This window comes from Helianthus annuus, chromosome 17, assembly GCF_002127325.2.
Source record: "Helianthus annuus cultivar XRQ/B chromosome 17, HanXRQr2.0-SUNRISE, whole genome shotgun sequence".
Classification (NCBI taxonomy): domain Eukaryota; kingdom Viridiplantae; phylum Streptophyta; class Magnoliopsida; order Asterales; family Asteraceae; genus Helianthus; species Helianthus annuus.
In genome coordinates this window covers 49,770,787-49,842,415 of record NC_035449.2, presented here as the reverse complement: position 1 = coordinate 49,842,415, position 71,629 = coordinate 49,770,787, and the positions used below count along the sequence as shown (strand labels likewise).

Below are 71,629 nucleotides of genomic sequence, written 5' to 3'. Positions count from 1 at the left end.
ATTCTTTTTACAACAAAAAATCATTAGCTTAAATCACATTAATACTAATAATAATCACAATTCTATTCTTTTTACAAGCATGATCTCTAAATAGTGATAAGATTATCTGTTTTCATAAATGGTTCCTTCACTCAACAATGGTTAAATTAGGTTGTGAATGGCCTCACGTGAGTTGTACACGACGTGTAATTTGGTAAAATTGCACTCATTATTTAATTAAAATAATAAAATAAAACAAAAACCCACCCCATCCCTTAATCATCTTCTCCCTTGTTGTCACCCTACTCGAAGACCCTAGCCCCTTGTTGATGCAACAAACACGGGACCAAGGATGGTAGCTGAGTTGGTTAGGCAAAAGGGCTGAAGGGTTCAGTTTTGCCTAACGCAGGTCGCGGGGTCCCTCCACGTTTGCAAAACGTGGAAGGAGGTTCACTAGTATGTAATTATTATTTACTTTGAAGTTCCTTCTCCGAGGCAAGCTCGAATCCAGAAAAGAAAGCAAATAGAATGAGTGTGTGGTGAATGTGATGAAGAGTAACTTGGAAGTGATCAAGTACTCTTTGAATGACCAGAGATTAAGGAATCTCTGTGTTTCGGAATGTCCCAGGAGTGAAAATGAGTTGTCTTCTTATAGGGGAAGACGTCTCCTGAAATGGCATATACAAGACTAGCGAAACTTGTTTGCAATGGAGGGTTTCCCCTTTTGGGGTTGAAGGCTTTGGACCCCTGGTTAATAGAGTGTACTTGTGCAGACCTGCTCTGAGTTTGTGGGCGTGAGTTGGTGAGGTGAGTTCTCAGATGTGACTGATTACTGTTCCTCGCTTTTCTCACTTTACAGCTTTTCATCCGATGAACCTTTCAACCTTTTAAGCTCTTGCATATTAGTCATTTTATTTAACCTTGGGCTACCCCCGTCGTCAGCCCCCCAAGTCAGAGGTTTTTGGGGTAGTATGCTCAAAGACTTCTGACTTTTATGCATATGTTTTAAAGGTTTCAAGGGTTCGTTGCTTGGAGGCTTGAAAGGCTTGAGGCAGTTACTTTTTAAATTTTGAATTTTAAACGATTGACAGTTGATTTGATTGATGTGTGTCAGGCGGCGGTTTTGCAGGAGCCATTTATTTACCTTTATTACCCCTGTTTTAAAATCATATTTATTTTATACTCTGCAAAACTCCTTCATTTTACTCACAATCCTTCCAAGTTTCTTCCTTCAGGTTAGTTTTCTTCTCCATTTTCGTTTTTACTTTCTTCCAAAATAGGTGCTCTTAAAGATTTAGCAAAGTCATTCTCTCGAATGACACAAGAGGAAGTAGACTTGTTTTGTTTGGAGTATGGTATTGATAAAAAATTTAACCCAACTGCCCCTGCTTGCGATGTTCCTGTTGACAAACCAAACCCTGGTTCGATTGCCTTGTATTGTCGTCATTTTCAGTGGTCTAATCTTCGTTACCCTTTTTCGTTTTTTGTTTTGAACTTGCTTGAGTATTATCACGTTTCTTTTGGTCAAGTTCATCCGAAGGGGATGGCTAGGGTTTTGCACTTTGAAGTGTTGTGTCGTGCTCTTGGGTATGATCCCTCTTTGTTGCTCTTTCGGAGGTTTTTTCGTTTAGCCAAAAATGGTGACTGGTTCACCTTTGAGACATCAAAGGTTGATACTTGTCTTATTTCGTCCATGGTTACAACGCTTGGGTCCTGGAAGGATCGCTTTTTCTGGGTTTCTGAATCTATCGTTCCTTTCAAAATGGTGTGGAGGCATCCGGATGCTGTTCTTAATGATCCGGAGCCTTCTGAATCTGAGTTGAACGATGCTTTTCTTACAGCCATTCGGGGGTGCCCTTCGAGGGTTCGTCCCTTTCCCGAACATTTGTTAGTGCTTTTAGGGGTTAGTAATATTTGGGGAAAAGCCGATCGGGATCCGGTGTTAATGAGAAATGGCATTGGTATGCATTTTCCCCCTTATGCCTTTTCTTATTTTACTTTGCTTATGACTTATTTTCTTTTGTTTGTGTTTACCAGTTATGTCTGCTTTGGACTTTATCAAGAGTGACGACACGTCTGATGTTGTGTTTGAGGATGCCCCGTCTGTTCCGGGTGAGAATGTTGTGGTTAGGACTTCCGAGCAAAGGTTTGAGGGCACGAGTTATGCTAGTGTTGCCAACGTTAAGGGTTTTACCAAGTCTAATGCTCCCAAGTCTTCAACTCGCCGATCTTCTCGTCGTTTGTTGAAAGCTGGTCCTCAATCCACTTCTACTGAGCCAGTGGATTTGAGTGATGATATTGAAGTTTCGGAGGATCAAGTTGAAGCGGGTGTTGAGAAGGACAAGGAGTTGGTTGTTCATGGTAAGAAGGTTCGAGGCAAGAAGGTTGTCCCTGTTCAGGAATCTTCAAGCAGGGACGTTGAAGGGTTGAACCTTGAAGGTACTTATGTGCCTGCTTGGCTAGTGAAGAATGATGACACCTTCAAGGATGCTGCTGTTTGTGAGGATGCTCTTAGTCATCTTGCTCCTCCTTCTGTGCACAAAACCATTGCTGAGATGGATGATGACTTGATGTTGTCTCGCATGGTTTTAACCACCTGTAACCTTGCTGCTATGCTTCCTCAAGGGATTGCTCGCTTTCGCCAAAGGATGCAGGAATATGAGGACTTCTCCAAGAAGAAGGATAAGATGAAATCCTCCCTAGCATCAATGAAGAAGGAAATAGCTGGGTTTGCAGAGAAGGAAGCAGCGTGGCGGAAGGAGGTTAGTGATTTGAAAAAGATGCATGATATTGAGATGGGTGATCTGAGGAAGAGCTTTGAGGCTAACTTGCTGAAGCTAAAGGCTGACCGAGAGGCCTTGGCTGTTCAGCAACAAGCTTTTCGTGAAGAAAAAGAAGGGTTGAAAGCTTCGGTTGGCCAAGTTACTGCGGACAATCAGTGGTTGATTGAGCATGGTTTCCAGCAGGTTGTCACTTACCTTTTACATTCCAAGGAGTTTAACTCTGCCCTTGGTGATGTTTACACTAAGCTTTTGAACCTGGGGAAACATCAAGGCCTTACTGCTGGTTACAAGCTTCATGAGTCTGGACAACCCTTGGAGAAATCACCTATGTTTCGCCCCGAGGCTTCTGATATCTTCAAAGCTTCTGTTGAGCAGATGGAGAGGCTAACCTACCCCTACATTCATGAAGTTTCTTCCTGCTTTGGTAAGCCTTTATCTGTTTTACAGGATTTGAAGCCTGAGGGGTTGAATGAGAAAGTGTGTGCTGAGGTTTTGGGTTCCCTGTCAAGGAAGAGGTCTTACTCTGGGGATAGTGACGATACCCTCTCAAGTTTGCCTGATGCTTCAAAAGATGCTGGTTTAGAGACCTCTGCGGTTGGTGGTGATGAGGGTGCTAAGGCGAAGAAGACTAAGAAAGCCAAGAAGTCTAAGATTGAAGGTTCCAAGCCTTCTGCTACCTGATGTTTATTCGTAGCTTTCTTAGCAAACACTTTATGTCTGTAATGTTTTAAACAATATTAGGTTTTTAGGAACCCTTACGGTTCCTGTGGTTGGTTAGGCCTGTATGGCCGTTTGAACACTAGTTTTATTTGCAAGTTACTAGGACTTGCTTTGACTTCCTTCTGAAGGTCTTTTATGGCCTTCCTAATTATGGTATGATGGTTGCTATGTTGTTTGTGTTATGTTTGTTTACTTATTTTGCTTGGTTTGTTTTGTGGGTTTTCAACCATTCAAGCCTTTTTGTGCAGTTGTTAATGGGTTGAAGCCTTTAACCTTTCGAGCTTATTTTCTGTTGGCTTGAAACCTTGGTAGCTTCTGGTTTGGTTTGCATGTTTAATTGATAAGTTTGTTTATTTTTGTCAGTTATTTTTATTTTCTTGCCTTGTCTTTGTTTACTTTGTCTTTATGTTTTTTACACTTTAAAGGGTTCCGTGCTGCAGACACTTTACCTTAGTGTTTATTAACATCAAGACGTAGTATCTATCCTTTTCCTTATTTCTTTGTAGTTTGCTTGATTTCGTAAGTCTATTTGTTGATTATGTTTCTAAGACTTAAGGAACGATTGGTGTAGGCTGTTCAAACCTGTCTATGAGACATTATTGTTTTTTCTTAATAAATCTCATGGAGTTGTATTGATCTAGGAACTCACCCCTTATATAGGTCCATTCAACCCTTGAACCTATTGAGCGATATGGCCTGGGAGCTCATCCCCTTACATGGCCCTTGCCATGGAGTTTTTTGCTAGGTTCTCAACCTGATATTAGGATAGAAAGACAAGTTTGATAAAATGACTTCATTCATTCAAGCAGTATCTGCTTTTACAAAAGGTTTTTGTTTTGATACAAACCAAACTTTCTAAACATAGAACTTTCTCAGGGTTTTTCCGTTCCAATGCCTTGGAAGCCTTTTGCCTTCTGAATCTCCCAGCTTATAGGATCCGCCCTTGTGTGCTTCGAGGATGGTGTATGGACCTTCCCATTTTGGGCCTAGCTTCCCTTGATTTTCTTTTTTGCTAGCTTCGTTGTTTCTGAGGACTAGATCCCCTGGCCTGAATCGTTCGTTCTTGACCTTCTTGTTGTAATAGGCTTCCATCTTTTGCTTGTATTTGGCTTCTTGTATTGCCGCTTGATCTCGGGCCTCCTCTAGGAGTTGTAAGTTCAACATGGTCTCTTGCTGGTTCACTTCGGGATCCATGTTGACAATTCGTTGGGTTACAACTCCTATTTCAGCGGGGATTACGGCCTCGGATCCAAATACCAAGCTGTAAGGTGTTTTCTTGTGACTTGTTTTTTCTGTTGTTCTAATTGCCCATAAAACGCTAGGCAATTCTTCAAGCCAATTACTTTCATACCTCCCCAATCTTGTTTTGATGCCTTCCACTATGCTTCTGTTGGTCCTTTCAACCTGGCCGTTTGACTGCGGGTAAGCCACTGAGCTGAAGATTTGGTTGATCCTGTATTCCTTGCACCAAAGGCTGAAGGGTTTCTCGGCAAATTGTTTCCCATTATCGGTGACAATTACCCCTGGCAACCCATAGCGGCAGATGATATTTTCCCAAACAAAGTCTATGACTTGCTTTCCTGTGATCTTGGCAAGGGGTTTAACCTCTGGCCACTTGCTGAAGTAGTCAATTGCTACCAATAGGAATTTTACTCCCCCTTTGCTTGGAGGGAATGGCCCGACAATGTCCATTCCCCATTTATGGAATGGCCATGCCGAGGTTATGGGAACCAGGTCATGTTTGGGACTTTTTGGTATTGGGGAATGGATTTGACAGGCATCACATTTCTTCAGCTGCTCAACGGTGTCACGATGCATTGATGGCCAGAAGTATCCAAGGTTCATGAGCTTTGCAACCACCGACCTAGCTCCAAAATGAGCTCCACATATTCCTTCATGCACTTCCTTAACCAAATACTTGCTTTGTTCAGGGCCCACACATCTTAGCAAGGGTGCAAGGTAACCTTTTTTATAGAGGGTTTCTCCTTGCAACACATATTGTCTTGCTTTGATCTTTACCCTTTCGGCTTCTGTTTGATCATTAGGTAGTTCATTGTCTTGAAGGAATTTTTTGATAGGAGTCATCCAATTTGGATCTTCCTCGGTGACTACATCTTGCACTTCCAATTCATCAATCGACCGGGCCTTTAACACTTCAACCAACACCTTTTTCGTGAGGTGGGCAAACGTGAGGGATGCCAATTTGCTCAAGGCATCGGCCTTTTTGTTTTGGGACCTTGGAATCTGTTTGATGTTGCATGTTTGGAAGATGTTTATTAACTCCTTGGATTTTTCTTTGTACCTTCTCATGTTGGGCTCCTTGGCGACATAGCTGTCATTAACTTGGCTTGATACTAGTAGTGAATCAGTGAACACTTCAAGCTTTTTGACTTTCATTTCTTTGGCCAGTCGTAGGCCAGCGATCAATGCTTCATATTCAGCCTCGTTATTGGTGGTCTGAAAATTAAAACGGAGAGCATATGTGAATTCTAGCCCCTCAGGGTTGATTAGGACTAAACCAGCTCCTGACCCTTCAATGCTTGAAGCCCCATCAGTGAATAATTTCCAGGCTTCAGGGTTGGAGGGTTCAGCGGTTGTGGTGTTTACTTCTTCAATTGTTTGGTTTGGGACTTCAACTAGGAAGTCAGCCAGAACTTGAGCTTTAATGGCTTTTCGTGGGACGTAGGTGATGTTATGTTCACCTAGTTCCACTGCCCATTTTGCTAGCCTTCCTGAGTTCTCAGGTTTTTCAAGCACATTCTTGACAGGTTGGTCAGTGACCACTTGTATAGGATGTGCTTGGAAGTATCTTCTAAGCCTTCTGGCTGTTTGAACCAGGGCTAGAGCGAGTTTTTCGAGGGGAGGATATTTGGTTTCAGCTAGTTTTAGAGTTTTGCTGAAAAAATAAACGGGTACCTGAGCCTTGTCTCTTTCAATAGTGAGAACTGCACTGATGGCTTCGTCGGCAACTGAAAGGTACACCGATATGAGCTCCCCAGTTTCTGGTGCTGCAATATCTGGTAGGGAAGCTAAGTGCTGCTTCATTTGGTTGAAAGCTTCTTCAGCTTCATCGGTCCATCTGAAATCTTTTTTATCTAAGCAGTTCTTGAGCGTTTTGTAGAATGGTAGAGACCTTTCGGCTAGTTTTGAGGTAAAACGCTTCAAGGCTGCAAGCTTCCCATTTAAGCTTTCAACCTCCTTCTTGGTTCTCGGTGGTTTAGCTTCAAGGACTGCTTTTACTTTATTAGGGTTGGCCTTGATACTTTGCTTTCCGACGATGTGACCCAGGAATTTTACTTCATTGAATCCAAACGAGCATTTTTCCGGGTTGAGCTTCATGTTGATCTTTCTAAGGTTTTTGAAAGTTTCTTGGATATCATCAAGCATTTGGTATTCCGTTTTGCTCTTAATCACCAAGTCATCGACATATGCCTCCATGTTTCTACCGATTTGGTCTTCAAAGGCTTTATCGACGAGACGCTGATAGGTGGCACCTGCATTTTTGAGGCCAAAAGGCATCTTTTGGTAACAAAAAATGCCTTTGTCTGTGTGGAAAGCTGTTTTTTCTTCATCCTCTTTCTTCATGAGAATTTGGTGATAACCTTTGTATGCATCAAGAAAACATTTAAACGGATATCCCGTGAGGGAATCAACCTTGAGATCAATTTCCGGGAGCGGGTAGCAATCTTTGGGACAAGCCTTGTTAAGATCTTTGAAATCTATACACATTCTCCAAGAGTTGTCGGGTTTTCTGACCATAACAGGATTTGCAATCCATGATTGGTACTTGACCTCTCGGAGGATACCAGCTGATACAAGCTTTTCAACCTCCTGGCAAGCTGCCAGGCTTCTCTCGGGTGCCAGGCTTCTTTTCTTTTGAACCACCGGCTTGACATCCGGTGGTATTCTTAACTCGTGTTCAGCAATGCTTCGGGGGATCCCAGTCATATCTTCAGGAGACCAGGCGAACACATCACTGTGATGCTTCAGCAGCTTTTCAAGGTATGAAAGAGTCTCTTGGGAAAGGTTGGGGTTGACCCTTATTCGTTGCTCAGGGTATTTAGGGTTGATGACTAACCCTTGCTTGTCTTTCTCACCATTTGAGCATTCATCCTCGATCAGGTAAGCTTCCTGAGAGGGTTGAAGGGTTGCTATCCCTCTTTCAGTAGGAAATTTGACTGTGCCATGGCCGACAGACACTGCCATGTAAAATGCACATTGTCCAGGCCTCCCTATGATTACGTCATAGTTGGAAGGGATGTTGATAACCACAAAGGTCAGTGATCGGGTTCTTTCTTTTGATCCCTCCTTAAAACAAACATCAAGGGTTATCTGCCCCAAAGGCTTCAAGGTTATATCGGCGATACCTTTTATGGAGGTTCCAGAGGGTTGAAGCCTTGACCGTTCCTCATCGCTTAATTGGTTAAAAAATTTCTCAAACATGATTTCAGTGGTTGCTCCCGTGTCTATGTATACTTTACATGTTTGTAATGTGCCCACGGTGGCTTCAACCACAAGGGGACCAGGAAGTGGGTCCTTCCTTGTTGGGGGGAAGCAGACACACTGAAGCTCCCAAGCTTCCAACCGCTGCTTTTTGTAAGGAGCCTTTTCATCAGAATACACCATGTTTACTTCCTTCCCTTTGCCTTCAGCCATCTTGTCTCGAACCCCTTTTACCAAATAAGCGAGCTCTCCTGACTTAACGGCCTCTTCGATTCTCTTTTTCAGTTGGAAGCAATCATTGGTGTGATGTCCCTTTTCTTCATGGAACTCACAGAACTGCGTGGAGTTCTCATTTTTTCGACTCTTGGGGAGAGGCCTGGGAGGTCTAAAGTTTTGCTTGACTTCTTCCGTTGCCAGGATTTCTTGAGGGGTTTTGGTGAGGGGAGTGAAACTCATGCCTTTATCTCTGCCTGAAGGGTTTCGTCCTTCAACCCTTCGAGGGTCTGAACCCTTTGGGCGTCTGTCGTAAGAGTTAAAGTTTCCTCTCTTTCTGGCTGGGCTACTGCTTCGCCAGCCAGACCCCCTTTTCCTCTGTTCCTTGATATCCACAGCTTCCTCTCCCCGAATGTGAGCTTCGGCCCTTTCAAGGGCTTCCTCTAAGGTTTTGGGCAGAGATTTGTTGAAATCTCGTGTGAGGTATTTGGAGGTTATGGCGTTCATAAAACCGGCCACTCTCATTTTCTCGTCAGCCCCTACATAGGTTAGCCCTTCTTTCTTGTACCGTTCAATGAATGCCCGAAGGCTTTCATTGTCGCGTTGTTTTATCTGGAAGATTACTGTTGCGTCCTTAACGTATCGCCTTTGTTGGGAGAAGTTTGCCAGAAAACCTCTGCTGAGATCGTCAAAGCTTCGAATGCTTTGAGCAGGTAGGTCGTTGAACCAGATTCTGGCGGATCCAACAAGAGTCTGCATGAACATTAGGCAACATTCAGCATTTGACCATTTTTCTATTCGAGCGGCACCAGTGAAGATCTGGAGATGATCTTCGGGATCTTCGGTCCCATCATACGTTCTGATGTGGGCTGGCATCTTGATCTTTGACTGAAAATCATAATCAGCTATCTGCCTTGAGAAACATGAAAGGTTACTTGGCTTGTAAGGTTTAGCCAAGTCTTCTTCAGGTCTTGTACCTACATTGTTGCTATTGCCATGGTTCCCCTGGGTGGCTAGCACTTGATTGATGAAGTGTTGCCATGGGAAGTTGGCCATCATCTGGGACATCATGTTGGGTACGAGATTGAAACCCTGAAGGCTTCCTGGACCAACTGAGCAGTTTACCTCGAGAGGGGTGCTAGTAACAGCACTTCGTGCTAAAGGGAGCACGGACAGAGCTTGCTCCCATGTGGTGGTTAGAGAAGCGGGACAGCTGGTCACTGGGGACTGTAGGAGTTGATCAAGTGTTAACTCGTGTCCCAGAGGAGTGCCACTAGCAAATGGTTGGGAAGAGAGAATAGGATGAACAGTTGGATTTGTCATAGTGGATAGATAAGGATGAGGGTTTGAAGGGTTGCTTGGACCAGCCTCAACTCTTGTAACAAAGGGTGGTAGGGGTGGCCCAGGAGACAACGTTGGCTCAGGTTCGTCGTAATCTAAACGAATCCTTACCCCCTTTTCCCTTTCTCTACTCACGTGCTGGTTAAGAAGTGACCTTAACTCGAGAAAGTTATTAGCGACCCCCTCGGGGGTAAGTTCAACATGTGCCGGGGTGTCCGACACACCAACGTTGGGAGACGGAGCCCCAGATCTAGATGGGGTTGGTGTGTTGAAGGTAAGGAACTCGGGTGTACTCCCCGGAGTTGAAAACGGTGTTGTTATAGTTGTGTGAGCTTGGCCACTACCCGGGGTGGAGGTGTTAGGGATCTGGTTCACCTCTCCCGGGGATCCACTTTCTGACATGGTGGTTTTGAGTGAAGGGAGCTACACTACTAGGTCTTTTTTGAGAAGAAACAGCGGCGTAGCCCCACGGTGGGCGCCAACTTGTTGATGCAACAAACACGGGACCAAGGATGGTAGCTGAGTTGGTTAGGCAAAAGGGCTGAAGGGTTCAGTTTTGCCTAACGCAGGTCGCGGGGTCCCTCCACGTTTGCAAAACGTGGAAGGAGGTTCACTAGTATGTAATTATTATTTACTTTGAAGTTCCTTCTCCGAGGCAAGCTCGAATCCAGAAAAGAAAGCAAATAGAATGAGTGTGTGGTGAATGTGATGAAGAGTAACTTGGAAGTGATCAAGTACTCTTTGAATGACCAGAGATTAAGGAATCTCTGTGTTTCGGAATGTCCCAGGAGTGAAAATGAGTTGTCTTCTTATAGGGGAAGACGTCTCCTGAAATGGCATATACAAGACTAGCGAAACCTGTTTGCAATGGAGGGTTTCCCCTTTTGGGGTTGAAGGCTTTGGACCCCTGGTTAATAGAGTGTACTTGTGCAGACCTGCTCTGAGTTTGTGGGCGTGACTTGGTGAGGTGAGTTCTCAGATGTGACTGATTACTGTTCCTCGCTTTTCTCACTTTACAGCTTTTCATCCGATGAACCTTTCAACCTTTTAAGCTCTTGCATATTAGTCATTTTATTTAACCTTGGGCTACCCCCGTCGTCACCCCTAATGTTTGTAGTCGTGCCATAACCCACTAATCGTCAACCACCCATCAACGGGGATGTTGAAGTAGATGATTTACATTGACAATAATCCAATGATTAGCAACCGTCCATCTATTTCGATTGCTTTACAACAAGCTTGGATCAATGATACAAATTGTATTCATTGAGAAAGAAAATGACCTATTACATGATTAGATCAATCAATTCCTGCAAGTAGGGTTTCATTATCTTCTTACATATAGATGGAATAATCACCAAGAATCGACAATTGGAAAACCCAATTTGTCCTTATTGGTCCTCCTCTAGAAATTCATTACGATCAAACAAAGTATGTAGGGTGAGATCGTTGGATTGATAAGCTGCCATTTCTTAGAATAACTTTAATGATTTTCACCCATCTGTCCCCTTACTTGTTATTGTTCTAGAAATATGTAAACGTAGACTCAATAAGCTTTTCATAACAACATGTCAAATGAATACTCAGTTAGTTTTATGTGATTTAAAAAAAAAAACATGACGATAGCTAAGTTTTCAATACAAATTTAACTAGACCCATATCTAGGTTATAAGCCAACTTAAGTATACCTAAACATGTTACACATTATATGTGAAGTCTTAACATCACCACCCATTTATGATGGTTTAGACTAGTCAAACATAAAATCCTCAAATTCACCATTGTAGGATAAATTCACCAAAATCACTTAAAACACATCTTAGGGTTTTTAACCCAAAATCAAATTCCACCAATTTTTACCACTTTAATAATCTAAAATGAGTATTATATGATTATTCATCCATTATATTTATTGTTTAAGAATACCCATTTGATTACCCACAAACCTTATATCATTCATTCTTGGCCAGAAATGGCTGGTGATGATTTTTAATGCCAAAAGGCTTGTATTCTAGTGGTGCAAAGATGTGCGAAAAGGTGTCCCATGAAATAAGGTTTAAGTGTTATGGTGGACAAAATTTTAGATTTAAAGTAGGATTAGAGAATGTATTGATAAACATAATCCTTAACAAATCATAATTTGTAGGGATTTGAGTTGGAAAACACTTACCACCAATCAATCTTTTATGCTTGAAGATGATAAGTTGGTTACTAAGACTATGGGGTATGCATGGGGCTTGGGTTGGGGCGTGGCCGTTGGGGCTTGGGTTTCAAGCCGGGCGTGGGGCGGGGGTGACATGCTAGCTGGCTTGCTCCTATTCGCTGACCCCGCCATCAATGGTGAAGTATAGTGGGTGTCCGGGGGTGCACCCGCCCACCCCAATGTTTCGGTTAGAAGTGTATAAGTTCTGATTTTTCATCCGAAAATTTTAAAATTATATAGGATTGCCTCCCCGATTATTTTTCCTAAATTGTATATCCTAAATATTTATAAACTTTGTATATAAATGATGGGTAGTTTGGTAAATATACACTTTGTTTTATTTGGAACTATTATTAATTGACCCGACTTGAATCGAATAGCCAACCTGACCTGACCCGAAACATAACGATAGGAAAAAAAATTGGGCCCTATCACTTTACGCCCCCTTGAAACTTTTGGTCAAGCTCCGCCACTGCCCGCCATGTCATAGCGGCCATTTGATAAATTTTTTGTAATTTTTTTAATAATCTGCCACGCGGTGCACCCAACCCAAGCCCAGCCCACGCCCCGCCATACCCCACGGACACGTCACTAGGCGGTGGGGGGCTCCCATTCCACGTGTTAACAAATGCCCCAACCTAAGTCCCACCATACCCCATAGTCTAAATCATGGATCCTTATTTCATCATCCAATGTAATCTTCGCTTAGCCTCTTGTTCATCCGCTAAATGATCCACACACTAGTCTTTTTGGTGAAGTATGTGTAAAAGTGTGGTGTTGCTTATTTATATATATAGTCTCGTTTAATCAACTTTGATTGTAAACCATATGAGAAGCAAAATAAACCCCAGCGGGCTTTGGTTGTCATATTTATCTAATGCATAGATGACTTACTTATTTAAACCTATTAGACTACGCGGAGTGGAAGCGTGGAATGTAACACTCGGTTATTCTCGATGAAATTCTAAGAGACACGTGTCTTGAAACCATCCATATGGAAGCATTTCAAGAAAAAGGTGGGCACCCTTGGGGCCGCCACCTATCACCTCTCTCACATACATGCATATACATACACATATATTATATATATTAGGCCAAACCAGATATTTAACTGACTACCGGACATTTTATTTCACGTTTTAAGGCGTTCAAAATTATTTTTATCGTTCTATAAAAATAAACTCGCCATAATATCACTGAACAATATTTAAATTAAATTAGGTTTTCAAACACACAACTAAAATTTAAATTACTAAATGATCAAGGATAAAGTTAACACATAAATAAAAAATTAAACATTCAACACACAATTAAATTGATACATTCCTAAAGTTAAAAATATTATATAAATAATTAAACATTAAAACACACAATTACAAAAACTAATAACCAAAGAGGAGAATTAGACGACGAGCAGTCATGATCACTATCACACCCATCCAACCTCTCGTGTCGACATCGATAAACAGAGCTTTCGTATGATGGATAAACCATCTTCTCATTTGATCTTGGTATGTATTCCTCCCCGGGGTCAGTTTCGTAGCCTTCGGCCCAAGTTGAGACTTCTTGTGTCGGATTGGGATTTGTTAGTGTGGGAGTGTTTGCCGTTGGAGGATGAGGCCCCTCACCAATTCTTAATCCTGCTAATTGTAGTTGACTAAGGGTATAATCATATACCTAGTTCAACTTTTCCACAGCCGAATCGTTAGAATGTTGTGGACAGTAAACGTTAAAAACTAGAGACATTGGGTTTGAAGGAGGTGGGTTTGAAGGTTGAGGGTTTCTAAGACGAGATGCTGATCGTCGGCAGTTTGGAGAAGATGGGTTTAAAGGTGGAGGGTTTACACAACGACGTGTTGATCATTGACGGTTTAAAGGTTCTGTCGTTTCAGTCGGAACGGATAACGATCCCCCATGATGATCAAATGTGGTAAAATTTATAAAAATAATTTGATATAGTGAAATAAAAGTGATGAAGTGGTAGAGATTTTGAATTGGTAGAGAAAGTGAAATGAAATGATTTAAATAGGGAAGGTGAAATGGATAAAATTATTTTAATTTAATTAAAAAATGTTTTTTTTTTACTTTTAATTTAAACATTCAAACGCTAATCACCATCGGGTTCCACTACCCTCGCCTCTTACCCGCGTCCCACTACCTGCACGACCTGTGTCGGTGTTTCCCGTCGGGTAGAGGGTTCCCGTGACCATTCTAGCAAGTGTCCTGACCCCCTTATATGGGTTAAAGAAAAAAAATGTTTAAATTTTGTGTTATGTCTAAACTCTTAACAAAATATTCAGATTGGAAAACTTAACCAAGGAATTTCAGTTCAACTGATAAGTCTTTTTAGTTGAACTAGTACAAAATTTGTTATCCTAATTTCATATTTTTATTAATTTATATTAATGTGTATGTATTTATACAGTATAAATACTCTATAAATACGAGGTCTCCAGAACGACAATTCAATGGTTTAAGATATAGCATGTGAAACATTTTGTCCTCATTATTGACAATATTAATTAATAAATAAGTTTTGGTGATAACTGATAAGTAATATTATTATATGTGAATTATAAGTATATAAAAGGACTGGGGATATTTATCACATGAATGCAGTGGTCGGGGAAACGTATACCGTGATGTCAGACTTCACTCGTGAAGAGGTTCGATGCAAACTGCCCATTTTCTATAATCACGAGACTGTTTCTTAGATGTGATAGACCCTCAAATGAAATTATTGTTATTACAAGATGTTATGCGATAAAACAAGTGTTTAATGATTAACTCAAATTATATAAAAACACATTTCGTTTACACGACTACTAAGTATATCCATCACCAATATTTCATGGACTCATATAAACCATGCAAAGAGATTAGTATGAACCAATAGAATTTGCATCTATAGCGGTGAACTAAAGATCTCATAGCTTTTTACGTGAAACAAGACCAATGGTCGTTTCAAGTTGGTTTGTAACGTCAAGTAGACATGTGGTGTTATGTAACATTGTCACCTTATCAAAGAGTACATGGTATACATGAGTTAAAGGTTTGCGTGACTATTGTATCGCATAACTCCTAGCTACAATAGTGGGTTCGTTCTAACACGAAAATACGGTATATCACTTAGAAACCTTTACACATGTTATTTAACTAGTGGGATTTTCTACGTTTCGCGGTGGGTCTTCTATCATGTATTGATTCAGTTTATTATAGTACTTATATAATACTGACATTCGGTATAACAAACAAAAGAGATATATCTAAGTGGATAACACATGTGTTTTGGATTGATATAACCCTTTATATATACTCTCCTCTTGCACTTTTCCGCTACCTGTCACATAACTTCCACCAAAAGGCTTTATGGGTCTTTATAGCTACACATGCCAAATAAAAGCAAAAAAAGACTAAGAGAAGCCTTCATCTCCATATATGTAATTTAACTAAAAAACTCTTTTTTTTTTCTCTAGATTTTGTTTACTTTTAAAAAACCTTCCACATCCAATACTCTATCTTTATCTCCATCATACTCACAAACATTTAATTTATTTTTATTATTTTTTCTTTTTCCTATACACTAACAATAAAAATAGGGAGGGTTAGTTTGAGCTTCTAAATATAGAGATGTACTTTAGTTTGTATAAAAAGTTTCTCTAAGATTCTAATGTAGTGGTGTTTTTGTTGTATCATCTATTTTTTTCTTTTTACGTTATATAAAATATATGAATATAGAGGCTCTAATGCGAATGCTTAAAGAGCATTTAGAATGGATTCTCATCTCAAACTCTATAACTATATTAAATATCACTATTTTTTTCTCTTTCCATTTCAAATTAAAAAATATCTCTTTATATTTTTCTCATTATCGTTTCTCTCTCATCCACCCACGACCACTTTCAAAAATATCAAAAATTATAGATGGTGAACAATAATATTAAAAGGTTATAGAGAGTGAACACTCTTTTTTTCCAAATTTATTGATGAACAATAACATCTTCTTTTTCCCTCACTCACAACCACTTACAATCACTCTATATAATATAGAGAACCTACTCACATAAATATGGATGATCCAATGTGAATGTTCTAAGCAAGAATAACAATATTTTGCTGGTAAAAAAATAAAATAAAAATTACTATAATATACAAAATCTAAGAAAAATTGTGGCAAAATAACACTAATTAAAAAAAATATCATAATCTAAGGAAAACTGTGGTGAAATAACACTAATTAGAATAATTAAAAAAAATCTAAGGAAGATTATTGCATTAATCGATATCCACGTGACTTGAACCTAAGTGACATGAGAATGAGAGCAACACATACAACTTGGGGTGCATTGTTTTTCTCCTTTTGTTGGCATTAAAATGAAGTATGTATGTATGTATATATATATATATATATATATATATATATATATATATATATATATATATATATATATATATATATATATAGGGAGAAGATCATGCAAAAACCATCTTTTATTGCGAGAACTGCGAGAACCAATGTGAACACAACAAAAAATGCCTAAAAATAGCTAAAAATCACACACAAAAAATTTTTTTAGTATTTTTTATATAAAATCGCTACTTTTGAAGCCAAAAAAAATTAATTTAAAAAAAAAAAAAAATTTAAAAGTAGCGATTTGAGCAAAAAAATATTAAAAAAAAATTTAGATTTTTTTTGATTTTTTAGATTTTTTAAGGTTTTTTGGGGGTTTAGTTTTTAGCATTTTAGCTTGAGGGGGGGGGGATTTTAGGTTTTTGGGGGGTGGGAGAGGGGGGTTTAGGTTTTTGGGGGGTGGGGGAGGGGGGTTTAGTTTTTTTTTTTTTTTGGGGGGGGGGGGGGGTGGTTAGGTTTTTCTTTTGGGGGGGGGGGGAGGTTAGGTTTTTTTAGCTATTTTAGGTTGTGTTCATATTGGTTCTCGCGGTTCTCGCAATAAATGGAGTTCTCGCATGGGCCCCTCCCTATATGTGTATATATATATATATATATATATATATATATATATATAAAGAAAGTATAATGTACTTCACGGCTTAACATACATTAACGTACGCGACCAAATACATAACATGCGTGATTATTTTTTTCATCAACTTAACGTGCGTGATTATCCATCCTATGCGTGATTAACACTAGATAACTGATCCCATGCGTTATTATCTGTTCCCATGCGTGATTATCTGTTCCATGCGTGATTATAGCCCTGATCCGACGGTTACCATTGTCGCCTACGTGAAGTATGATAAGCCGTGAAGTATGTTAACCACACTCTCTCTCTCTCTCTCTATATATATATATATATATATATATATATATATATATATATATATATATATATATATATGATATTGTGGCAAAGTTGAAAAGAAAAAAAAAACAATCAAGCAGTTGTTGCGGTGTGGGCCAATCATAGATAATTACTATACACTCAAGTTCACAAATGTTATAGACATAAAATGACTTAGGAATGAAAGCAAGCAACATGACTTGGGCTGCATTGTTTTTCTCCTTTTGTTGGCATTGAAATGAAAGTATAAGGGCTTGTAGTCGAATAGTATCAATGTATTTGTTAATGTGTAGTCCATCTTGAACGATGAGGGTTCATGTCCCATTGTGAACAAAAATGAGTTTTTAGAAGTATGTAAGTTTAGCGCTTAAACAAAATTATTTCATTTGTATCTATTACAAGTACTAAAACACAATCTTTGAGTAGGGATGGTAATGAGGAGGGTTTAGGATGGATTTTGGTCATCCGAACCTAATACCTGATTTTGGCCATTCTATTTTTTTATAATTATGAATGATCCATTATTCAATTGCATATTGTATATATCTTACTATATAAAACTCATATGAATTCATAAATATATGAACATAAAAAGATATATGTTTATTTTCACATGAATTATGATATTTAGATTAACATATTAGTACTTGGCATATAAAAATAAAAAATAAAAAGAAAATAACTTTCGTAAGTTGAAAAAGTTGATCTCAAGTGAGTCGAGCTAGAGCTCGGCCTGGCTCACTTAAAACCCTAATCAGTAATATCGAAACTTTCCCAATTCGAGCACCTCCAAACTGACACCTTCCAATTCCATCTTGATTGCTTTGGCTTGAGTTTTTGTTTAAATCATTTCAGTTATTTCCGTCTTCGAGTTTGATGATCAATCATTGATGATCAAACATGCACAATGACTTGATTGTTCCAGCTCTTGCTATCTTCACTCGAATTTTTGGATTGTTCTTCACTAGCATCAGGAGAGGTAATCTGTTTTATGTATTTATGCAACTTTTTCATTTTTTTATACGTACTTTATAAATTTTTATAAAAGTGTATTTTTATTTAGAAAAGTTTATTTCTTAGGTTTGGAAAATATTTTTATTTAGTTTATTTAAAAAAGCTTTTAATTTTCTTCACCTAAACTAATTTTAATCCTTAAAAAAACTACTGAGAAAATATGACGAAGTTTTAATATGATATTTTAGAAGAAGGTTTGAAAAGTAATATGTGAGGTTGAGTGAAGAAATGTGTACATTTAGCCCACCTCATTCCTTTTTGTGAAAAAAAACGTGCTCAAAAACAAGTATATGTGAGGTTGAGTAAAGAAATGTGTGGTGTACGATAAACCTATCAACAATGACAGTTATTCGTTAGGAACGGCCTTGAGAATTCATGTACCTTGTTCGAGTTTGAAAAAACGTGCCCTTAGGCCTTAACGAAATTAGTAATGGGTTCACTAAAGGTCTAAACCTAATGTCAATGGCCTAATAACTAATCTAAACCATAAAATAGTTTTTTAAGTGGGCCTATGTTGGACTTTGTATAGGTATACCCGATTAATTTATTTATTTTTACATATACATATCGAAGTTTTTTAAAAAATAATTTGTCGTTCGAAATATTTGGCCCTGACCGGTGGTCCTCCCCGTCCACCTTCAGAGCCGGCCATGGCGGCACTTGCCAGTTGCCACGGCCCACGGCTATAACCTCCTCATATTAAAACGTGTAGACCAAATTTATTATATACCAAAATGCAAGTATGCTATGTTTTATTTATTTTTTAGAGTAAATTGTCATTTTAGTCCCTGAGATTTGATCTAAATTATCATTTTAGTCCAAATAGTTTTTTTCTCATCTGGGTCCCTGACTTTTCCATTTTCTTGCCATTTTGATCACATTGTCTAACTCAGTCTAAAAATCTAGTTATAACCAGTGGTATTTTTGGCATAACTGTTGTGTAGTGATAACTAGGGGTAGTTTACAACATAATTTATAAACCTCATAATAATTTAATACCAAAAATACCCCTAATTATAACCTGGTTTTTAAACTAAGTTAGGCAATGTGATCAAAATGGCAAGAAAAAGGAAAAGTCAGGGACCCAAAGGAGAAAAAAATTATTTGGACTAAATTGACAATTTAGACAAAAACTCAGGGACTAAAATGACAATTTACTCTATTTTTTACATACATACAGATTCTAAACAAGTAATGCTCCATATATGTAAACTAATGCAATTTCGGAGGTGATACGGCAGAAATTTTTGGTTGTTATTGATTTGTTTGTTACGGTATTATTATGTGTCAATTGAAAGACAAAACCTAAATATTAAAAACGTCATATGAACAAAAGAACAACGAGACGTTTTTAATATCAATTGATAATCATAAAAACGTATACTGATACCGACTCCGATAATATCATTAACGTCGATAATTAGGGCATCCACAATGATAGACGTCCACAAACCGACACATTAGATTCTAAACTTTCAAAAACCCCAACTTTTTCTACATCCGCTAAGCTCCACATCACACTCTCAAATCATCACCTGCTTTTAAATTAATTTAATGCAAAAATCAAATTACTTTTATAATAAATTATTTTTTACATTTCGTTTATATTTATATTATATAAATATAACATAATTAAAGTAAAAAAAAAAACAAGAAAGTCAAGTAAACATTAAAAGTAAAAGATATACATAAAATAATACTAAAACTTTCATACAGGACAATATATCAGCTAAAATTAAAAACATACTCGAATCAATTCATAAAATAACATAGAAAATAAATAATGCACGTATGCTACTTCAAAAGACGGTGGTCATCCAAAATATTCGTATTTGTATCATACTCGTCATTATATGGATCCAAATGCGAATCGTCATACTTGTTATAATACTACTAATTGTTTACCCGGCATCATTATGGCTTGTTCACCTATTCTTCAATGGCATGAGAGCAAGAGAAAAAACTATAATCAAACGAAATCTTTATGCAATTTTGATGACTTGTTCGCCTATTCTTCCATGGCATGTACATCATCACGCACAACTCCGGTTTGAACGAAATTTACATCGAAACATATATAAAAATAATCACGTTGCAACGATATATTCAGAACTTTATAAGATATAATATCGTAAAAGTTATAAGAGAAAAAAAAACAATATGAGAGAGTCACGCGTTAAAAAAGATCACTAAAGTTGAACGTCTTTAATGTTGATTTAATGAAGCTTGAGGATGGTATATGATAAAAAGACTAGTTGTTAAGTTGTAAAGAGATTAAAAAATCAAAAGTTAAATGGTAAAAAGACAAAAGGTGACTATTCATACTTATGTGATATCTTTGCTAAATGAATGAATATATTTATTATTATTATTATTATTATTATTATTATTATTATTATTATTATTATTATTTATACTATGAATATGAATCACTTAAAACAAAGTTAATAACATATTAAATATGTAACACTCTAGAGAAATTCTATATTAGTTCTATACATGAGAGAAATTAGTTTTATAAAATGTAACACTCTAGATAAATTATATATTAGTTTTAGAAGCTAAATTTTATAAGAAAATGTTATATCTTAAGAGAAAAGAAAAACGTATTAAAAACTTCTTGTGAACAAAATAGAAAATATTGTTGTGAACAAAATAGAAAAAAATGGTTCCTAATTTGCTATAACGTGCCTAACGTTACACAAATCATTATCACTATTATATTTTTAGTACAATACTAAAATGCGTAACCAACGGATGCTACTTTTAATAAATTTCTTTTTCTTTAACTTTAAATGTTTGTTAAATTTTTGCACATGTTGCTCTTCCTCATAAACATTTTAAGACACGATCTACTTTAACTTTAAATGTTTGTTAAAGTTTTGCTGCGTTTCCTCGTATACGTTTTAAGACACGATATTTTATAAAAATATGATTATCGAGATGCTTAGTTTTATCTACGTTTCAATATTGTTTTTGTTGAAACTAAATTGCAAATAGTAATGTACAAGTAATTAAAAGACAAATGTACATGTTATCAATGCGTAGTCATATTTTTTTTTTATAAAGTGACGTTATTTACCCTTTTCGTTTTTGTAATAATACAATATAATGCTTTATAAAATTTGAGTATACACCTGTTGCGTGCTTACGTTTATCTATGTTTTGATGAAAAGAAAATCAAAATTGAAAGGGTCAAATTTAATTGTTTTTTTTTTTTTTTGTTATTTACCACGAAGAACTGAACCAAGAACGACTTAACAACTTTGGTACCAGTACTAGTATTCCCTTTTTACGATTTCCGGTATAAGTTACGTTAAAAATAGAGTTGTATTCACAATAAAGTATATTATTGGTAAAGTGTCGGCATCAGATTGGTACTATGATGGCGCAGACTGATATCTTCCGAACAATATCGGTATTTGTTTTTATCTTGTTTAATTGCTATATATGTGTCAGTACCGACGTACCGTAATAAACCTAACCGACGCTGTCTGAATTCCTACAATAACACGCATGGGGAATTTCATTAGTTTTTTAGACTATAGTGATTATAAAGTATAAACATGTATATAAATTTGTTAAACCAAAAGAATTTGAAATTATTTAGACAAGATCTGATAGAAAATTAAAATACGCCTTTGGACTGTGCCATCAAACACAAAAAAAAAAAAAAAAGAATTGGACTTTTTTTATCACTATTTCTCCAGAGAAAAATAAAGTAACTATTATTTAAATATTAAACATTAAAAAACCAGTGTTGTCGTGTTGATATTTTTCTCTAAAATAATATTTTCACACACATCCTGCCTACAAACAAATAAAAATCATTTCCACAATACAAAAAAGACAGTCCAGACAGCAAAGCAATCAACACCCTCCTCACCCTGAATCAAACTCACCACAAATACCCCGTTTCAACTCACACAGATCTTCTGTATCCGATCCCAACACACCCAAGACCAAACAATGGGTCGAATCAAAGACATATTCGTCACTTTCTTCAACAACAGATGGCTCGTTTTTGTTGCAGCAATGTGGGTTCAATCGTGTGCCGGTATCGGCTACCTGTTTGGAAGCATATCACCGGTTATAAAAAGCTCATTAAACTATAATCAAAAACAGGTTGCTAGGTTAGGTGTAGCTAAGGATCTTGGTGACAGTGTTGGGTTTTTGGCCGGAAGTATGTCGGAGTTTTTACCGATGTGGGCCCTTCTGCTTATTGGTGCTGTTCAGAACTTTGTTGGGTATGGTTGGGTCTGGCTTGTTGTTACCGGCAAAGCTCCGATGTTGCCATTGTGGGTTGTAAGTATTATTAATCTGGTCGTGTTTTGTTTAGTCAACGAAACGTGTGTTAATTGTTTGTTAGTTTGTTTGTTAGTTCTTACCCGCCTTTAATCTGATCCGTTGATTTTTTTGAGCTTATCTTGATACTGCATTGAATAATTGAATTTAGTTTGATTATATTTGTTACTGATCATGACTTTAATTTAATGAATTTGTTATTAAATCTTGATGTTGATTTAATAACGAATTGAATTGGATTAGAATATGGAATTAATGAGACTTTTTTTGGAAATCTTGATCTTGATTGTTGGTTCGTTTTCGGGTGGTTAATATGTTGTTATATGCAGATGTGTTTGCTGATATTTATTGGGACTAATGGCGAAACCTACTTCAACACGGTGGCATTAGTTTCATGTGTTCAAAACTTTCCCAAGAGTCGCGGGCCGATTGTGGGAATACTGAAGGGATTTGCAGGGTTAAGTGGTGCGATCTTGACGCAAATATACGCGTTGATTAACTCACCGGATAAAGCGTCGCTTATTTTCATGGTTGCTGTCGGTCCTACGATGGTGGGGATTTCTCTTATGTTTATTGTTAGACCGGTTGGTGGTCACAGGCAGCTTAGAATATCGGACCGGTCGAGTTTCTCTTTGATCTACTGCGTGTGTCTCGTTTTAGCGGCGTATTTGATGGGGGTTATGCTTGTGGAAGACTTGATTGATCTGAACCAAACTATAGTTCAAATATTGACATCTATTTTGTTTGTGCTATTAGTGCTTCCCATTGGGATTCCGTTATGGTTGACTTTTTCGTCTGACCCTCGACCCTCGGAAGAAGAACCTCTTATATCCGAATCGCAAAACAAAGACCAACCCGAATCGTCACATGATCCAAATGAGATTATATTCAGTGAGGTGGAAGATGAGAAGCCTGCAGATGTAGATTCGCTTCCGGCTAATGAAAGGCAAAAAAGAATCTTGCAGTTACAGTCAAGATTGGCCCAAGCTGCTGCGGAAGGGGCGGTGAGGATTAAGAGGAGAAAGGGCCCGCATAGAGGCGAAGACTTTGACCTGACACAGGCTTTGATCAAGGCTGATTTTTGGCTCCTGTTTTGGACCCTTTTACTTGGTTCTGGCTCGGGTTTGACTGTGATCGACAATTTGGGTCAAATGAGTGAGTCTTTGGGGTACGATAACACGCACATATTTGTTTCCATGATCAGCATTTGGAATTTCTTGGGCCGTGTTGGTGGTGGCTATGTTTCTGAGATCGTTGTCAGGTATGGAACCATTTTTAGATGCATAGTTTGAGATAACTTCAACTAGGGCTGCAAAGTGCAAACGAACCGAACGAACACGAACAGCACGAACATGGCATTGTTCGTGTCCGTTTGTTAAGGAAATGAACATGTTCGTTTGTTAATTTTAGGTAACAACCGCTCATGAACAAAAGCTAATGTTCATAAAAACAAATGAACACAAAGAAGTGTTGATTAACAGAATATATAATATATAATACACCGGTACTTATTCAATAATTTATTTTTTAGAATTTTGAAGTATTTTAAATAAAATATAAAAATTAAAAACACTAATGAGCTATCAAACACAAACGAAAATAAATGAACACGTTACCGAACGTTCACGAACACAAATGAACGAATACGACCTCTGTTCATGTTCGTTCATTTAACTAAGCGAACGAAATTTCTTGTTCATTTTCGTTCATTTATTAAACGAACGAACACAAACAAACTTCCTGCTGAACGGTTCACGAACTCTTCGCTGAACGTTCAGTTCGTTTGCAGCCCTAACTTCAACCAGTTACATACTAACATGATGTTCTGAAACATAAATTTCTTGAATAACGTTTTATCATTTTGCTCCACAGGGACTACGCCTATCCTAGGCCCGTTGCTCTAGCTGTTGCGCAGGGCTTAATGTCAATCGGGCATTTATTCTTTGCCATGGGTTGGCCCGGTGCAATGTACATCGGTACCCTTTTGATCGGGCTAGGATACGGGGCACACTGGGCCATTATACCCGCTACCGCATCTGAGTTATTCGGGGTCAAAAAGTTTGGAGCGTTGTACAATTTCCTCACCCTTGCGAATCCTGGGGGTTCACTAGTCTTCTCTGGGCTCATTGCTAGCTATATATACGACTCTGAAGCGGAGAAACAAGCTAAGGAACGTGGTGAAATCATCATAAAGTCAACTTCTTCTATGCTTACCAAACTATTTGAAACGGATGACGCCCTAAAATGCACAGGTTCCATATGTTTCTTTCTGACTTACATGCTAATGTCGGGACTCTGTATCATAGCTCTCATCCTAAGTTTGATACTTGTGCGCCGAACTAAAACCGTCTACCAAAACCTCTACGGGAAAACCCGAACTTGAAATCCTTCAATTGATGAAATGATCAAAAGTATCAAATACCAGGCGTATCTCGTCGGTTCACGTCATTCAATATGTTCGATTTTGGAGTCTTGAATTTGGTTTGTATATCGTGTTTTCAACATTTGTTTTGGATTGAAGTTTTGGTATGCAGTTTTATTGTAATCTTATTAAAATATGTAACAATCTGTGTGAAAAAAATATTACATATAATCATTATTTATTTGCTCTGATGCAGTATGGGCCTTGTATGCTAAACGTACCCGTATTGATTATAAGTTGAAAAAAATACATGCAGTAAAAATAATGAGTACGTTTAGCACAACCCTACATTATTAGTTAAAAGCTGTGCAATCCCTTCTTATCTCTCCTTGGTTGCCGGTTTTGACACCTGTCTGACCGAGCTTCCTCATGGCGGTTATAAACGCGCCGTTAAAGTCCCCTGGGTTGTTGGCAAAGTCATTAACCGTTGACTGAGTCGACGGGTTGGTGAACAGAACTTGATCCGATGTAAACAAACCCTTGCCGGCAACTAGGTTTTGGTAATAAACATTGTCAAAGGTTTGCGCGGTTACAGGATCCATGTTTATGGCGATATCGGGGGCCACATTTTGAGGGCAAGAAGCCATAAGTTGCTGAGCGTAGGTTGGGTCCAGTGACGGGTCAACCTTGGAGGATGACGAAAATGAGTATAGACGGTTAGCGAAACGGTTGCAGTGGGAAAAACCGAGCGTGTGGGCTCCGGAGAGGGCGATCATGTCGAGCTGTGTGAGGTTGTGCCTGGCGAACATGGTGTTAAGTTGGTTGACGTTGAATGTGGGTAACGGAAGGTTACCTTCGACCCGTGAAGCCTTTGAAATGAGCCCGTCTCGCCTGCCTAATTGGACGTTGAACAAAGGCCCCCCAGCCTGCACAGATAGATTAAGCAGTTTACAACAGCAAATTTGGTTATATATTAAGTTTCATGTCATGAAGGTGATTCTTATGTGTCACTTTGAGACATTGGTGTAGAATACAGGTGTTCACAAATTATTGAAAATGATCAAACAGTCGAAATCGAAGAAAGTCAGCTGGTTTGAGATCCAAACGGTTCGGTTATGACTTTTGTCTATTTAACACTTGAGCTCAATTGGAACTTGTAACCTGCTGTTTAACTTTTATTGCTTATATATTTTTCTATTTTACAAAAATTTAGTTATGCATATGTATTATCATCATGAATAATGTGTCATTTTAAAGTTTTGATACAAACATATATTTTTTCTAAAAAAATAAAATATGGGTTTAAACTGTCAAACTGATTGTTTCAGCGACCCACCCAACTTGGCCGGTTTGACTTGTTCCCAAAACCGTAGTTGGCACTTCGGCTCAGAACATTCGTCAAAACCGACTAGCGGCTATGAACTCCTCTAGAGTCTAGACTTTAGAATGTAAAATGTGTGTGACTTTGCTATTAACAAACAACTTTTAAAACTTTTGGTTGTTTACTTGTTCCACTCAATAGTAAATATGACCTGACCTGACCCGACCTGCTTTAATCCGTTATCAGACCAATCATTTACCCCATAAAGCGTAAGAAGATCTTACCGCGACCACAACATCACGGGCAGCAATGGCTAAAACATCAGCACACGAAACAACACCAGGACAAACCGCCTCAACCGCCTGTTTAGCTTTAATAACAGTATCAAACCCATCCCCCGCGAGCGACAAATTATCCGAAGAGTCCTTTTCCGCATCCCCATTTGGTGACGCTATAATCACCGAAGCATCACACCCCTACATATTTTGCATGAAAAAACAGCCTAAATACCCAACTAAAAAAAAAAGAAAAAAAAACACAACACAACACAAAACCATTAAAACATACGTACCTCAACGAAACAATCATGAAAAAACAGACGAAGGGTGGCTGGAATCGTCGTAAATGTCTGGCTAACCTTAGTGTTAACCGTTTGTTTCACGATGGCTTCAACCATAGGACATGTTGAAGCATAAAAATTCTCGATCAGCTGACCATGTGCTGTTCCGGTCAGGACCGCAACTATAAACAACCAGTATATGATGGTTCTCTGTGGTGTATCCGCCATCTTTGTCCCCAAAACACACTCACAAATGGCAGTCAACAATATTAAATGATCAAACAATGGAAAATGGTGGGTGTTATAAGGTGTACACAGTTGACAAAAGTTATTTGCAGGAATATTTTTGTTATTGTATATTTGTTTAGCAAAAATGACGCAATAAGAAACCTACCCAAGGCATGCTGATATATGGAAAACTTCAGCCAATTTGCATTAAGCCGTATAAAACACGAAACTTATTGTTTATAAAACCAATAATGGTGCTGAGTCAGATACTTGTCTCTATTATTTTATGGTATAGTAACATTAAAAATATTTGTAGTCCATTAAAAAATTAATGTAACAAGTACAACACCATAAGCCCAACTTAGGCCATACTGGGCGGTTATAGCATCACGCGTTATAGCATATGTATAACTCGTTATTTCCACCGTCGGTACAAACTAAAACACGTTATAGTATCACGCATTCCAATTTTCGTTATTTTTATCACGCCGTTATTTTTTTTTTGTGAGTGTATTGTTGGTTGGGGGAAAATTGTTGGGTGTGGTGGTGAGTGATGACCACCCCCACTAAAAAAGGTTGTGAGTGATGAAAAAATGATCGTTGACATGGCGGAACTTGATTGGTGCTTATGAGTGATAAATTCTATCACTAGTGAACCACCCCCCCTCCCCTTACAACCACCAAAAACATAAACAAACCAATAAGGATATGGTATAGACACCAAATGCAACATGTTACTAATTATGGTATATAAATATAATAAAAAGAAATCATTTAAGTTTAGAAAAAAATATGAAAATCTATTAAACTTAAAAATTAAAGGAAATAATTATTATTATAACATTAGATTAGAATAATAATAAACTTAAAAAGTGAAGGAAATAATTATTATTATAACATTAGAATAATAAAAGTATAAAAAAAACTATATATAATATTATAATATTAAAGTTACTATTAATTGGCTTCTATTTTTAATATATAGATAATTCCGGGAAACTTTTTTTTGAACGGCGTACGGTTAAGATATCGCTAACCGGGTTAGTATGTTAGTATTACCAAATTAGTAGTAAAACCCCCTTGCCTGGACTTGAACTGAGAACATCCAAAAGAAGCAAAACTTCCTCCCTCTTAACCACTAGGCAGGAAGCTAAAAAGTATTCATGAAGAGGTATTTGTTTTGAATGGAATAATTTATTAAATATTCAATGCAATAATGAAAAAACGGAAAAGTATTCATGAAGAGCTATTTGTTTAAATGGGTAATTAATTAATGTTGGTATATTAAAGTTTATAAGCTTGTTATAAATATATGTCAAAGTTTTCAACACAATTAAGTCTTTTTAACTTGTCTAAAACTTTATACTTCTGAAAAAAATTATAAAATAATAATTTATTACATGGTCAAAGTTCGATGAAGTAACGTTTTCACATAAAAGTTACGAGTAAAGTGTCATTTTAGTCCCTGAGGTTTAATCAAAATTGTCACTTTAGTTCAAATAGTTTTTTTCTTACTATTTTAGCTCAAATAGTTTTTTTTCCTGTCATTTAGTCCTAACTAGGGCTGCAAACGAACCAAACATTCGGTGAACAGTTCGTGAACTGTTCGGCGGGAAGTTTGTTTGTGTTCGTTTGTTTATTAAACAAACGAACACAAACAAGAAATTTCGTTCGTTTAGTTAAATGAACAAACATGAACAGAGGGCGCGTTCGTTTATTTATGTTTGTGAACGTTCGGTAACATGTTCGTATGTGTTCGATAGTTCATTAGTTTTTTAGCTTTTATATTTTATTTAAATACTTCAAAATTCCGACAAAAAAATATTTAATAAGTGTCAATGTATTATATATTTTGTTCATGAACGTTTGTTTGTGTTCGCTTGTTAGTATTTGTGTTCATGAACATTAGTTTGTGCTCATTTGTGTTCATTAGCGTTCCGTTCTCATTCGTTGCCTAAAATTAACAAACAAACAAACACAAACGAACATGAACAAGTTCATTTCCTTAACAAACAAACACGAACATAAAATCTTGTTCGGTATTCGTTCATGAACAGTTCATGAACACATATATTTCTTAACAAACAAACACGAACAAAGACTTGTTCGTGTTTGTTCAGTTTGTTTGTAGCCCTAGTCCTAACTTTTTTCATTTTTTGTCATTTTCATCCAACTCACTAACTCAATTCAAAAAATTTAGTTAACTTAGGTGTATTTTGTTCAAACCACATTTTTCTTTCTCTTTTTGCAGGTGCGATGGTATGGGGATAGTGGTGTGCCGGTTTATAGTGAAGATGATGGCGGTGGTGTTAATTGATGACGTGGGTGGCGGAAAATTGGCCGGTGGTGGTGGTGGTGGAAATGATGGGTGGTGATGGTGGTGGGGTGGGTGGGTGGTGACGGTCTAGGCAGGTGGTGGCGATGACAGAAGGTTGTGATGGGGTTTGTGGTGGGAGATGGTGGTGGTGGTAGATGTAAATAACAAAAAATGACAAAAGTTAGGGACTATAATGACAGGAAAAAAAACTATTTGGACTAAAATGACAAAAATCAGGGACTATAACGAGCCTTACCTTAATCGAGCTAGGCTCGTTACAACTTTCTGAAGCTCGAGCTCGACTCAATTCGAGCCTTGGATTTTGGGCTCGAGCTCTGCTCGTTAGTAAAACTTAAAACTCGAGCTCGGCTAGAAAGTTTGATCTAAGCGTCTAAGACGCGAGTTAAAACAGGCTAAATCTCGACTCGAGCTCGTTTTTGGTTGTTAATGAGTCAAGGCACGGCTCGAGCTCGACTCGATAGTTTGAGAACTCAATTAAAAAAGAACATCTAGATCTTTCAAAAAGTAATACATTACATAATTTAAACCCTAAAGTATACTAAGCTCGATAAGGCTCGTCGAGCCTAAACGAGCTACACATACAAGGCTCGATATCTAATTGATCCTAATTTCAAGCTCAGGCTCGAGCTCGATAAGGTTCGGCTCGTTCGAGCTTTTTATCGAGCCGATCTCGAGTAGCTCGCGAGCCGCTCGGCTCGTTTGCACCCCTATATGGGTATGAAATGGTAGTATAATATGATATAAAATTTCATGAAGATTTTATAAAAGAAGCTTTAGAGCATTAGTATAACTAATCAAAAGTTTTCAGAAGTGTTATTAAATTGTCATCCTAAAAGATATAATGCCTTTTGAATGGTCCATTCTAGTGATCATGAATATCAAAAGTTTCAATTTTGAAAATTATCTTTAATTCTTTATGAATAAAAAGTAGTTTTGATGAAAGTCATAATAACTTGGTATAAAGTACAAGTTATTTGTTTTTTAAGTATATATTAATCCGACTTGTTCAAAAAACTGATTTGTAATTCCTACCAATATTGCTATTTTATATTAGTAGGTGTACAAGTTAACTTGTCATAATCAAGAGCCGTGCCTGTTGACAAATACGATCACGCTGAAACGTAAAATATTTATCCTTATAAAAATGGTTTAAGTATATATATACATTTATCGTTGTAAAAATAAAATAATGTTGATTGTTGATCTAGAAAATCTGATTAAATTACTATAATTTCATCTCACTAATTTTGTTATTGCTGATATGAAAAAGAAAAAGAAATTAATAGCGGGGAATTGTAATGGTTTACGACTTTTCTCTATAGAACAAATTAAAGTTGATCTTTTATAAGAATAAATTAAAGACCAATACGCAATGTCAAGACTCAAGCGAACAAAAATTATCAAGACATATATCATAAAAGATCATGTATATGAATAATTTGATATAAACTATGATGTGCATCAATGTAAGGTTTAAATTCTATGTAAGTCTTTGACACATTCTTTAAGCTTGGCAATCAAAACATTATACGCTACAAATGTTAAGGAGGTTATCTTAGGGGTGTAAACGAGTAAAACCGCTCATGAGTTACTCGAGATCGGCTTTGATATAAACTTGAATTCGATCTCGAGTCTAAATATAAGTTTGTTTGATAAACGAGTCCGGTCCTGATCGATCCTGAGCTTCACTTATCAAGCTCGATCGACTCTCAAGTCTAAACAAGTCCTCTTATTTATATAAATTTATGTAGAATATTAAATATATATTTACGTAATAATTATTATATATATAATTATGATAAAATAAAAAATAATATATATTATGTTTATGTCATGTATAAAGTTGAAATAAGAATATATAAATATAGTTATAAATAATAACCGAGCAGAGCTTAAGCTTGAAAACTACTCACGAGCCGAGTCCAAACTTGAGAAACAAAGGTCGAACCGAGCTGAGCTTGAGCTTGAACTCTTATACGTTTAACGAGTTCGAGCACCCATAGGGTATCCAAGCAATCATTTACCTGTATGCCGATATGTATTGATAGTGATAGTGTCTTTGGGATTGTAACTTATCAAAATGTTGATCAACGAATGACACACAAACCCTACATCGGATTGTGATTTAAGACACACATACTCATGATGGATGATGGTGAATGTTGATTTCGAGAAGCAATTTGCAACGAATTTGATCAAAGAACACTTTATCATTGAAGTTTCTTCTTCTCGTCTCGTTCCTTGTCCTTTGTGATGTGTATCCGTACATCGAGGAGGGAGGTTGTAGAAGCATTCACGAACCAATGGGTTCTCTCTCCTCATAGCCTTGTCTGCTAAATCATTATGGAAACCATTGATCGTAAAGTCAACTGCATTCTAAAGAAAATATTAAAAAAAAAAAAGAACTAATATTGTCGAGAGTGGGATTTGAACCCACGCCCTTTCGGACCAGAACCTTAATCTGGCGCCTTAGACCAACTCGGCCATCTCGACATTTGTGATTTATTCCATACAGAAATTAAAAGATCAATCCACAGAACCCTTAACCACCCTTAACCATGAGTAACACATCATACTTAAAAAAAAAAAAAAAAGATTATATAAAAATACAGGTGGAGGTAGCAGTAACAAATGTGATACAAGATTACAACTTACAAAAGAACACTGAACAAATATTCAAATACAATACTTGAAAAAAATTAAAAAAAATGTTAACAACAGAGTTTAAGTTAACATCCAAAACAATGAAAGATTCAAAGGCCTCTCTCTATGCTCTACTTTCAACGATCTCCTTGATTTCCTCCACCGATAATAGTGATGCTTCGCTTTCAAATTCTTTCTCCATTTTCTGTCGCAGCTACAAACCAAAACACAACACCCAACTGACTACTATTAAATCATAGAAAGAAACACAAAAATTATGGAGAACTCAAGAATGCATTCTTCTTGGATACAAAAACTGGTCTTGAGAGTTACAACAGGACAGGTTGTACCTTTTCTAAGATAGCAGACTGATCATCTGCGCCATAATTACGCATGTGTTTCAACATCTCCAGTTGCTGCCACATAATTTCCACCAAATTCAAACCAAAATTCTGAAGCAAAAAAAAAAAAAAAAAACACTGTTACCTGTTGGTGGAGAGTCTGCTGCGATTGCAATCTCTCCGCATATTCATCTGGGCCGAGTTCTGCTTCTTCACACACCATCTCTTCTCTGTTATTTCAAATAACCAGTTTTATTAACATCAACCGTATGAAATCACCAAGCAGAAAGAAAAAAAATCAAACCCGTGAGTTCTGACAAGAAATCTTTCAAAATAGTGTATGGATGCATCAAGAATACACAACTGGGGTCGATGCATTTGTTATAAGGGGGTTGATTGTGAAAACTAGTTGATCTATGATTTTACATTTGATTTCAGGTAATTGTCAGTAGCAAAAACTGAAATAATTATGTTATTAACACCGAGAGAGAGAGAGAGAGAGAGAGAGATTACTTGGCTACAAATTTATAGAAGCTGATCATCAAATCCTGGTCATTTTCATATTCCATATTTATTTTCCCCAAGCAAGCAAGGCCATGAGTCGGATCTGAAACAGCCCATTACATGCAATGTCAACATGTTGTTGATGCTACAATCACAAGATTAATTAATACTACCCAAAATAAGAACAACTCAATATGCTGACGTTCAAACTTGACAAGTGATATAATGTATATAAATCAAGTACAAGTACTCAAGAGAAAATTCAGTAAGCAGTAACAGGTAAGAACTACACAAGTTGTCATCGTCAAAGGTGGCAATTTCGATCCATTAAATCAGAAATGAGTCGCTCCGGGCCGTGTTTTATCTCAATCGGGTCAAACGAAAATGCTAGCTAAAAGGGGTACGTGTCAAACGGATTTAAAGTCTCACAAAGTCTGTTTCAAAAATGGATATGCCTTCCTAGTTCCTAATTTGTTTCATTCAAGGATTTAGGCTACTATTGTAATAATATTGTTTGCAATCATATTAACCTATTCAAAATTCTCAAACAAAACTTTAAAACTGACGAAAATATGTATGTGAGTCAACCCAACTTGACATGGCTCGTTTCAACCAAATAGAAAAAAACGACGTGTTTTGACCCGTTACCCAACCTACCCAATTTGCCACCGCAAGTCCGCAACTCATCATCATCATCATCTCACATGCATACAACTTTTTCTTTACTTTTTAGCTTAAGCAAGATCAATATATGTATGCACACAAATAGTGATGAGTTCTGTTGAAAACCATGTTCATACACTATTACATTTGAATGGTTCTACAACGCATGTATTCATCATAAGTATTGATGATTCAACAAACAATGAATGCATTCACCACCAACGAATACATGTTTTCACCGGTGAATAAAATGGTTTCCTAAACATTTAGCGGTTCTCATTTGAACCGATGATTATAACCTCGTACACATTACTAAAGAAACATGACTTACCAACTCCCATTTCTTTAAGTATTTCCTCCTGGATAGCAGTAGTCACAGCTACAGCTTCCTGTAATTTAAGTAAGCATCATGTTCATGATAATCATTCATTCTTATGGTATCTAGTTCACCACCATTAACAATTTTCAAGACAAAAAATCTGATACACCAGTTTGAACATTACAGGAAAACAAATACAATATGAAATTATCAAACATAAAAGAGAATAAACAAACAAGAGAGATTCCAGTCACCTGATTATCGTTGACAGCATCTGCAATTCGTTTCTTGACATCTAAAAAGATTCATAAAAATCCCAAATCAAAATTAAATCTTTAATCTTAATAATTTGATAAAAAAAAAAAAAAAAAAAAAAAAAAAGCTGATACCAGGCTGAGAAGTGAGAGTATTGAATCGGTCGAATAAATAAAGCAGCTGTTCTCTTGATAACATATCGGAAGAAACTGGTTGGTATTCTATTCTATTCTAGCCCTAAAACCAAAATTTATCACTCTCCTCCCTTTACAAAACGACACAGTTTCCGTTGCATATCACGAGTCTTGACAGCTCCACCACTGGCCCTTGTTTCATCACAAAAATGTTTTAAATTTTTATCACCATTCACGAGTACACAGACTTTAAACATTTCTAAGTTGAGTTAATTGTGATTCTCTATGGTTTCTTCACTTTTTGACATTTCAGCCCAATTTTATAAAAGTATCAGTTTCCTCCCTCACATACTGAAAACGTATCACTTTAATCCAAAAATTAAAACTCAATTAAGTCAGACATGTTAAACAAAGGGTATTATTGTCAAGGGCAAGGATAAATCGAAAACCCACTCCAGTTGACTAAACCCTGAAAACCCATTAATCACCATTGATCAAAGTTGATGGATGGCTAGGATTAACTTTTGCCCCATCAATTGCTTTTGTGTACTTTGTCTCAATTTTTTAATGTATTTAATGTAATGAAGGGTAATATTGGAACAAAGAAATGTTTTCTCTCTCTCTCTCTCTTGATTAAAGTATTTTTCTTTCATTATTTTATGTTTTCTCTCTCTCTCTCTTGATTAAAGTACTTTTCTTTCATTATTTTATGTTTTCTCTCTCTGATGATTAAAGTTCTATCACCCATTAACAAAGACATTCAAGCAACCATCAACAAAAGCACTGATCAAACACACATAGAGCAAAAATGTACAAAAATCTCAGTGAAAAAAAAATGTAACACGGATACAGCAAAAATGTACAAAAATCTGAGGCAAAAATAAAATGTAACATGGTAAAAACAAAACCAAAAAATCCATAACATATAAAATTCTCAGATTCAACACAGCAAAAGTCTACATAAATCTCAGACATTTTTGCTTTGATTGATTGTTACATTTCCAACACAAAAAAAATGTAACAGGCATTTTTTCTTTGATTGTTACATTTCGTAACTATGTTCAACATCAAACATCTTTTGAATCATCTTCAACATCTGAAACATCATCTTCAACATCTGAAACATCATCTTCAAAGTGTAGATTTCCAAACAAAGTTGAAAAAAACATACTTATTCACCTTCTTGAACAAGATCTAAAACAAATTTTACACAAAAAATGATGTAATCAATAATAAAAACAACAGTCTAAAAAAGTGTACAACACACTTTATTTTCAGTAACGTGCATTATTTATGTAACACGAAAAAAATGTAACATGCATTTTTTAATTATCAATTTATGCCAGAAACACAACACACTTTATTTTCAGTAACGTGCATTATTTATGTAACACGATAAAATGTAACTATTTATGTTTTTTAGAATTTTTAAATATGTAACTAACAAAACATATTAGAATTGTTACATTACTAAACCCTTCATCTTCTTGAACAAAAAATAAAAAAAGTTATAGATAAAACAACAAAAATGCAGAGTAAAAAAATTGTAGATTTGCAAAAAAAGCTTAAAAACATACATATTCACATTCTTGAACAAAAAATTCGAACAAAACCCTTCAGCATCCTCAAAAAACGTAAAAAAGGATGTGTAATTTTACTGGATCTTTGCCTGGTTCGAAAAAAAACATCATCTTTAACATCGGATTTGCAGATCCATAAAACAAGAACTTAAAAACCTTTATCTTCTTAAACAAAAAAATTGCAGATCCATAAAAACAACAAAAATGCAGACTAAAAATGCAGCCTAAAAAATGAATCAAATCGAGCACCTGAATCAAATAAGCTTAAAAAAAAGGCTTCAAAATCAAATCGAGCACCTGAAATTGGCTTTGGCTGTGATTATTCCCCTTAAAAAAAATAAAAAAAAAAATCCCCCCTTGAATCCCTAATTCTAGTAACCCAATTTTGACTTTTTTCAAGATAAAAACCTCAATAACTAGATCTAACAAAAAAACATCATGGTAATCATAATCATCAGAATTAACGAAATAGGTTTCAAACTGAAATCATATGAAAAGAAAAAGAATAATTACCACAAGATCAACACCATCTTCATTATAATGCCAGGCACCTTCAACCTTAATAACAACAAACGAATATCTGACAGTGGACCCATACTCCGCTTTATGCGAGAAACATTCTTCCCTATCGATAACAAACCTGATCCCCAACACAACACCCATGTTCGTCGTCAGAACCACCAGAACGGCCGCCACCACCGCCGCCGCCGACAACTTCCTCATCTGAAACAAACACAAAGAGTTTAACAACATCGGAATTTGGAAAGTGAAAGTTGAGGATTATGGTTTGAGGGTTTGAAGGGATGGTAGATCAGTGATTTACCTGTGATTTGAGTTTGGAATTTAGGTGGGATTGAAGGGAAGGAAGACCAAAGTAGAAACAAGTCGAACTCAACATGAGTCGTATGTAGTTTGTGTTTGTTTGATGGGTTTATGTTCCTGATTGTAACTCGTACTTGTAACTCGGCGAGATTTGGGCTAAAAAAGAGTTTTCCGGCCCAGTAACGAATTTGAGTTTATACTCAAACAGCATAACATATTATTTACGGCGGTGGTGGTGGTGGTGGAAGTAGGTTACGGCGGTGATAGTGGTGGAGGAAGGAGGAGGTGATGTTGTTGGTAGAGAGATGGAGTAGAGATCTGGAACTTGGAAATGAGAGTTGAGATTATGGCTTGAGATTATATCCATGAATATGTAAAAAGAACATGTGAGAGAGAGATACACAAGTACAATGTAATTAATGAAAAGCTTGACAAGAACAAGCAATGTTGAAAGGTCTGCGTGTGCAGACTTACACATGAAAAAGGGTCAACAAAACTCAAAAGGTAAAGAAAGAAAAAGACCGTTATGCCCTTTCCTACTCTCAATCTAAATACATACGTGGATCAATCCTAGCCACATGTGTGAGTTTTCAGAGTTTAGTCAACTGGAGTGAGTTTTCTCCTTATAATTAGCCTTATTGTCAATTCGTATATCTTTTTTTCACCTTATTTTATGAAAATTGATAATTATACCCTTAATTTAACTTGTCTGACTTAACTGGGTTTTAATTTTTGGACTGAAGTGTGACGTTTCCAATATGTTAGGGAGGAAACTGGTGCATTTTTTAAAATTGGTCTAAAATGACAAAAGTAAACAAACCACAGAGACAAAAGTGACAGTTAACTCTTCTAAAAAATAAAAAAGTGAAAAAAATATAAAAATATCTTCTTTCACTCAATTTCCAATTACCCATTGAAACTTTCAAAATTCTATATAAGAACAATAACAAACCCTATGTTCAAAATCAGAAATCTGCATTCATCTAAAACACATGAAAGTGCCCGGGATCAAACGGCCAACCACTTCAATTTCAAGTGTAAAACCATGTTATATGAAAAATCAGAAAATATGTTGGTTTTTTTTACGTGGAAAAAGTTGTTTAGAGACTTTCACGAGAAAAAAAAAATTAGAAAGTAGTTTTTTTTATGTGCAAAAATGTTAAGAGACTTTTACAGAAAAAATATAAAGTATGTCGGGTTTTTTTTATACTTGCTCAAAAGGTAAAGGATGGTCAATTCCGAATTGAGCTAGTTAAAGGTCCAAACATGGACATATTGTGTTAACGTATCGTATTTGACATAACTTGTTTAACTAAACGCCTAAACATGTCATCTAAAAAAACTAATATGAACATATTTGATAGGGGTGCTATAAGACACGACATGACACGTTTAACATGATTAAATGTAATTAAATAGAAGAAATTCACTAACACAGATTGTATGACACATTTAACGCGATTCACATGACATATAAAAGACTCCATCTTTCATTACAATACTATTTATATATTTATAAAATTTAAATCCTATTTCATTTTGATAAACGGGTCACAAGTGTGTTGTATCAACCTGTTAACCTATTTCACACAAGTAGAACATGTTATATGTGTCATAAATGGGCTAAGCGGGTTGAACCCATTTAGACTCGTTTTAATTCATGCGATCAATGTGTCAACATGTTTATGACCTGGACTAGTTTTCTAAAAATACTAATATATTCACTTTGTGTTGAATCATACCGTGTTAATAGTTGTGTTAACACTAATTCCTAAATGACTCCTAAGATCAGGATCTAAAGCATAAAATAGGTAATATTAATAAACTTTAAATACAATTACAAAAAAAATCTAAACTCAGCTTATTATCTCATCCTTTTTCCAAAATGTTTTACCTTTTACAAATTTACTTTTCTAAATATAAAAAAAAAACAGGGTTCATTTCCTGTAAACTTACAAATAGCAGACAAAAAAAATTATTATTTTCATTCGAATAAACTTCTGTTAAAGAATTTTTAAAATAACCTTTCAAAATCAAAAGATACATTTTTCGATGAGTTAACATGTCAACCTATCCATTAGACATGTTGTATTCATGTTAACCAATTTATCAAACACGTTGTATTTAGATTGAAACGTTTAGTAAACAACTTATACTAGACAACCAAACAACTTATTATAGTGTGCATGTATATTTTTGGGTTGTGTTAGAAATTGCTGATTCGCTGCCATAAAAAATAGCCTCCTTATCACGAAAAAGCGAAACAAAAATAACATATAGTTTCATAATTGAATTCAAAACGAAAATGGTAAAATATAAGAGAACAAGAGATGTTTAATCAATCTTTCATGTGGTGTGGTCAAATTAAATAACATTCCTCATTCACCAAACAAACAACTTCCAAGTTTCTCTACTCCTGCCAAAGCAAATATCATCATATCTACTCTTTTTATAACCATTAAAATTGCGGGATAAGCGCGATCACTATCGTTGCGGTGGTGAAGGTACGTTTGATTTGGCGAATCCAACCCATGCCACAATAGCAACAGCCAGAATAACCCATCCAAATACATCATACTTAAGATCGCTGCTCTTTTGTGCCTTTGGACCCTGCAGCTCACACCCACCAATTCATTAACTATTGCTTATAACTGACATATACTATTGCTTATACCACAGGTATAGATTAGAGAGGTGTTCGGTTGGAGCTGCAGCTCACATATACTATTACAAAAGTATTATTTCAACCTACTAAGATGTTTTATGCATTTAAGTGCGCATAAAACTTTTTCTATCACACAAGTAACACATAGAATGCATGAGTAGTATCCTCTCCTTTTACTGTTAAGGCTGGTGGGTGTGGCTTAGCACCACCCCGCCACAGCAACATCTATAGTGCCCCGGGGCGCCATCAACCACCCCCTGCTTGTTAAAAGAGGGGCGCTACCCCTTGTCCGCCATGGTGATAACGAGCCAAAAAGGGTGTGCAGGTGGGCCCACCTCTTTTCAACCAATAAAATCTTTTTTTTTTTAATTTTGTTTAATAGGGGGCTTTATACCCCCCCATATGACGTGGCGCCTAGGTGGATCTGACGTGGCATGATAAGGCCCCTAGGGGCTTTATACCACACCCTCCAGCCTTAACAACAAACAAACAAACAAACAAACTTGCATGCAGCTAACACCACACATCATTTTCTCTTAAAAGTACAGTTGAGTGACTTTGACCGGTTTGGCCTATCACCTTGTTAGCTAAATCTTTATGATTTTACCCATAAGTTAGATTTTTTATTACAAAAACTTATCGTCTAGTTAATGATTGAATATTTGGAATAACATGCTTTAGAAGGTATTATGCATTTAAAAGCATACTTTGGTAACTTTTGACATGTCACCTTTTTAGCTTAATTTTAATTATATCACCTATTTTACAAAGTCGAGATAAAAAAATAACCATAATCGACCTAATCAAAAGTAAATGGGCAACTTTTCTTGATAACCTCATTTTTGTTCGATTAAAGTGTTGATGAAGTTTATATATAATTTAATGAAATCACTTGTAGCAGAACGAATAGCAACGGAAAGAATAATCGATTCGCATGTAAAAGATCGAAGAGAACGAAGATACTATACCTTGGCAGTTGAAGAAGTTGATGGACCTCCCCCAGCCGCTGGTCCCATAGCTTGTTGACTAAAACCACCCTGTTTATGGAGCTCTGAGTGTAATTCAGGAGCCTGACACCACAGTGATTATCATCTATTTAGCGTTCAAAACTAAATATAATTTTAATATATAGAAATAAAAAGATGGGTCACATGTCTTGCTCACTAGATTTCTTTCTGGTGGAAATGTGAATTTCCATGTGTCTGTCACAGTGTGTGTTTAAGAGAGAGAGAGAGAAAGAACGTATCAATATAACATGCATCTTTCACTATTTAAAGCAAGACTGGTACAAGACTCTTCGTTGATGGTCATTTCTTTTACTAGCATCACTAAATTGGTTTAGCATCAACTCATTAAGGTAAATTATAACCCCTCGGTTCAGAACATACAGATATATGTTTTCCCCCATGTACAAAACTGATACGAACCTAATCGTTACTCAAATGGTCCAAAGAAATGAGATAAGAACTTGAAGAATTTTAGAGGGAGATCAAGACCAATTCAACATTTTCATTCCTTAATCTTCATTATGGTACTTGTGACTAAATATATAGCCATGCAAGCAAACACAAGTAAATTGAACCATAGTTGTTAATGGCGAATAGCGACAAATAGCGGTAGGGTACCTGTATGCTACATAGCGAATAGCGATAAATAGCGGGCGGCGATTTTATAAATAGCGATACACTAGAAGATATAAAATTTAAAAAATTTTATATGTATATTATATCAAAATACCTTGGTATATTTGCTATTTTACATGTATATTTAACAAAAACCTAAAATCCAGCTATTTTATAGCTATATAGAATTGCTATTTATATTAAAAAACAAAAAAATAAATAAAGTGTCACTATTTTTGCTATCCATCGCTACAACCCTAATAGCGACACTAGACCTATACGCTACGTAGCGCACTATAGCGATCGCTACAATCGCTATTGACAACTATGAGTTGAACTAAGTGAAATAAACTACTCCACTACCTCACTAACTTAAACAAATAGACCCACTAACAATTAAACTACAAACACTAAATTTGGTAACCGCTTCTGCACGAAATGCGTAAGAGTGCACGGGTCACTTTGAGATGTGGCACACATTTCAAAAAACATAGTTGAATAGTTGATATATCCTAAGACGGAAAACAAACGACGACTTTATAGTTTATACCCTCGCCATCTAGTACTATTAATGACAATTATAGTTACAAAATATCATTTGCAACATAGGTTGTATAAGAAAAAAAAGTAAATCAGCAGGATGTTCTCGTATGTGAGTTTTGAAAAGAAAGAACCATTGAAACAAATTTAGCTGCATTACACTGGTCAAGAACTACTTACTGGACAAACAATTTTTCACCAAACTCATTTACTAATTTACACAAGGGCTATTTATAACAAACATCATTCAAATAAGAAAACATACACAAGCCTGTACTTAGATTCCTTCATGTAACATTTCTCAAGCAAGATGACTTTCGGAATTCCAAAGTGATCATCAGATGGATAAAACGTAAAACTTGACCTACAGAATTAACAAACATAAACAGAATTGTACCTTTGTTGCCACTTCAAACGATTTGCGGTAAAGTTCATTCCCTGGATCCTGAAACAGACATATTCAATTACACATTTAACACAGCGTAGCGTACGATTCATCCAACCCGTTTAAACTCTTCTAATACATAAGTAAAGTAATATACCAGCTAGAATATTAGTATCAAACAGAAATACCTCCTGAAGAGCCTGCTGAAAGAAAGTATAAGCAGAATCAAAATAACCCTTAGCTTCATATTTATCCGGAGTCAAAAAAGCATAAGAAGTTTGGGCATTGCCCATACACCACAAAGCATCATGTTTCTTCGGATCAATAGACAATGCTTCATCCAATTTCGCTATAGCATCTACATCATCATTTAACCAAATTATCAAAACCCCCCACACCACAAACAACAAATTCATATTTTATAAATTACCTTTAATCATAGATTTTGATTCCTCAACACTCTGAAACGTCGACAATTCGAGCAGAGCCCCTCCCCATCTGGTGAGATTCTGTAGTAGAAATAGCAGAAATGAGAAAACGTTGTGCATATATATGGTTGGAGAATTACTTTAGTAAACCCTAACCTCGGTATCGAGAGGGTTTTTTGTGTAGGTGGCTTCGGCGCTACGGCGAGCGTGCTCGAAGAAGAGAAGCCGGTCGAAATCGGTTTGCATATCCATGGATGATCTTCCGCTGGATTGATGGCGGTTACCTGATATGATGAATACAAACACTGTATAGGTTTGGTTATTGGTCTTAAACAAAGTCATTGTTTAGTTTTATTTTAGAGTTAAAGGCCGTGGGGTATGGGGCGGGAGTTTTGGCGTGGGTTGGGGTAAAACGCTCAAGTCACCATCCTGGGTGGGCTTGGGTTTGGGGCGTGGCTCTTGGGGCTTGGGTTTCAAGCCGGGCGTGGGGCGGGGGACCAAGGTGACATGGCGGTTGCTGAGTGGCCCATTCGAAGTAGCCGTTGGCTAGCCGTTGGGCTAGCCCTTGGGGGCTAGGTTTTTTAAAAAAAAATCTTTTTTCCTTTATATATACTTACCACATTTAACATTTTTCTAACACAATATCAAACACATAAAAAACAATATTACCATGAGTTCTTCAAGTTATAGTGAATCGTCATCATGGTGCGGAAATATTTCTACAAACGATCGCGGCTATGGTGAAAGCTATCGTGGAAGACGAAGACGATGAGGATGAGACTCAACAACCTAAACGGAGAAGGAGGTACATCGCTCGTGAACGGCACACCGCTAACGATTTGTTGGTAAGCGATTACTTCTCAGCGGAACCTAAGTATGATGAAAAAATGTTTAGGCGTCGTTTTCGTATGAGTAAAAACTTATTTTTAAGAATATCTAGAGATCTTGAGGAGATTAAAGTTTAACAGGGTCCAGATGGCTGCACGTAAAGACGTCGAGCGAGCATTCGGTGTTTTGAAGAAAAGGTGGCGAATATTGGGAATTCCTTGTCGACTATGGGACAAGGATCAGATTGGAAATGTGATGTACACATGTATCATTCTTCACAACATGATTTTGGAGGATGAAGGTAAAGCGGTCGTTACCTACTATGATGACGATGACCCCCAACCAGGTAACGTAACAGACGAAGATAAAGCGGCAAATGAATATTTAATAAAGTCAAGGGATATACATCAGAACCTTCGAGCTGATTTGGTGGAACACGTTTCAACGATTCCTGGGTTCGAAACCGACGAAGACGACGAAGAATGACTGTCTTTTATTTTGATAATTATTATGTATGTTTATGTATTTTTTTTTTTAAAAATATGTATGTTATATGTATGTTTATTTTTTGTATAATTATAAATATAAATATATATTAAAATTAATTGTTGAGATGGCATAGCCACCCGCCCAACCCAAGCCCAACCCACGCCCCGCCATACCCCGCGGACAAGTAACCACCCCGTGGGCTGGCTCCCTTTATACGTGTCACCTTCTGCCCAACCCAAGCCCCACCATAACTTCCATTTTTCGATGATTTGGTCATTTTAACGGTTTTATCCCAATAGTTTAAAAATAGTCATTTTCTTCACTGATTTTTCTAACTTATCGTCATTTTGCTTCCCGCGTCTAACTCCATCCAAAAAATCCATTAACTAGAAGGGTGTTTTGGTAATTTTAAAGATAAAAGCAAGGGCATGCAAGTCTTTTCACCTAAATAAACCTATAACTTATTAATTTTTAGTTTTAATATTAATTTTTTTTATTGGCGTGGTTGGGCTAGTACGTATAGATATAGTTGTAAATTTGTATATCGTTTACCAAAATCTAATAGAGTGGTACGTATAAAACTATAGATTTAATTTGCATATATGGTTGGAGAATCACTTTAGTAAACCCTAACCTCGGTATCGAGAGGGTTTTTGGTGTAGGTGGCTTCAGCGCTACGGCGAGCGTGCTCGAAGAAGAGAAGGCGGTCGAAATCGGTTTGCATATCCATGGATGATCTTCCACTCGATTGATGGCGGTTACCTGATATGATGAATACAAACACTGTATAGGTTTGGTTATTGGTGTTAGGGCATGTTTGGCTAAGCTTTTCAAAACAACTTATTGGCTTATTGACTTATCAAAAAGCCAATAAGTTGTTTTTGTGTCTGGCTAAGCCAAAAGTCCTTTTAGAAATGGATTTTTGCAAAGGAGAAAAAGGAGGTTTCAAGAAGTCACAATACTGTGACTTCTTGGCCAGCTTTTAACTTTTCAAACTACAAATTACCAATATACTCCTTCTTTACCCCCTTATATCTAAAAGAATGCTCGTTTTAGTCATTTTAGATCAATAAGCTAATCCAAACATTTTTTTTAAAAACTCCTTTTCAAAAAGTCCTTTTCACAAAAGTCATTTTCCAAAAGTCCTTTTTAACTATAATAAGCTTAGCCAAACATGCCCTTAAACAAAGTCATTGTTTAGTTTATTTTAGAGTTAACTTCCATTCTTTCGATGATTGGTCATTTTAACGGTTTTGTCCTAATAGTTTAAAAATAGTCATTTTCCTCACTGATTTTTCTAACTTATCGTCATTTTGTTTCCCGCCTCTAACTCCATCCAAAAAATCCATTAACTAGAAGGGTATTTTGGTAATTTTAAAGATAAAAGCAAGGGCATGCAAGTCTTTTCACCTAAATAAACCTATAACTTGTTTATTTACATGTATATAAATAATTCTTTTCCGATCCCCATCTTTCCATCCACTCTTTCTACCGGCCACCACCATCCACAACCATCCACCACCACATGCTGACCACGACTACCGCAACTTTTAACTAAACGTTTTAATTGAGTTAGAGTCAGGGAGTAAACTACCGAAATACCCTACTTTTAATTGAACGTTTTAACTGATTTAGAGCCAGAGAGCAAACTGGCGACAAACTCGAAAAATCAGGGAGGAAAATGACTATTTTTAAACTACTGAAGCAAAACCGTTAAAATGACTAAACCACAGGGAGCAAAACGAAAGTTAACTCTTTATTTTATTAACCAATCAATTTTCGGTTAAACAGTTATTGTCGGTTTTTTGTTTGGTTGGATTTATTTCGGTTAAAAATCAAAATCAAACTTGAGCTAATAATATTGCTTAGAAATTAGAAATACATAAAATGGTGGTATAAATACAAAATGGAGGCATAAAACCTGAAATATATGAAAATATGAATGGTTTGGTTCGTTTGATATCGATTAACAGAAAGTACAAAAAAACAGATAACGGATTTTCGATTTTGTCTGTTTTCGATTCAGTTTTGGTTAAAGGCCCGATTATTGTTTACACACATACATTGTTAATCATGTAATATATCATTTTTTTGTTAAATAAAAAAACTATAGTAATACTATACTCAATAAAGACAATAACATGTTCGTTTTTATGGTGTTTTTTTTTTTTGAAAAAATAATAACAAATCAAAAGGTTGTAGTCATTTAAAAATCGTGAGGTAATAAGGGGCAAAAGTGTAATTTTGTTTTAATAACCAAAGGTTGAGTAAAGGGGTAAAGGGGTAAAGGTGTAAGTTTTGTTTAAAAGACAATTTTACCCCTAAAAATCTTTTAATATATCTAACTTAAGCAATCATACTTGTATTATTATGTATTTTTCTTCCTTGTATTGCATCGAGTAGTAGTACGATGGCTTTGTTCTATCTAATATGTTGAGCCGTTCTAAAAAAACTCAAAGAAGTCTTTATGAAATGCATTATAATACAGTATAGATTAGAAATGGTACTATGAATTTATTCGTTTAGGGTTTTCACCACAATGGGTCTTCGGGCAACGAGCTTTCTCTGGAATGGTGGTGGCCGGGTCATCAGCGTCATCTGCATTTGTGGGCGTGGATAGCCTTTTGCCATTGGGTTAACCCGGGTGATCGAGCTGTTGTTGGTCGTTCAAAAAAAATATATTAAAAATCTAATAATCAGTTTAATTCTTTTCAAATATAAAGATTTAAAAGTTTTGTGACTTTGTCAACAAATCCTCATTTCATGTCCGGGTTTAACTAATAATCCGATTAGGCGGTTTTGTTGGTCCCCTTTTCTGATCCTGTTCGAATGATTCAACTTTCTTCGATCGTAGAGACGAGTGTTTGTGAAATATATAAACATTCAAATAATAAAAATAGAGAGAGTGAGAGTAAGATTTCTTCAATGATTAACTCTTATAAAATAAAAGAATCATTCTATGAACATAAGAATTAATCTTTGTTTGACAAAGTCAAACAAAGAGAAGGGGTCGATCCGAAAACAAACTCGAATATTGAATGTCAACCCGTGGGCCAAACCAGGGGGTAAACTCACATACAGACTCTATATAGAAAATTTAACTTCAAAGACACAAATAATTCCTATGAAGGAATTAGGTATTTATAGAGAATGCATATCCTCTATCTCAATTGTGATTGGTTGAAAAGGTTAAAAAGAATATTGGTTTGTGTGCCCATCCATTATTTAATGTGGCTTATCTTTCTTTTTGCACCAACTTGCTTCTTTTTATTTTCTGGTGAATACTATTCACATGTTGAGATATTTTTCTTTTCTCATGAAAGTTATTTCATAAGAAAATATTCCTTTTCTTTTCTAATGAATGTTTTTCTTATGAAAGCTTTTTTCATAAGAAAAGATATTTAATGTGTTCATAAGATGTATTATCTTATGAATACAATTCTTTGAATTTATATCTTGTAAACTCCATAATGTCCCGCTAACATTTTAAAATCTTGTAACCTTGTAGTGATCTTTAATCAAAGAATTTAGAGGCTTGATTTTTTCTTTCTCGGTCTTCATATTTAGTGCTTTTGGGACGGTTCGTCGGTCGGTTCGCGTTGACGGAATTAATTCTAAGTAACTTAAACAATTTTCAACAACAAATACAATAAAGTTTCCTAACAAGTTCAACTTGTGTTTAATATAATCGCGACCGAATAGATACGATGCTAGATTTATTATATCTGGGTCGAATATAACCCACTGAATATGGGTCTAAGGATCCGTATTGTGTGAGGTGTATTATGAAATCTTACTAACAGTGAAGTTCTCGTGTAATGCTTGATTTTATGAGTAATGCTTGATTTTATGAGTAACAATCAAAATAGAGATCAACATCAAACAATTATGTCTTAAACAGACTCACATCTCATTAACAATAACAGGGTACAACACCTAGCATAAACACTAGGGTACAACACCTAGCATAAACACTTATATTCTTGTGCAAATTAGGTCCTACAATCTATACCAATTTTCTTTTACATACTTTTTTTAGTTTTTGATGATAAACAAATATTTATTTTTACGTCGTATGGTGGTCACAAAGAGAATACTTTTCATGCGGTGAGTCTAGCGTTTTGTTTGCAGATTGCATTGGTAATCATGTCTCATTGGTGCTTGGAGAAGTATCTTGTGGAAGTTAGCATCCACATCCATATTAGTTTCGGCTCTTGCTTTTTCATTGCCGCCATCCGATTAAACTACTTTAATCATCAGCTAATTGATCGAATTGGTTTCACCTGGTTTTAAAATTATGATGATATGTAAGAATGAAAAGTCTTAAGGGTTTTACTTGTTACAATACTACCTGATTCGAGATCGGGACCAAGAGATATGACAAAAAGCTACATTAAAATAAAATGAGATGGAAGACAAAGCCAACCAGGAACCTTATTTCGACAAATAAAACTAGCGTGAATTAAGGACTCAGGCCTTCCTTGGATAGCCTCCCAGGATAAACATGAGTGATTTGAGTGACAAGACATTAACTTTGAACTATTATATAATTAATAAATTTAAAATATTAAAACCTAACATAGTTATAAAATTATAAGAGTCGAATTACTAGAAGTTGTGCCTAAAAATTTAAAATAAAACCTAACATGGTTATAAATTATAAGAGTTGCAATATTAAAAGTTGTGCCTAAAAACCCAATAACTCAAGTAGTTAATACAATGTAAATTTGAAGTCAGAAGAACATATATGATATATGTATTGTGTATGTTTATTGCATACATCTATGTCATAGGCATTTTATATTTTCAAATAGAATAATTTACACTTAATTAAAAACTAAATCCAAGTGATGAATCAAAACAGATCATTGTAGGCTATCGATAAGCTATCGAAAAAGATGACGCTTAACAACATGTTAATAAAATACCTCATTGATGTGTGTGCATTAAAATTTGGAACAAAAATCGGTTGATCATTTACTGATCATGTCTTTTCGTGAAAGAACTATGGTCCCAAATCAAGGAATGATGCAAACTTCTCAAGACTAACTTCAACTCAGTTAAAGAAGCATTAGCATATCCAATGTCACAACACAAAGATATGGCAGTCCAAAAAACCTCAAGTTGATTTATATGACTACTTGCTGGGAAATCTGGAGCTCAAGAAATGACGTAATATTAAACAACTTTACAAATGATGTTGGAGGAGATCAAGATACACTAGTATAAATAAAATAATCAGACTAAATGCAACATATTGGAATGAAAATCTAAATCTAGCTTTGTAAGCCTTTAGAGGGTATTTGGGATTGAGTTTGAAAATGACTTATTGTATTGATTTATTGAAGTCAATAAGTCACATGGAAAAGCGTAAAATCTTGACTTTTGTAAATGACTTATTAACTTTTTCAAAAAAGCTAACAGTCAATAAGTCATTTCCAAACACCTTTTTTCTATCCATAACAATCGGATTCTAGTAGTGGATGTAAGGTTATGTGGTGTAGTCATGACCCAAAGGACCACCACCACCCTCTACGTCAACGCCATGTCATCTCACCCTCACCCACTAACCTAATTCACCACCCTATATAGTGTGGACCATGGCCCCCACTATCCTCCTTACCAACCAAAATCCCCTAATTAATTAAAAGAAGGTCATAGTCGTCATAGATTAAACCACACGAACACCATGGTTTACTTGGGAAGACGGTGTAGCGGTAATTCTATGGTCCTATGTGTCAATCCATTACGCAAACCACCGTCCCATACCCATTGTTCTCTATGTTTTTAATAAAATTCTTGGCTGATAATCATAACACGAAGGAATGAATGTCACTATTAAACACAAGATATTATCTTAAAAGAAAGATAATAAAAAATTCGAAAAAATTAAAAATCTGTTGAAGCAAACAAACAAAGAGAGGAGGTCAACAGAAAAAACAAGTGGCGGCAAACACTCAACCATTCGTACGGATGACGACGACACACTCCCACCACACACACACCAACACTCTAAAATCCCGACGATGATCATAACCTAATCCCCAATTCTCAATCCCCCATCCAAACCCTAAACCTTCCAATGGCAATTGCTTCCATACCGTCCTTCAACTTAACCGCCAAATCTTCACCCCTCTGTTTCAACTTTCATATCACCGGAACCAAGCCTCTATTCACTTCATCTTACGCTAAATTTGGATCCTTGAAGAAGAATCCAATTCAGATATCTGTTTGCAAAGCGGTGGTTTCTTCTTCCTTATCGTTCCGTGATCTCGATGCTGATGACTTTAGACATCCTCTTGACAAGCAGGTATTTATTGCGTTGACCTTTTCATTAACTTGTATGTTATTTGTATTTAAACTAATGTTTATTGTTCAGAATACGCTGCTTTTGAAGGCGATTCCGGGGCTGAATGAGATTGGGAAGGCTTTGTTAGGTAAATGATAGTGGTTTGTTCAAGTCTTCATGTTGATTAGGGTTTACCTATCTGTATCTTAGATGTTGTATGGTTAAAATTTTGAAAACTGCTGTTGATTTGGATTTTTGGTTGATGTTTAGGCTGTGTTAGTGTTTCCTGTAAGAATTATATTGTGTTGGTTGCTTTCTCTGTGTTTTTAATCTGTTTCCGAACCGAAATTGTAATAGGTTATAAGGTTTAAGCAAATTTTAGTTGGCCAGATTTGATGTGTATGGACTTGTAACAAATTAGTTTCTTCCCTTTGCATTTCTGATAGATAATGGCGTTAAAGTAGTGAATTCAAAGCACTTGTGATGTATGGCTGTGTTTATAGGTTGAAGTGAAGTATGTCTTACATATTCGCTAGATTTCGTTTAGGGATCCTCTAGTTCTTCATGATTACATTATCAAGTTTAAACTTTGTTTATTTACGTAACACTATTTAAGCTCAACTTCTTGTGTTAAGGGGCCAACCTTGGATCAATTGTAAGGTTGCTGCCATAGTGCCATGTGACCCAAAGGTGGTTTGAGTCATGGAAACAGCATCTTCTTGCAGAAATGCAGGGTAAGGATGTGTACACCAGGCCCAAGTTGGCCTCACATGCCTCCAACCCCGCACATGCGGAAGTCTCGTGCACCGTGCTTGCCCTTTTGCTTGTGTTAAAATATCTAAACGTAGAAGCTATTACGAGATGTCTTTGTTAACAGCAAGCAACTTGCTTAGGTTAGAAGAAGTCTTTTGTTGCAGGGATATCTTTGCATCTATAGGCAATGTTTTTTTTTGGATTTTATCGTCATGTTTCTTTATAGTATTCTCAGCATCACATAAAATTACAGGGAGCATAACTGAACAGGTCATGGTACTTGAAAACATAGGGACCTCTGTTCTTGTATCTGAAAATCAGGTATATTCTACTTTCACCATAGAATCTATAGAAGATGGATATATTATATATAATCCCACTTATTCTTTCCACAAAATCACAAATTCATATGATGGTTTGAAATCCACCTCATAGATTTATGAACTGGATTTTTTTTTATTTGATCTTAAATTATTTTTGAAGTAACATGCTAGTGAAGGATTGAGTTTTGTTTTCTTTTCTTTCAGCTTTCAGAACTTCATCAATTAATGATCCAGTCAGCAGAGGCACTGAAAATTGAAGCACCTGACTTGTATGTACGCCAAAGCCCGGTACCTAACGCATACACTCTGGCCATTAATGGCAAAAAACCATTTGTTGTTGTTCATACAAGCCTTATAGAACTTCTTACAAGAAAGGAGCTGCAGGTAATTTGTTTATTTTTTACTCACAAATGTTTACTCAATTTTACTTGTATATATATACCACCTATTCATGATTTTTTATATAGAATTATAGATCAAATGCTATTAACACAATATGTTAAACATGTATCAACAGGCTGTTTTGGCTCATGAGCTAGGACACCTTAAATGTGATCATGGTGTATGGTTAACATTAGCAAATATTCTTACCGTTGGAGCCTATACGATACCTGGTAGGTTTGGCCATAGATTAAAAAATTGAAGAAATAAAATTCTAACAGATTGTTCTGTTTGTTCAGGGATTGGAGGCATGATAGCCCAGAATTTAGAAGAACAATTATTTCGATGGCTTCGAGCTGCAGAGCTTACTTGTGATCGGGCTGCTCTTCTTGTAGTTCAAGATCCCAAGGTATTCCATAAGGAAGTTTTTTTAATAACTAACTTTTATGTTTTTTATTATTTTTAATTTTTCTTTCATGTCCTACAAGAGGTGGTCATGTCTGTTCTAATGAAACTTGCTGGAGGATCCCCGTCTTTGGCTGATCAATTAAACGTGGATGCTTTTCTAGAACAAGCACGATCTTATGAAAAGGCAGCTGCAAGTCCAGTAGGATGGTATATAAGGTAAATAAGAGCTCTGTAATATGGGCATTTTTGGTAACGGGTCAAAATGGGTTTGGGTCAAAATGAGTAATTTTTTTACCGGCCAAAACACTTAAAATGTTGATCTTGAAGACATTTGTCCAAAACACTTAAATTTCTTATAAATATATAATGTATTAAATTATATATGAGTACTTAATCTAATTATTTTAGTAACATTTCAGTTCATCGCATAATGTGATTTACAGGGGTTTTATGCATCAAGAATACACTTTGACCAACTTTCATCCCATTTGACCCGTTATACCCACTTGACTCATTTAGAGATATAACATAACCATAACTTCTCTCTTTTTTTCATCTAGAAACGCACAAACAAGACAACTTTCACATCCCCTTCCAGTACTAAGAGCCCGTGAGATAGATGAGTGGTCAAGAAGTCAAGAGTATAAATCTCTTATGAAACGGGCTATTAGTACAAACTCCGTGCAAAAAGTGTAGCAGATTGGGGAAATATTAAATACGTAATGAGGTAAAGGTTGCTCTTTCTTAGTACTCAGAATCAAACTTCAATATGAGAAAGTTTGATTAGCTATGGATTCTTGCCACTCTGTTGTTGCTGATTGGATAAGCATTCATCTGGTTATACAAATTCAACGACCACATCTAGTTATACACACTCGTATATATACGACCTTTCTTATACATGTACAAATTCAGATATCATGTTTCAAAAACACGTTTATACATGTTAATATAAACTCTGGTTAAGCTATACTATGTAGTTTTAAAATGTTGTGAGGCTGGGCTCTTGCTCGGTTATATGAAATAAGTGTTTCTAATGATCTAAGGATTCGCCAGCTCATGAAAGAATTTGATTATGGAATAAGTGTTTTTAAAACTGATATTTCTTATGCATTAAAATATAATATAAAACTGATGTTTCTTATGCATTAAAAGATAATAAGGATGGACTTATGGATCTTCTATAAACCTTGTTTAAACTCTAAAAGTAAATGCAGAGGTACATTGTGGCATCTACTTAAAAAGTTACAATGATTGTCGGAACGGAACTTAATAATGCAAAATTATGGTGAAAATTAAATAGTTATTTTTGGTGTTACAACTATCGTCATGACTATAGAGTTACATATCTACTTTCGTCCGCATATCACTAGCAAACGTGCATTCGATGGTAGTTCAATGACAAAATTCAAATACATACGCGATGTGAATTCGTGTGTTATATGTTTTCTTTTGTAGTTGCGGCCGAAATCGCAACACGATACTCATGCACTTGATATTTAAGGCCTGTGATACGATTCATCATGCCCATGACCCATACGTAACCCGGTTACTTGTTTGGAATCAGCTGCACGTTTCTGTTGACCCGTTCAAATTGCACGTTTCCCTTTCTCACATGCATGTAGAAGATACGATTACATCTGTAAGACCCTAAACCGTTTTAAACAAAAAGTACGCAGCGGAAATACGAACCAAAAAAAAAAAATTCTTTCTTTATAAACATTTTAACATACTGGAAACATTTGGGATAATCCCTTTACAAAAATTGCGTCCATCATTCTTACTTAAAAGATAAAGCATAATTTACATTTATAAACTATACGACCTCGCTCCCGTACAATCCACGTTCATTGACTTGATCTTCAACCGCTTAGACTCCATAATGATGATAATTCCGTGCAACCTGCAATCACCACATACATCCGTACAATCCACATTCTTTCTACTTATGCTAATCCTTTCGATTATCTTTTCGGGTACAATCTTGCATCCCAACGTCAAATCATCACAAGGTCAACAATAGCATACCTGCACTTTCATTTCATTCTTAAGGCACATGATTGGTAATGTTAATACTAAAACATATTGAAGCCATGTATATATATATATATATATATATATATATATATATATATATATATGCAAGCCCTATTCTTTCGTGTACAATAAATCCCACTTCATACATACATATATACATACATACACACATGCATACCTACATACATACATACATGCATACCTTCATATCCAAGCTCTTACATACCACTTACATTCCCATATAATTATACTAACAAATCTTAGTCACAAACATCCATATATATTAGTCTCACACATATAAACCTACGTGCTTACCTATGGATTCCATCACTAACATGTAGGTAAATTCATACACATACATGCTTACAAACTTATTTCGTTCCCACACATACTTACGTACACGCTCCCTTCTTCATCGCACCTCATAAACACCCTTTAATGAGTTTGGGGTACATTTCGGGAGCTTAAAATGAGTTCAATACTCACCCGTAGCTCACAAAACTATTTGGTAAGGTTGGGGTACATTATAGAAGTTTAACGGGGCTTGGGAATGGGTCCACGGGGTCCGAAATCGAAGAAAAACGAAGAAATGGGGCTACTGGCGCCGGCTGGCGCGTAGACAGCAAGTTAGGGCGTTGGCCAACTGCTGCCCAGCGTTGGGGACGCTGCTACCAGCGTAGGGGACGCCGCTCCTGCAGCACCAACGCCCGCATTTCGTTCTTTTCAACATTTTGACCCCCGTTCGCGCGTCCCGAACTTCCCAAATCGTAAAATAACATTATTCCAAGCCCCCAAATCATTCTAACACTTAACCCCATGTCCTCATAATCAAATCAATACTTTTATCATACTTTCTTGATTTTGACCCGTTTGAACCTAACGAGAGCTTTTATTCATAACTAATCCACATATTACCCAATACGACCTTACTAACTTTCGTTCTACCATTACTTACCCATCCTTTCATGATTACCATCCTTTTTGCAATCAAAACTCATTACATAATAATACATTTAGTTCGGAAATCACTTACCTCAAGTGCCTGTTTCGTACATGCTTCCTCATATCCTTTCTGTTAGCCTTCCATGCTTTCCCCCACCTTGACATGATCCACATGTTTCATATAGCTTTTTGATGTAGAATCTCTACACATGCAAGAGAATTAAGGCTGGATTTTGCTTCAATTCTTCAACCTTTCATCATTATGAGAAACCCTTCTTGGCTCCTTGGCTTGCATCGACACCAACATCAGACTTATGTCTGATGTTTGTGATCTTCCACTACTTAACCAAACTTTATTTAAAATGTACAAGATCAACCCTTCTAGTTTTGATCATTTATTTATTTTCTTCTTGTAACTAACATAAATAAACAAACTAGGTTAACTAATCCTAGTTAATCAAACCTAGTTAAGTTATTTCACACATAATTCTAGTAAATGCCTTATTTATCAACTATTAGATTTTTGGGGCGTTACAAGGTCCACGTTCCATTATTATCCATTTTCTTAATTACTGCATCCACGTTTCATTTTTAATCGCATGCACTTTAGATGGTAGTTGTTTCTCAGCATATTAAATAGCTCAGCATATTAAATAGCTTTGTATTTGCATTTGAAGAAACTCAAGAAGAAAATTGATCCAAATACTTGTCTTACGTTAAATTTACATTTTTGTTATTTACCTTTTTCATTGGAGATTGCCGATCTCAGCTCTAACAGCCTGCCACTTGGATAATTAGCATAGGTGTTTAGCACTCCATTAAAGAGAGATCGTTATGTAATATGTATTGGTGACTCTTTATTGATGACAGTGATCCAAGCATATAAGAGGTTTTAATTGTTATTTGTAATTGGTTTATAAGATCAATCATGATTAGGGATGAAATTTTTTACCCGAATACCGGTACCGACTAAAGTATATCAGTGCCGGTACCAGTATTCATTTTTAGGCTTTTTAGGCCCATACTCGGAACTGGACCCGAGAAAAAAAAACCCAGAACCTGTTAATATTGTAACCGGCTATTTTATACCTGTAACCGAACCCGACCCTACCTGTAGGGTATGGATAGGGTATACATTTTGAGATCAATACCCGTACCCGATTTATACAAGAAAGTACCGGAACCAGTCATACCCTATACTAATACCATTTTTTAATAGCCGACAGAATACCTGAGCTTATTTTTTGCTTACTTCACAGCTTTTATATTAATTTTAAAAAATACATATTATAAAGCAAATAATTTGTAATTGAGTAAATTTATGTTATTGTAATTAATTTGATATATTTTTACAAATTACAAACCAAATTTAGGTTTTAAACGAATTTATTAATACAATATAAAAAGCTTATTTAATAAAACCAGGTATTAATAACCAGTTCCAATACCCGGTTATACCCGAACATAATCATACCATACCCGGGTACATAATGTATGGTTTTTCTCCTCAATACTCGTACCCAAACCCTATCCGGTATTAAAAACACAATTTGTTCGTCTGTAGTATAAACCGGTACCGGTTTATTTTGGTATTTCCAATTAAGTACCTAATTTCATATGTTGAATCTGAAGAGTATTTTTTGGTAACAAGACCTTGGATCGAAGGCTTTTAATACTCAAAGTACGTTTTTATTATATATAACAAATTTGGTTGCTTAGCTAGAGTAGTTATTTTGTCATTTTATGGTTGTTCCCTTTATTTGTGTTAGATTTGAGAGTGTTTGTGTTTGATAAAGATAGTTTAATAATTCAAAGATTATCAATACTTGTAAATAATAAATACATCATTCAAACATCAACTGGATTTGGGAAATAATTGTCAAATGATTCATATGTTCAATGATTTAATCAATGCCAAAGTACAATAATCACCCCCCTCATCAGGTGCACTCTTTCTCTAACTATTTATACTTTTCTCTATTTAGATTATGTGATCAGAGGATATTCAGTTGTTAGAGTTAACTATTACATCATGTGTACTGTTCTATTTAGAGTAGATGAGAGAACTGGTTGTGATGTCACCCAAAACCGTTGGACAAATATTTCAAACAACTGAAAAGCCTAAAACTACTGAAAATACAAGGAACTGCTGGGAAACCAAAACTACTTTGGTTCTCGGGACTTTAGGTGTTGTTTGTTTTTTTTTGAAAAGCTCTGTACAGGCTCTTCTGCCTGCGCCGCGCACACCACGCGCAGACATTGCCACAAACAGACTAGACTGTTTGTTTTTCCGCGTTTCATTAAAAAACGTCTGCGCGAGCTCTTCTTAGTGTAGACTTAGCCCAACCACTTCTATGATATTCTAAGGTCTGCACAGGGTTAAACACCACCACCCACCACCACCGTCCATCACAACCACCACCACCACCACCACCGTCCATCACAACCACCATCGTCCACCACCCATCACCGTCCATCACCACCACCGCCTTCCACCACCCACTACCACCGTCTACCACCACCACCCGCCACCACCACCACCACCACCACCCGCCACCACCGTCCGTACACCACCACCAGTTTATTTTAGAATCTACATACGTTAAAAAACAAACAACCTTCTTCTTGCAGACTGTAAAGGTTTGGTCCATCTCTTCTACAGATGTTTGCAGATGTGGTCCGCAGAACGTAGACATTTTACCTCTTAAAAAACAAACAACACCTTAGTCTTCAGTCTTTGACTTTGTTGACCAACACTTGTTTTCAGCTGTCGACTTGTTGACCAGCACTTCACATATGAGCACTTTGACTTGTCTTCCAGTTGTTTAACCCAATAGTTCTTTTTTCCAGCTGTTTTTGAGTGGTTGTTTGTGAAGCCTTCAAAGAGGAACATCCGGTACTTTGATTATTGCATAAACCTTATTTTACAGATAAGGAAGATGGTTCCTTTGGGTTCAACATTAGCAGATCTTACATAACCTAACAATCTCCCCAAGATCTGTTGATGCCAAAATCATACTTATTGGGGCATGTTTTTTATTCTCTTATTTGTTGATGCCAAGTAACCTTTCCATGATCATGCCTTTGATTCCCAGCTCCAAACTGATAATATGGTCATCATTTTCTTCCTTTTCAAGCTCAAGATCTGCAATGACTTTTATGTCATCTAGGGTTAGATTTAGAACACCATACCCATCCACTTGGGTAACAGGGCCATCTTCTTTGAAGATTTCCACATCATTAGAGTGTTTTGCTTGCTTTCCATCTCAAATCTTTGGGTTAGGGAGAAGTTGAGGCAATTCTAGGTTTTTAGTCGATGGAGGTGAATGTGGCCTTACAGGAACTGTAACCCCTTGATGTCTCACTGATTGATGTGGTAAATCTTGTGGAGTATCTTCTAATTCCTCTGTGTAAGAACCTGTAGCTTGGTCTTCATTGGTCTTGAACACCTGTGTAACATCAGGCATGCAACTTACAAGAAGAAGTTTTTCTTTGTATTCCAACCCTGGAATCCAATGGGCATAACCATTCTTTTCTTTCAGGTTGTTCATGTAATTCTCTATGAGCTTTGGATTGTAGGAGAGTATCTCTTGGGGTTTGAAAAGAACAACAACAGACTCCTTTTTATCAGCAAGGTGGACATCTGTGTTCTCCTAATTGAGTGGTGGAAGGAACTTTTCTGGATTTCTCTTTCTAGCATCATTATAGTTGATACGTGGTTGAAAACCTGTTGTTTAATCGTTTCGAAGTTTATGTTTTACATGAATTTGAGTTTCAAATAGCCTACTTTGATTCAATTTGTGTTTTGCAGGTTTAACGGAGTTTAAAGAGCTATTCGGGAGCTTTACTGAGCCTTGGGACGTGATCAGGACCAACCAGGTGTGACAATGGAAGAAACAGGAAACCATATTTGGGTACTGTATTGGCAACGACATAAAGCTGCGTCGCCGATGCGTTGCGTCGCGTCATCAAAGGTTGCCCGTAGGCAGTAGATCAGTGCGTCGGACAAAAAAACGATATTGCACATTGCGTCACCGACGCGACTTGATTTGCTCTGACGTTGTTTTCTAATTTTGACTGAGTTTTGACAATGTTTTGGGGGGATTATCAAGGGAGTTACGAGTTTTGAACATTAGCCCTTTTCACCATAACCTGCATCCCTAATCACTATTTATCATCACTTTGATCCATCACCACATCAAACCCTAATCGTAACATTCAATCTATCACCTCCACAACCTTTTGATCACCACAATCCACCAAACCCTAACCTAATCCTCATCCATCACTTTCAAGGCTCAAGACTCAAGAATGATGTCACAGTTCATGTGCTTCTGATCAAGTGATCTTGTTCCATCATTCATCAGCGGCTAATCTCTCGGTTTTACCCTGGTGTAGATTTTTGTAAAAATTTCCAGGGTTTCAACATTTATGTTGAATTTAATTTCATGATAAGTTGTTTTTAAACGTTTGAGTTTTATGATAATTGTCTTGCATTTGTATTGGATTCGTAAATTGTCAAGGGAAGATTAAATTTGACTTTTCGAAATGTTTATGTGCAATTATGCCTTATCATAGAATAGAATTTACATGTTCTTGGTAACGAAGTGCATTGCGGTCCGTTCTTGTAACTTTGATAGTTCTTGGCACCTAAGCCACGTGACACTAAATTCGTTAATCACTAAATTCAACTAAATCAAATTAAAACGTGTAGGACAACCATTTTCCAAACATGTAGGTCTTGCAATTATCAAACCGAGTGTGAACATGTAAACGTGTAGGTCTTGCAATTATCAAACCGAGTGTGAACCTTGTTTCAACTTATAGTTTTCAATCAAGTAATTAACTTTTGCAATAGTTTAAGTAATCTCATTAGTAATTCATAGTAAAATTGTCGGTCCAGTCTGACAACCATTTTCCAAACAAACAAACAAAAGAATTAATTCAACATAGCAAGCTTCATAAGTTGTTCCACTTCATAATCAATAAAGCTTAACACAAACCACAGACTTTTCGTGGTTTGACCCATTGCTACCGCTAACTCTTAGTTTGAGATAATTTGGGACTATAAGTATTATCTTTGACTGTGGCGGGGCACTCAGATCAAATTTTGGTGCCGTTGTCAGGGAGTTCGTGCACTTTGTGTTTAAAACTTGTTTGATTATTTGCGTGATTAACTGTTTATGCGCTTGTCTTTATATGATTAGCGTGGAATAAGTATGTTGACAGACTCATACGACGAGTGGCCAGATGGTGACTCGCTTAAGTAAATGATAAAGACGAGGAATGCAAGGTGAAAGTAACGACCATGAGGCCTTACACATGAAAGGGCTTGCGGCGAGGCCTATGACAATCCTTGACCGACAGGAACTACCCTACATTACTGGTAAGATTATAGAATGATTAAAATGTGAGCAACGCTCAAGTAAAAAAAATGAAACTAAGTTCATTGGGTTTAACCCAAGGAACTACACAAGAAAGGTTTCGGGGACGAAACCTCTTTAAGGGGGTAGACTTGTAACACCCAAAAAACGAGCTTGGTAATTAAACAAGCTAATTGGGATGAATGGGTAAAACACCATTAGTGGTAAAAGCTAACCCGATAAACATTAGGATTTAACTAAGTAAACCTAATGTTAAATGAAAGATAAATAAATGCCTTGTTGAAAATAAAAGTTTATAAAAGGCCTGGGCTATTGGGACATCATTTAAGTCGGGTTGCAACATTCCCAAACTTAGTAAATAGAAGTATCATGTTAGTTGATAATTTACGAGAAATAGGCAGCTAGGAATATTAACCTAGTTAAAGACATGTTGTGTAGTAAATTGGGTAAACGGTGGCTGAATTACAATAAAACAAAACTATAGGGGTGGAAAGGAGTTATATACTAAACATGTGTCACACCCAATCGATGGTGGGAACATCGGAGTGAGACGAAAACATGATCGCTCAAGAGATCATAACTTGCTAATTGTGACAATAATTAAGAAATTCAAATTTCATTGATACTAAAATGGAAGTACATTGTTTTAGAAAGTAAAGTATAACAAGTTGCAAATAACTTAACAACATGAAACAAATACATAAGTTTAAAAGTCTGGCTGTGTTTCTAATCCACCCTAAGTACGTTCTTCATTCGTCATCAACTAGTTTCCTGCAACATGTATTAAAATAAAATCAACAAAATTCGGCGAGTATACAAGTTTAAATACATAGCATAATCGTGTCTAAAAGTTGTCTCGTATCCAACATGGTAATTTGCATACATTGCTTATTATCATACTAGCATGTGTTAACCATATGTCAAACCAAAGTATACCTCAATCGTGCGTACCCTTGTCGCCGAAACGACAAGGTCGTAAATAGTTACTTAAGAATACCACAAGAATACGGGCGGTGCGTTAATCCTATAGCGTTATAATTGTTAAGGGAGGCTAGTAAAGTTAATGAGCGTATTGAACACAATTTGAACATAGCATGTAAAAACAAGAATATAACAAGTATCATGTGTTTAACGGATAGAATGTTTATGTGAATAAGTTTAAACGTGAATATGTGTGTCACACCCCAACCGATGGAGGAATCATCGGGGCATGGCACTGAGCGAAACAGATTGTCCAGAAGTTTCCACAACAACTATCATTACTATTTAGTTTAATTAATACGTCCCATACCGTATCCCAAATAGTAAAACAAATTATTACAGATAACAACTAGTCAAATGTTCTGTTCCGACAACTCAGATTCAAATATGAATATTGATCAAATGCTTCTAGAGACTCGATCTGCAAGATCTACAGACAACTATGCTCTTGACGCTTATTCTAAGCTCGCCTTCCTAGCAGATAAGCATCCTAATTGTCACACCCCAACCAATGGCGGAAACATCGGGATGAGACGAAGTGTGAAGATTGCTCGAGACATCATAACACTATTTGTGACAATAATTTAATAATCCAAATTTCATTTCCAAACTTCAAGTAGTCATCAATACAAGATCCCAAATAACAACAAGTTTAAAATAACAAACCAACATAACCAAAATTCGATACAACATATTAAACCTAGCGTCTAAAGTGTGTATCTAGGCATCGTGCTACCTCTTTCATTTCATCATCATCAACCTGTAACATGTTTAAAATACAAATTCAATGCAAAAGCAAAGGCGAGTATACAAGTTTGGTACATACATAGCATAAGATAAAAGTGTGAACAATCCCTCATAGCAAGCATGCGATTCAAGATAAACATTAAATATGGCACGTGTCTAACATATCAAACAAAGAAAACGCAACTTGCTCATGACATAACCAAAGTTTCAGTAGAGGCGGGTCGTTAATCCTATAGCGCTACATATGTCAAAGTTTGGCTCGTACGAAGTTAATGATAAGTTCAACACATAAGAATCACCCAAATTTAAAGTATCAAGCCATCACATATACAAGCATGTTATAGGAATGTTCATGTGTTTAGACAAAAGTTCATGTGTAAGTTTCAATAGGTAAACATGTTACACCCCAAAAGTGGTAAAAGTAAAAAGGGGAAAAGTACGAGTATACTCACGGTTTACAAGTGGTGACTTGAAATTCCGAGAGCAAGTTTTGTAGATGAATTAGTTCGGAGCACCTTGTCCTTCTACACAAGGAAACGTAGGTGTGTGAGTTTGGCGTACAACGGAAGATTATAGATTCGGAGTTTTTAAAATATATAGAAAGTAACATAGGTGAAAATAATCATCTTGTACACATAACTCTTGTTCTTGACACTATTGAAACTCAAAAGAGTTGGTATGATTTCATGGATTCTAAGATCCATTAGAGTCGTAACAAGGGCATGGTCATAGATGATGTAACGTCCACTTAACAAATAACTATTAAGTCATCATCAAGTCTTAGTTACTTAGATGTATACATATAGAATAACTTAGATATTATATAGTTTACAAGTCTTATGATTCAAGCACGAGGTAGGAGATTAATGTCTCCATTTAGGTACCTCTTTGTGTCATAGAATACATACATGAGGTAGGAAGAACAAGCTTCCATTTAGGCACCTCTATTGTTCACCACTACACTTGTTGTTATAAACAACAAGGAGGGTCATGAACATACAAGTATTAAGGTAGTAACAACAACTAATCTATAGAAAAACATCAAGTAATGAGTGGATTCTTATGAAGGATAGCCTAGGCTAAACCAACCATCACACATACATCAAGTTTCACACTTGAACACTACTTGTGGGTAAAACCCTAATTAAAAACAGAAAGTTTGTGAGGTTTTAACCTCTGATTTAAGTGTCTCAACCATGTTTTTAAGCTTAACCAACCATAAGAGAGGTTGTAAGCATTAGGATATTGGTGTGAGATGTGTTAAACACAAGTTGGATAAGAAATAACATGTTGTTGATTAATGATAAACAAAACAGAAAGTTTTAGTCCATTTTTGGGCAAATCCAAGCATGATTCTTCCAAGGAAAAACCAAGGATTCAAACCCAAGGACATAACAAAGCAATAGGAAGAAGAACCAAGTGATTTGGCTAAGAAATAAGCAAGTTACACTCACTTTAGTGAAGTTACAAGAATCTGTCCAAAACTCAGATTTACTGCAGATTGAGAGTGAATTTGTGAAGATTAGAGAGTTGTGAAAGTGTCAAATGGGTTGGAGAAGGTGGGTATTTATAATGAATGAGTTAGAAGGTGATTGGAGGTGATTAGAGGTGGATTAAAGGTGATTGGGTGAGGTTGGAGAGTTGGATTTCGTGCATGCAGCTCAAAGAAACACACCTTCTGCCGAAACAAGGGCGTCGCGTGACGTCTAGGACCCTCGCGTCACGCGGCGGGTAGGGGTTGTCTGACTTTCGTTTTATTACACTTAGGCCCCTGAAGTTTATATTTGGTTCCTTTAGGTGCAAAGTTGAGAGTTTAGGGACTTGTTTTGATATAAAAGCATAGTATAAGGTGTAGTTAAGCATGATAATCAAAACCAAAGTATGATTAAGCGTATAGATGTCATAACCAAGTATCGTTCTCGTTCAAAAGACGTTCAATGCATAAGTTTAGATTAATTACAAGTTTCGCACATAGTTTCCAAGAATAACGATTAAACATCGATTGATTCACCAAATCGAACATACGAGCATACATAGAATGCGTATAACATAAACGTAACAAAATACAAGCTTCATTAATGATCCAAGTCTCGGTTTGATAATGATTACAATGAAAGGAGCGATTACAAGAATACAAGGTTTCCAAAAATAGAAATACGAACAAAGCTTTCTATAAATGGAAAGTACAAAAGAGTCGGGCGTTACACTAATTGCCTGTCACATACGTTAAAATAAAGTCAATACATAAAATGTAAAGGTGAGCATACAACTTTGATAATAGCATATAGAGTTCGAAATAGTTTACGCATAACCAGCACGTACACAGAGGGAAACGAAGCATGTTAATTATCGACATGGATCTATCGATACCAATGACTGTGGGTTGACTGCCCGAGGCAGTTCGCAATACATGTTTACCACCGTAATCCATGCAAGTAATTGTCCTTAACAATCCCCGTGTGAACGGGTGCTGAGTCCAACCTATAGTACTACGTCGTTAAGGCAGGTAGACAGCATTCCACGTGTAAACATAACAACAAGCATTCATTTAGTCACGTAATACATGCAGAACGGTTAGCGTTTAAATAATTGAGTAGTGTGTTCGATTGTGATTTAGATAAGTGACGTATGTAACACCCAAAAGTGCTAAAGCAAAAAGGGTTCGAGTATACTCACAGCGATTGATTGATGGATTGAAGGGAGCGCTTGAGAGTAGGGTTAGCCTGAATAGTTCGATAGGATAATGATGAGTAACGCGTAAAATGGAAACAAGTGATGATGGGTCGAACAACCTGGTCGATCGAACTATAGGTTCGATCAAACGGGTTGTTCATTCGGTTAGACAGTCCGTTCGGACAGCCTATTCGATCGACCGGTAGGCTCGATCGGTTGGACTGTTTGAGTGGATTGTTTCTTCCTTTGAGTAGGATGTGTTTGTGTATGATGGCTTGTCCTTTTGAAGTTTTTGTTGTAGTATTTGAGAACATTGAAGTATTCTTACCTTTCAGGTCGATCGATCGAACAGGCCATTCGATCGGCCGGCTTAACCGATCGGTTAGACACTTCAGTAGTAAGTCCTCAGCAAGATGTCACATGATCGAACAACATGTTCGATCGGGTGGCATTCCAATACGTCGAACGAGTTGAAAAATCGATTAAGGGTTGAAGCATAGTATCTCATGATTCGAAGAGTAATGTTATCAACAGTCGTTCGATCGAACATCACTTCGTTCAATACTATACTTCATGAAATTGTTAAAGAGTGGGGCCATGTGCTAGCCGATCGGCTGGCCTGGTCGATCGGCTGACATGTCCGATCGGTTGGGCTGTTTGTTCGAACAGCCTGTTCGATCGGTCAGCATTCTGACCTGGTCGGCCTCTTCGTCTAACACTTGGCTGTTCTGATTGTTTGACGTTATATCGAGGTATTTTGACAACGAGCTGAACCATGGCACCTTTGTTCTTACTTGTTTCCCCTGCTCGGACAGGAATCACCCAAGTCCGGCCGGTGACCGTTTCGGAACAGTAGTTTAACGTTTAACTCGAAATCGGTGAACCTCGTAGATAGAATCTGAATCTTGAACCACGCAACAATTAGAATGATTAGTGAGTTGGCTCAAGCTCCGTTTCTACTGGTTTGAAGGCATTGAGTGTAAAAGAGTTGAAAGTAAGTTGGAAATCCTTCTTTCAATCCTTCACACCATGTAAATGTTCAGATCTGTGATAGATCTTAGTTTGTTTATGTGGAAATCGACTAGATCCAAGTGATTCTTGGTGGATTGAGGCCAAAACATGAAGTTCTTGAAGAACACCATGATGACATCATCCTAGAATTCTTAGATCTTGATGATTTCACGGTTAAAAGTTATGATTTGAAAGATAGAAAGGTGTAGGAGTGTGTATTGATCAAGAAAGTACAAGATTTAGGATGAAATCTTACCGGAATCGAGAGAAATCTGAGAAATAGTGAAGAACACGAGCTGGTCGGACAGAGAGTTTCCAAAAGTGGAAAGAATGACAATGACAGGCCTATTTATAGGCTTCCGAAAGGGGAAAGAGCTGGCAGATCGGCCAGGAATCCCGATCGGACAGCCTGCTCGATCGGACAGTCCGTCCGATCGGCTGGGCTGTTCGATCGGCTAGGAGCCTGGTCGATTCACAGTCTGCTTTGAGCGTTCGGTGCGACGATTTCTGATATTTCGATTTCGATTGAAGGCGATACGAGTACGATAGAGTTTCCTATTCAAATTACTTTTAATCCCAACCACTATATCTACATACAAGCATCTATATTTCACACTATCCTTTCGCTACCATTCATCATAATTCGATTTCGATTGAGTTCGATTGAGTTTCGAGTTTCGATTCGATTAATCACCACACATAACATAAAGTAAGCACGCACAGGTAACACGTAAGGCGCACACACATGTAATATAACACCAAATTCGCATAATTCGAGTTCGATTGATGATTCGATTAGCTTGATTATTGATTGATTGACTTTATCGCATTGTTACTTCCTACTATTCACAGTCGTAAAGCGTTTCGCGTCGATTAAACATTCGATTACTTCGATTTCTTTGATTTACAACACTTACTCCACATAATACAAATAATAAAACATAAAATAGACTAATTACACTCAAAGAAGTCAAACTTGACTTGGACTTTGACTTTGACATTTGAAAACACGGGGTGTTACAGCCTCCCTTTGTTTAGGGAATTTCGTCCCGAAATTAGGCTGAAAGCTGCACAGCACCGTGAATGATCTTACCAATTTCTCGCTTCAGATCTTCATTTAAACAACTGCGGGTACTTAGCCTTCATGTCGCTTTCGAGTTCCCAAGTAAACTCCGCGCCTCATTTGCCTTCCCATCGGACTTTCACGATAGGGATGCGCGAGCGTCTGAGTTGCTTGGTTTGGCGATCCATGATTTCGACAGGCTTTTCTACGAAATGCAGCGTTTCATTGACTTGAAGGTCGTCGAGAGGTACAATTAGATCATGATCAGCTAGGCATTTTCGGAGGTTTGACACATGGAAAGTCGGGTGGACGTTACTAAGTTCCTCCGGTAGTTCGAGTCTGTAGGCGACTTTGCCGATCCTTTCCAGAATCTTAAAAGGTCCAACATATCGAGGCGCTAGTTTCCCTTTCTTGCCGAATCTGACCACACCCTTCCAAGGTGATACCTTTAGGAGTACGTAGTCGCCAACGTCAAATTCAAGGGGTTTGCGTCTTCTATCGGCGTAACTTTTCTGTCTATCCCTGGCTTTCGACAAGTTGTCTCAAATCTGGAGGATTTTGTCAGTCGTCTCTTGTAGTAGCTCGGGACCAGTTAGTTGCGAATGACCAATCTCGTGCCACACAATAGGTGAACGACATCTTCTTCCATATAAGGCCTCGAATGGTGCCATTTGTATGCTAGCATGATAGCTGTTGTTGTACGAGAATTCGACTAACGGTAGGTATTTGTTCCAACTACCACCAAAGTCTATGACATACGCGCGGAGCATGTCTTCAAGAGTACGGATCGTTCTTTCAGTCTGTCCGTCGGTTTGAGGATGGAATGCGGTACTCAGGTTAAGCGTCGTACCAAGAGCTGCTGGAAACGTTTCCCACAATCACGAAGTAAACCGAGCATCACGGTCTTAAAGGCATACCATGATTACAAATGATCTCGTCGGTTGTAGATTCGGGCTAGTCGTTCTACCTCGTAGTCTTCCCGTATTGGCAAAAAGTGGGCTGATTTGGTCAGACGATCAACTATAACCCAAATGCTGTCGTGACCTGATGGCGTAGGCGGAGGTTTGGTTATGAAATCCATAGCTATACTCTCCCACTTCCATATAGGGATTGGAGGTTGTTCGAGTAAGCCAGAAGGTCGTTGATGTTCGGCCTTAACTCTCGCACAAGTTAGGCAACTTCCAACATAGAGAGCAATATCCCGTTTCATGCCTGACCACCAGTACTTGTAGCGAAGATCCTGGTACATTTTATCGGCACCGGGATGAATAGAATATCGGGATTTGTGGGCTTCGTTCATTATGATCTTTCGCAAATCGGTCCGCTTAGGGATCCAAATTCAGTCCAGATAATAGAAAATCCCATTTGCTTTGCTTACCAGCTGAGCTCCATCGTGATAGATCCTCTCTTTCTTCAAAGTGCGTTCGTTAAAACAAGCATGCTGGGCTTCGCAGATGAGGGTTTCAAGATCATGATGGGCTTGGGTATTGCGAATACTGAGCAAATAACTCCGTCTCCTGAGCGTGTCGGCAACAACATTTGCTTTGCCTGGGTGATAATGAATCTCACAGTCGTAATCGTTAAGAAGTTCTACCCATCGGCGTTGACGCATGTTAAGTTCTTTCTGATTAAAGATGTGTTGTAAACTCCTGTGATCGGTGAAGATCGTACACTTGGTACCATACAGGTAGTGTCGCCAAATCTTCAATGCAAAAACAACTGCGCCTAGCTCGAGATCATGGGTTGTATAGTTCTTCTCGTGGATTTTGAGCTGACGAGATGCGTAAGCTATAACCTTGTCCCGTTCCATGAGAACACAGCCAAGACCAAGGTTGGAAGCATCGCAATAGACAATGAAATCGTTGTTTCTGTAACACCCCAAAACCGGGTTTGGTAAATTAAAACCCGGTTGGTAAAAAGAAAAGAGTTTTAATCCCTCACATAATCAAAATGAAACTAGAGGGACCAAAACCGTTAAGTGGGGAAACATGAAATTATAAAAATAAAATTAAAACACCACACACACACATAGTGTGTGTGTGTGTGTCGATGGTCAGGAAGGAGAAAAAGGGGTTCAACCCTAGTTTCACAAAAATCATCAAATTGAGAGGGAAATTCAGCTCGGATCTAATGCATGTACATGAATTCATGATCATCTAGCCCTATAAATCACTTGGTAAGTTGTAATTTATGATTTGGTAATTTCGTATGAAGTGGGTTATGATGGAGTCACGAATTAGTATGAATTGGGTCTGAATATATGTTATAAGCATCATATAGAACATGAATTATACAAGATTTTGATGTCATTTGATGCTTTGACATAAAACCCACTTGTAGTGGTAAGGATGGTGATATGAATGAATTATCCATGTTCAATTCTTGCGTAATTTTGATGTATGATGTGGTATATGATGAATTCTTGTTAGATAAATTGAGCATGATATGAGTTACTTGATGTTTAGTGGTGTTGATGAATGAAATCATGAAGTTGGAAGTGAGGCATGAAATACTTGTACATTATGCTTAGATAGTGGTATGCACACCAAGTGTTTGATGAAATGTCTAGGTGAGATTTCTAGATGAGATTGAATGCATGTAATGGATGAAAATGTATAATATTTGGATGTTATGTAATTGGTTATAATTGAACATGAGAAATATATTTTAGATGAAATACATGTATGATTTTTGGTTGGTTATATGATTTGGTAAAAGGTGTGCATTAGAAGGTTGTACTCTAGGCTGAAGTGGTATGATGTTCACCATATGTTTGAATAATTTCTTAATTGAAATCATGGAGTAAATGTACACTAAATGTGAAGCATATGAGATTTGTATAAAGGAGTAATATTGGAACGATATTGGTTTAGCTAATATGTGTTATAGTGTTAGTTGTAGAGACATGAAAATGCTAGTATGAATGAAATGTATTACATATATGTGTGTGTAAGTAATTATATGCGCGTACGTGTGTCCTAGAACATGAGTATGAAATGCATATAGTGTTATTAGTATGGTTAACTTTATCAACGTAACCGTATCGTTATAAGGATGAGAATTTGCACATTTAATAGTTGACTTTCTAGAAAGTCAACGAATGTGAGAATAGTATGGTAGGCTTCCTAACACGAATATAAGACTTGAGAACTCATACGGTACATGTTATATCATTATGTGTTGTGTATGATGACATGTAGAATTATACGAGCTTGAAAAGATGTGATTGTTGATCTATGCCTTATGTTGTTAAAAATTTGATTAATGAAAGTCTAATGTAAGGTATGAATTAGAAATGATGGATGATATGTATGAGTTTGTATGCTAACAAAGAATATGGATGTGGTGACATGAAAGGATAGGAACTACATTAACACGTACTCAAGCATGGAAGGCTAACGGGTCAAGATGAGGCAAGGAAGCGGCTACGAACACGGATGCACAAGGTAAGTGATTTCCGGAATCACTTCTTAATTTGTTAAGTAAGGTTACGTTCTAGTTAATTAGCATAATGGTTGAGACAAATAATGGATGGGTGGTATGAAACCAACGATTTTGCTAAGTAGATGTAATGGGTCAAAATGAGGTCTTGATGTTATGATGAAATGAAGAATAAGAAGTGTCTACGGAATGGTAACCGGGTGACGGGTAGGATTGGGCATAAGCACGTTAATGGGTGAGTGGAAGTGCGGATAATGTAAAGGTTTTATAGCTATAATGTTCTTGTAAGTTCTGGGCTAAATCGAATGTGTTGCTGAAGAAAATATGAACGGGTCAAACAAGTCATAAATGAATAATAAGTCGATAGTTCACAAGTTAAGAATTTCCTTAATTCGGATATGGGATTTCAAGTCCACATGGTAGAATGCGAATTTACAAGCATGTAGGAAGAAACGGGAGGTTAAACGGGTAAACGGTTCAAAAGATACGCACGTTTTAGTGCGTACGGACGACGAAACGAATCTGCAGAAAACTGCAGATTCTAGAGGGCGTCGCCGACGGGTGGGGGGCCGTCGCCGACGGGCAAGGGAAAAACCATTTTTGTGCTGACGGGTTAATTTCCTGTCTACGGGTTTTTGGGCTACGGGTAAATGCAAGGCCCGTCGCCGACGGCCCTAGGGGCGTCGGCGACGGCCTTCCCAAGTCCCAAAAGCTGAAACCTCGTTATTTAAGTTAATTGACGTACCGTGGGCTTCGGTTTGATATCCGTGGACTACGGCGGACTTTCCAAACATGATTCTGATGGTTCTTAAATGTTGATAGGCCAAAAAGCTAAGACTAAGACCCATATTAATAACATATGATTATGTAAGAGGTACGTGTGATCTAGTACATGATCGTTAAAGTATATGCGTATGTATAAAGATAGGTATAAGTATATGCATGTGTGTAAAGATCGCGGGGAGGTATGTTCATATGTAGATGTGTATGTATGCATGCAAGTAGAGACATGAATGTAGGTACGTATGTAGAAGTGTATAGATTTGTACGAGAATATGCACGTATGTAACAATGTGGGAAGGGTATGTATGTGTGTAGATGTGTATATACGTATGTATAAAGGCATGTATAGAATATGCTTGTATGTTAAGATGTAGGAGAGATATGTTCGTATGTAGATGTGTATGTATGCATGTGTGTAGAGATGTACGAATGTAAGTGCGTATGTGGTAGTTTATGTATGTATATATGTGGAAGCATAGAAATGTGTGTGCGTATGCAAATGTGTATTAGTGTATGTATAGGAGTACGTGTGATCGTAGACATGAATGTAGGAACGCATGAAAGTTGGTACATGTGTAGAAATGTATTGGTGAATATATGAAGATATGAATGAATGCAGGCATGTATGTTTTGAGGTATGGGGGTATGCGCGGGTACATGTAAGTATGTATGTACGTATGATGTGTGTGTGTAGTATGTGACCAAAAGTGCACGTACGGATGTGCGTAGGTACGATGTAGTATTAATTGTACATGAGGGAATGGGGCTAGTATATATGCGTACATAGCCTTAATATGTTTGAGCACTAAGTTACTAATCATGTGCCTTGAGAATGAAATGAGATTTGCAGGTATGCTATGGTAGTCCATCGTGAAGTTTTGAGGAATTGGAATGCAAGATTGTACTCGGAAGGATAATCGAAAAGTCTGGCACACATAGAAAGATTGCGGCGTGGTCAATTAATTATGTATGATAGATTATGAATGTAGATTATCAAATTTTAATGGTGTGCATGTTTGTGGTGAATGTAGGTCACACGGTCTATCGTTGGTTTAAAGCATTGGAGGATTGAAGATCGAGTCA

General features: G+C 36.7%; 6 protein-coding genes and 1 non-coding gene across 8 annotated transcripts; 2 read left to right on the top strand and 5 right to left on the bottom strand.

Moving 5' to 3' along the window:
* Positions 1-21,815: 21,815 nt before the first annotated feature.
* On the top strand, positions 21,816-24,917 carry LOC110925998 (protein NUCLEAR FUSION DEFECTIVE 4). The gene is made up of 3 exons (XM_022169780.2): positions 21,816-22,304; positions 22,634-23,565; positions 24,177-24,917. Exons 1-3 carry the CDS (start codon positions 21,969-21,971, stop codon positions 24,685-24,687), a joined length of 1,779 nt encoding a protein of 592 aa, XP_022025472.1. The 5' UTR covers positions 21,816-21,968; the 3' UTR covers positions 24,688-24,917.
* Positions 24,826-26,897, bottom strand: LOC110925999 (peroxidase 55). The gene is made up of 3 exons (XM_022169781.2): positions 26,559-26,897; positions 26,272-26,463; positions 24,826-25,592 (listed from the first exon to the last, which is right to left on the bottom strand). The coding sequence occupies exons 1-3, from the start codon at positions 26,772-26,774 to the stop codon at positions 25,020-25,022; spliced, it is 981 nt and encodes a 326-aa protein (XP_022025473.1). The 5' UTR covers positions 26,775-26,897; the 3' UTR covers positions 24,826-25,019.
* Positions 26,898-31,524: 4,627 nt separating this feature from the next.
* TRNAL-AAG lies at positions 31,525-31,605 on the bottom strand. The gene has a single exon. It is a non-coding gene; the product is annotated as a tRNA-Leu (tRNA).
* Positions 31,606-31,698: 93 nt separating this feature from the next.
* On the bottom strand, positions 31,699-34,178 carry LOC110926000. The gene is made up of 7 exons (XM_022169782.2): positions 33,972-34,178; positions 33,837-33,877; positions 33,595-33,652; positions 32,610-32,703; positions 32,242-32,326; positions 32,106-32,171; positions 31,699-31,969 (listed from the first exon to the last, which is right to left on the bottom strand). The coding sequence occupies exons 1-7, from the start codon at positions 34,033-34,035 to the stop codon at positions 31,880-31,882; spliced, it is 498 nt and encodes a 165-aa protein (XP_022025474.1). The 5' UTR covers positions 34,036-34,178; the 3' UTR covers positions 31,699-31,879.
* A 1,844-nt stretch (positions 34,179-36,022) lies between these two features.
* LOC110921382 (transmembrane emp24 domain-containing protein p24beta2-like) lies at positions 36,023-36,464 on the bottom strand. The gene is made up of 2 exons (XM_022165701.2): positions 36,375-36,464; positions 36,023-36,274 (listed from the first exon to the last, which is right to left on the bottom strand). Exons 1-2 carry the CDS (start codon positions 36,447-36,449, stop codon positions 36,038-36,040), a joined length of 312 nt encoding a protein of 103 aa, XP_022021393.1. The 5' UTR covers positions 36,450-36,464; the 3' UTR covers positions 36,023-36,037.
* Positions 36,465-38,635: 2,171 nt separating this feature from the next.
* LOC110921381 (mitochondrial import receptor subunit TOM20) lies at positions 38,636-44,094 on the bottom strand. Of its 2 annotated transcripts, none has more exons than XM_022165700.2 (6): positions 43,965-44,094; positions 42,016-42,094; positions 41,774-41,943; positions 41,598-41,645; positions 40,007-40,108; positions 38,636-38,983 (listed from the first exon to the last, which is right to left on the bottom strand). In XM_022165700.2, exons 1-6 carry the CDS (start codon positions 44,058-44,060, stop codon positions 38,858-38,860), a joined length of 621 nt encoding a protein of 206 aa, XP_022021392.1. In that variant the 5' UTR covers positions 44,061-44,094; the 3' UTR covers positions 38,636-38,857. The 2 variants fall into 2 exon arrangements, with proteins under 2 accessions (XP_022021392.1, XP_022021391.1); XM_022165699.2 differs by lacking the exon at positions 43,965-44,094 and adding an exon at positions 42,170-42,338.
* Positions 44,095-49,234: 5,140 nt separating this feature from the next.
* LOC110920608 (protease HtpX homolog) lies at positions 49,235-52,472 on the top strand. Its single transcript, XM_022164786.2, has 8 exons — positions 49,235-49,640; positions 49,710-49,767; positions 50,626-50,693; positions 50,900-51,079; positions 51,213-51,309; positions 51,376-51,485; positions 51,567-51,700; positions 52,045-52,472. The coding sequence occupies exons 1-8, from the start codon at positions 49,413-49,415 to the stop codon at positions 52,178-52,180; spliced, it is 1,011 nt and encodes a 336-aa protein (XP_022020478.1). The 5' UTR covers positions 49,235-49,412; the 3' UTR covers positions 52,181-52,472.
* Positions 52,473-71,629: the final 19,157 nt, after the last annotated feature.

Coding starts and splice junctions, on each gene's coding strand:
- LOC110920608 (XM_022164786.2), top strand. CDS start 49,413: ATGGCAATTGCTTCCATACCGTCCTTCAACTTAACCGCCAAATCTTCA. Junction 49,641..49,709: donor GACATCCTCTTGACAAGCAG/GTATTTATTGCG, acceptor TTTATTGTTCAG/AATACGCTGCTTTTGAAGGC. Junction 51,080..51,212: donor TTACAAGAAAGGAGCTGCAG/GTAATTTGTTTA, acceptor ATGTATCAACAG/GCTGTTTTGGCTCATGAGCT.
- LOC110925999 (XM_022169781.2), bottom strand. CDS start 26,774: ATGGCGGATACACCACAGAGAACCATCATATACTGGTTGTTTATAGTT. Junction 26,464..26,558: donor TTCATGATTGTTTCGTTGAG/GTACGTATGTTT, acceptor CAAAATATGTAG/GGGTGTGATGCTTCGGTGAT. Junction 25,593..26,271: donor CCCGTGATGTTGTGGTCGCG/GTAAGATCTTCT, acceptor CTATCTGTGCAG/GCTGGGGGGCCTTTGTTCAA.
- LOC110925998 (XM_022169780.2), top strand. CDS start 21,969: ATGGGTCGAATCAAAGACATATTCGTCACTTTCTTCAACAACAGATGG. Junction 22,305..22,633: donor CGATGTTGCCATTGTGGGTT/GTAAGTATTATT, acceptor TGTTATATGCAG/ATGTGTTTGCTGATATTTAT. Junction 23,566..24,176: donor GTTTCTGAGATCGTTGTCAG/GTATGGAACCAT, acceptor TTTGCTCCACAG/GGACTACGCCTATCCTAGGC.
- LOC110921382 (XM_022165701.2), bottom strand. CDS start 36,449: ATGTTGAGTTCGACTTGTTTCTACTTTGGTCTTCCTTCCCTTCAATCC. Junction 36,275..36,374: donor ATTCCAAACTCAAATCACAG/GTAAATCACTGA, acceptor TGTTTGTTTCAG/ATGAGGAAGTTGTCGGCGGC.
- LOC110926000 (XM_022169782.2), bottom strand. CDS start 34,035: ATGTTATCAAGAGAACAGCTGCTTTATTTATTCGACCGATTCAATACT. Junction 33,653..33,836: donor ATGCTGTCAACGATAATCAG/GTGACTGGAATC, acceptor CTTAAATTACAG/GAAGCTGTAGCTGTGACTAC. Junction 32,704..33,594: donor ACTTAAAGAAATGGGAGTTG/GTAAGTCATGTT, acceptor GGGCTGTTTCAG/ATCCGACTCATGGCCTTGCT.
- LOC110921381 (XM_022165700.2), bottom strand. CDS start 44,060: ATGGATATGCAAACCGATTTCGACCGCCTTCTCTTCTTCGAGCACGCT. Junction 42,095..43,964: donor AAAACCCTCTCGATACCGAG/GTTAGGGTTTAC, acceptor TTTCTACTACAG/AATCTCACCAGATGGGGAGG. Junction 41,944..42,015: donor ATCAAAATCTATGATTAAAG/GTAATTTATAAA, acceptor ATGATGATGTAG/ATGCTATAGCGAAATTGGAT.